Source organism: Vicia villosa, linkage group LG6 (assembly GCF_029867415.1).
Source record: "Vicia villosa cultivar HV-30 ecotype Madison, WI linkage group LG6, Vvil1.0, whole genome shotgun sequence".
Taxonomy (NCBI): Eukaryota; Viridiplantae; Streptophyta; class Magnoliopsida; order Fabales; family Fabaceae; genus Vicia; species Vicia villosa.
The window spans coordinates 127123277-127195365 of NC_081185.1; the positions used below are offsets into that span (position 1 = coordinate 127123277).

A 72089-nucleotide genomic window follows, 5' to 3' on the forward strand; every position below is an offset into this window, starting at 1 on the left:
GCTTTTCTAACCAACACACTCAGCCCTTCCACGATGATAACGAAAAGAAACGGGGATAGAGGATCCCCTTGTCTTAAACCCCGCCTCGCCTCAAAATCCTTGGTCGGACTACCGTTGATAAGAACCGACATCCAACTCGAGCACACCAAAGCCTCAATCCATTTAATCCAAGTCACCCCAAACCCCATCCTTCTAAGCATGAACCGAAGAAAATCCCAACAAACGTTATCATACGCCTTTTCAAAGTCCACCTTGAATAACAAGCAGCCTCTGTTTTCCTTGACAGCCAAGTCCACCACTTCATTCGCAACCATAACGCCGTCGAGCATCTGTCTACCAGGGACAAACGCACTCTGAGAGGGAGAAATAACAGAGTCCAACACCCTTTTCAATCTGGCAGCCAATAGTTTTGAAACAGCTTTGTAAAGACAACCCACAAGACATATAGGACGGTAATCGTCAAGATGGATAGAATTGGGCTTCTTCGGAATCAAGGTGATAAAAGAGGACACGACCGCTTTAGAGAGGATATAGCTGCTATGGAAATCGTTAAAGAACCGACATAAATCCTTCTTCATAAATGACCAGCATTTTCTAATGAAGAAAAAGTTATACCCGTATTAGTGCACCATCATTTTCTCTATTATGTATAGTGCTAATACTGCGTTGATTAATGTAAGATAAATAAAATATAATAAAATATTTGGTGTATAATAATAAAACTTTGAGTTTAATGGTATAATGTAAAGAGTTATTACACATTCATTCAATCAAAATATTTTAAAGTTTCAAATCATATAAGTGTTTTAAAATTTACAGTTTGATTTGGTAGAATTAATGATTATCATTGATTGACAGTGTAAAAATAATTTACAGTTCAATGTATGCCAGAAGTATTTCATTTTGAGTAACATGTTAAACTCATTAAAAGTGAGACTTCTATCAGGTGAAAATATGGAATACCAAGAAAAATTTAATTGAAAGAGATGGCAAGTTTAGAAGGAACTCAAAAGGCTCAATAAGAAATAAGTTAGTTCAGAAGAAACTCATGCGTTACAGTTACACACAGAGTGTGCATAAATCTAATTGAAAAGACTAAGTTGCTTTAATGTTTGAATATATTCCATTGAAAAAAATCCGAGTTATGAGAAATGTATTGCGGCTGTTAGATTTTTTAATTTTTTTATTATAACTAGTAGGAAACCCGTGCTGTCGCACGGGTCTGGTTGGGATTTCACATTACATATATCTAATTTTGACTTGTAAAATTCCTTTATATATATCAAACATATTTTATACAATAGCATGTATCTAATAGATACGTTTACATCTACCCATGAATTCAGAAGAGTTAATAAATCCTAGTTGAATCCAAATAAGTTAATTCTAAAAATTGATTAAATCTATTTTAGATATTATTCCATTTTTAGAAATCTAAATTATATGATAGCTCTTGTAAAATTTCAAATTTACAAATTTTACAAATCTAAAATGTATGACAGTACCCCGTCAAAAGATTCAAGAACAAAAAATAAAATATTTAAAAATTAAACAAATAATGAAAATATGAATATGTTAATAGAAAAATTAGATCTGTACAATTATTAAAAAATAGAAATCTAAAACTTATAGTAAATAATATATATTTATTCCCATATATTTAAAATAATCTTATTAAGTAGTTTCCATTGGATAGTGTAATAAATATAAGAATCTCAAAATTAAAATGCTTTGTCAAATTAATTCTAAAATAAAAAATTATGAAAATTTCATAATCTGCTTTTTATTCTCATTTATACAAATAATTATATAAATAGTTAAATTTATTACTTTCATAAAATTATTTGTAACTTACTTATTCACGTTTATAAAACTAATTGTAGTTTATTGAGTTTATAAAATTGACTATATTAATAAATTTTTATCTTTTATCATTAGTTTTTATTATTATCATTTATTATTAAATTTTCATGACTACCATTTAAAATATTTTTATCATGATTACAATAATGAAGTTAATTTGAAAAGATTCTGATAAGATTTAGTTATTTCTTAAATTTATTAAAATTACAAAATCTCAATTAATTTTGTTTTGTTTTATTAACCTTTCTATAAAAATCTAAATAATTTCAAAATATATTATATCTCAAATAAGGATCTAAATAATTACAAAATAATTTTATTCTTATATTTTATAATGATAAATTAAATATTTAACCTTGAAATAAAATTTGTTTAAAAATGATAGTAAGTATTATTGCATTAAGTTAAAAAGACAACTCTTCAATTACTTTTACAGTAAAAATATTTTAATTGAAAAACTAAATTATTATTTACACTTCAAAATTTTGCAAGTACAATTCTTTTCTGACATGTTGTCTGCTTCAATTTTATAAAACAGTAGTAAAAGAAACAGTTAAAAGATAGACATTAAAATAATCAGTCAATAGCTCATATATCTCATAGATACGTTCACATCTACCCGTCAATTCAAACCCCAGTTGAATCCAAATGAGTTAATTCTAAAAATTTATTAAACCGATTTGAGATATTAGCTCATTTTCTCAAACCTAAAATGTATGACAGCTCCCGTCAAATGCTTAAAAGTTTCTACATTTAATGTATATTATAATATAAAAATATAATTTTATAAGTTTAAAAAAAATATAATTTTAATTAAAAAATTAAACATAGTTAGAGAATAAAATTTATTAAACCTATTTGAGATATTATCTCATTTTTTCAAACCTAAAAAGTATGACAGCTCCGGTCAAATGTTTAAAAGTTTCAAGTATTAATGTATATTATTATAATAATTAAAATTATTACAATTAATGTATTTTATTTTATACGTTTTTATAAAGAGGTAAATTTACTTTTGATGTAGTGATAAAAATTTATATTATATGTGATAATTAAATAAAATGATAATATATAATTGTAGAAATGTAAAAAGAATGATAAATTTATATTTTTCATAAAAAAATTATGCATGTTCCTATCGTAATTGTCTCATGTTCTTTTATCATATACGAACATTTATAACATTTTTTTAGTATAAATTATACCATTTTATCATAAAAAAACACTAATCTTTATTGATAAATTGAAATTTTAATATAATTTATTATATTTTAATATTAGTTTTAACTATAGTTAATGTATTACTAAATTTTAAAAATAAAAACTTAAATAAAAATTTAGTAAATAACTGAAATATTTATTTTAGTAATAAAGTCTATGTATAAACATCATAAACCGATTGATTTGCATAAAAAGTAACGTGTGAAATTATCATAAAATGATTTAGTTTTCAATTCAATAATAATTATTTAATACAATTTTTTTAAAAAGAGACACAATATATAAGTTGCAATTTTATTATTAAAAACAATTATATTATTAAAACTCTTTAATTATAAAGTGTAATATATAATTATAATTGTCAAGATTAGATATTAAAACTCTTTGATTAAATAGAGTAATATATAATTATAATTGTCAGATTAGATATTAAAACTCCACTATTTTAAAAATTCTCTAGGTTTAATTTTTAGATTTGAAATTGAAAAAGTTATAATTGAGTCTTAAAATTAGTGTTATATTAACAAATTTGAAGTGTCATTTTTCACTATTTGTTATAAATAATAAAATTAATCATGACTGGGGTTTTGCAATATTTTTTTGTTGGGTAATACTCTTTCTAATTAAATGTTCCATATATTTTCCAATTTAAGAAATAAATTTTAAAATTTACTATCAACATTTTTTCCAATTAAACCCATTAGTTTAAAAGTTTTAAGATTTTAAAATTAAATTAATGTATTATTTAATTGTAATATTTATTTAGTAAACACAATAATTAGAAACATTCAAATATTAAATAACATTTTTTATGATTAAACCCAATAATTTAAAGATTTTAAAATTAAATTAATGTATTATTTAATCGTAAGATTTTAATTTGTAAACACAATAATTGAAAACATTCAAATATTAAATACAAAAAATATTTATTGGACGTATTAGACGTGATATCGTGATATAAGTGATATCGTTCAATTCTTTTTTATTTTAGAGATATCTTTTCCGTAAATTACAATAATTACAATTTTATAGTCAAACTGATTTTCTATATTCTTAGAGAATCTTCTTAGACAATCTATTTATTTTTATGCAAACCTTTCAATATACCATTCCATAGAGAACTAATTAATATGATTTTAATTTTTTATAGTAAATTTTAACTATTAATAAAATTAAAACAAAATATTTAAATAAATAACACAAATATAAAATTACTAAAAATATTTGTAATTAATAAAAGAATACGCAAAAATCTAAAAGCACTTTCAGATGAAATGCCCTTAAAAGTACTTTAAAATCGAAATGCCCTTAGAAGTACTTTAAAAAAAACAAAAGAGTATTATTTGTAAAGTTTGAATTCATTCAAATAACACGACAAAATTATATTATTATACTACTTATTTGTCTCAAAATAAAAGTTATATTATGATACTACTATTTAGGTAAAGTATATATTTTTAAATTAATAGCAATTATAAATATATTTAATAATTTTTATTTTATGTATTTATTACTACCACAATTCATTAATGAATAAATTAATAGCAATTATAAATATATTTAATAATTTTTATTTTATGTATTTATTACTACCACAATTCATTAATGAGTAAATTAATAGCAATTATAAATATATTTAATAATTTTTATTTTATGTATTTATTACTACCACAATTCATTAATGAGTCTTATGATATTTGATGATAAAGAATAAAATAAAATAGAATAAAATAGATCAACTAAATTTATTAGTCTTTATTGGCTACACTAAGAGAATAGGAATAGACGCAAGAAGATAGCCACTTTAAGTTTGAGTTTGTTTGAGTTTGCTGGTGGTGGTAATACAAATCCTCTTCCACTCATCGTTAGTGTTTGAGAATGAATCTTACTTCTAATCAACAACTAAATGCCAAAAAAAATAAAAAACCACAATTTTCGTAGAAGAAATGAAACTATAGAAAATTTTTGTCCCTAATAGAAGAAATATGAAACAGCAGGTTGTGGACATTAGAAGAAATATGAAACAGCAGATTGTAGACAAACTGCAATTTTTCCTACTCATAGTATTGTAGACAAACTGCAAATTTTCCTACTCATAGTAGCCTTCTCACCTCAATAATCTGGAAATACAAAAAATCAGATCCAATTAAAATTATAAGACATAAAATAGAATTCAAAATAAAAACTCTTTACGTTTGTACTCCAGCCTACATTTTAGGCTTCAACATTTGAGATGTTCTATTAAAATTCAACTAAAACAATTAAAGTTTCATTGTTCCAATGCCCTCAATCACCTTGTCTCAATCACCTTTCCATGATTGAAGTTAATCCTATATCTATGCTAAAATCAAACTTAGTATCAATAAGAAAATCAGAAAAAACTTGTTGCAGACCATATATGCTTACACCTAACTGCTTCTTTCACAGATTCGATTGGGCATGCCAGTGATTAAAAGGTTGAAAGAACAAAACAGATTTCACTTGATTTGGCAAATTAAAATCGAAATAAAAAAGACACAAATACAAATATGCAAATTAAAATCATACTTGCAGAAAAACAGATATGGAGAAGAATTTGAAAACCTCGAAAAGATAAATTGAAGAAGAATTTGAAAAATTGAAAAAAATAAATTGAAGAGTGAATTCCATTGATTCAGTAAATATATAATCCAACAATCTGCATAGAAATATGAAAGGGCCCTAATTGTATTTTTCGTTAGTGGAGGCTTTGGGTTTTCAAAATCGTAAAACTCATCCTTCCAATTATGCAATAACTCTATGCATTTAATAGTAGCTATTAGGGTTTTGTAATTTGTGTAAATAAATAACTTAATAACAACAAATAAAAATAAATATAAAATACCAACAAAAATTAAGAGAGCGACACATCAGCAGTAATAAATGTCAAATCAATAATATTGAGTTATTTTGCAAAAAGTCATTTCTATCCATGGAATAAGAAAAGTTTTAGTACATTTATCAGAGGGCTTTAAGTGGAATTTCCAGGTACTTTTGCTTTTATATATTAATAATAGATATATATTTGTCGTATCACCGGAGGACATATAATAATTTGAGTTTGGATGTGTGATAACTTATTATTTGTGAAGTATTTAATCGTTTAATACTTGAATTAAATGACAAATTTATTCGTTATCACACTAAATTTTTACTTAGAGTTGTTTATTTGATTTTTTTTACGCTTTTTGCTTAAATCTAAATGAGCATACTAGACACTCTCTTTTCTTGTTTTTATGTATTTTTATAAGTGTACATGATAGTTCTATTGACAAGTTCTATTACGTTAAAAGTATATGACCATTACTCAGCATACCTTGAGGCTTGAGGTAGAAGATGCTGGCAGGAGTTTTGAATCTCACCATTAGAGCAGACGTGGCTCAGTTTAGAGGGAGATTACTAGGATTATGCTGTAAAGATAAAGAGATATAGACGAGCTCTAGAAGACAAACATTGAGAAAAAAACTATTTAGCCCATTAGGATCTCTTTAAGCCCATTAGAATTTCTTTTTTTTTTATTGTATTTAAACACTTTTGGCGTGAGTCAAATATTATCTTTTTAGTTAATAAAATTCATTATATTTTTATCTGGTGGATTCTAGAGTTTATCTAGCATGTTTTGCACTTGCAACTCTCTGTTTCTATTCTACATTTAGCGTTTGCTAATCCCTAGTGTTCCTGACCGCGTCAGGAGGAATCAAGGCAGGTTTTCTCCTATTTCTTTTCATAACTTAATCAACCATGGGAGATCAACTGGTAACTAAAGCAGATCTTGAGGGAATTATCGCGATTCTAACTGCTTTGACTGGACAGATGGAGAATTTAACAAATCAGATGAACAACGCCAACAAACATGGGAGGAGAACAGGTTAGGGTTCCACGGTGTGTCAACAATCATTATGCTTTTATTGTTGAAAATTTTAGTTTTGAAGAAGAATCCTACGATGAAGAGGTAGTTAATCATGGAAATCGACATAACCATGATTATCGAGTGAAGGTTGATATTCCATTATTTTATGGAATGATGGGAGTGGAGGAGTTTCTGGATTGCAGATCGACACTGGTAAGTTCTTTTACGTTTTGGATGTTCATGATAAAAAGCAATTTAAGATGGGGGGGACATCAGGCTCAAGAGTACTATTATTGTCTAGTGGGATAAACTTGCTGTTCAGAGGAAAAGGCAAAGGAAGGTACCAATCAGATCTTGGCGAATAATGAAACAATTGATGCTGGAGCAGTTTTTCTGGAGGATTATGAACAAATTCTTTATAAGATGCATATTGAGTATGTTCACGGAAATAGAATTGTGATTGAATACACATCCGAGTTCATGCGTTTCTCTTAGCAAAATGAATTGGGAGAATCAGAGAGCCAGAAGATAGCCTGATACATAAGTGGCTTAAAGGGATCTTTGTAGGAGAAGATGGGTTTGGAGACTGTATGGACTGTGGCTAAGGCATCCAGTCTAGCTTTGAAGGTAGGATTAATGGATAAAGCCCCTCGAAATTTCTAATATTTAGAAGATATTCACCCAAGAATATATTTGAATAAGTAAGTGACAAGGAAAAGAGTGCAACAACCAAGGATTCCAAACCTGGGAATAAGGGGGCTAACAACTCTAGCAGTGTGCAGCAGGGTAAAACCCAAATCTAGAGGCAGAATAATCCATATGCTAAACCTATTGGAGACACGTGTTATCATTGTAACTCAAGAGGTCATAGATAAAATGTTTGCCCAACAAGCAGAGTCACTATTATTGCACGAGAAAGGGAGGAAGATAAGGAAATAAAAGATCCTACAGTTGAGAACAATGAATATGCCAAAGTTGAGTTTCCAAAGGAAGAATCTGATTAACGGATAAATTTGTGTTACTAAGAATTTTAATAGCATTGAAAGATGAAGGGAAACATATGAATTTGTTCAAAATACATTATTCTATCAAGAACAAAGTGCTTAGTCTAATCGTGGATAATGCCAACATGGAGAATGTGAAGGTTGTTAATGTCTTTTTGGATTATGTTTCCGTTTATGTTAAGATGTTGTTAGTGGTAGTTTATATTTTCAAAACAGGTTATCATTATGATAGTTGTTTCTATATCGAAAGTTGTTAACATTTATGTTTCTATGGAGAAGCAATATAAGAAGTATGAATCTATTTTGGCAGCTTCATCATGCTTATATTTTTTCTTCATAGCAACACAAATAGTTTGTTCAAAACTACTTCAGATCATTCCACTAATCTTTTCAATAAAAGTTAGGTTATTTTGCTGTTGATGTATGTATGTATGTATGTATGTATGTATGTATGTATGTATGTATGTATGTATGTATGTATGTATGTATGTATGCAGTGGCGACGTTAGGGCCCGACCAGGGTGGGCAAGTGCCCAGGCTCGGGCCCAATCCAATTTTTTTTCAGCCCAAATGTTTTTAAAAAAACAAAAAATTAAAAAAAAAAGAGGAAAAGGGTTTGTATCGTACGACTGAGAAAGGAAAAGGAAATGGATCTGAAAGTTTCATGCTTTTCTTAACTACCTTCGTCCCTCTGTTTCTCGCCATCTGCCACCGCCCCCTCACCGCCCACTGCCCACCACCCAGGCCCACCGATTCCTCCCATCTCTTCTCCCTCTTTTGCTCCTTGCTCGCCTCCTTCCATCGGCAGCTCGGCTCAAGGTGTGTATTTATTGAGATTTGCATTTTCAGTTGAGGCTTGTAGTTACTTAAATGTTTAGGTGAAGAAATTAGAATGGATGGAATTAGAATTGTAGTTTCAGTCTGTAGTTTAGGTGAAGGAATTATAATTGAAAGAATTAGCAGCTTGTAGTTTCAGCCACTGGGTACCGTAGAATTGAAAGAATTATCAGCTTGTATAGGTTTTGGAGAAAAGTAATAGATTCCACTGCTGCATAATTTTGTGGTTATATTATATACTATTTTTTTTCTTAGCTTAATTGATATTCTTTTAAGTGCTTTTGGTTTTTATGGATTCTTTTAAGTGCTTTTGCTTTTTGGTTTTTATGAATTCTTAAATATTGGATAGAGATTTTATTAAAAATATGAATTCTTAAAGTTGCTTTTGGTTTTTGCTTTAGTTATTTGCTTTAGGTTTTTGGTTTTTATGAATTCTTAAATATTGGATTCTTTTAATGTTTATGTTAATGAAACCAATTTGAAGTACTTTGTTTTTTTTCCAGATTTTTGGTCGAATCAGAATCAGAACCACCGACTGATGTGATTAATGAGTTTAACCCAAATGAGATTGTGCGTGATCCAGGTCGTAGGAAACAAAATTAATGAGTATGCTCTGGATATTCAAGGCCAAGTGAGGATGGCATATATATTGAAGGGCCCAATGCAACCCGATATACGAAGATTTCCTCGTACTCCATTTGGAAGTGTTAACAGAGCATTTAGTAAATCATGGTATAAATTATACATGGTTAGAATACAGTGAGATCAAGGGTGCTGCTTATTGAGTTAGCTTTGATATTACCGGTGTCGACAACATCCGTTGAAAGAGCCTTTTCAGGAATGAAGATTATCAAGTCTAAATTACGTAATAAGATCAACAATGTGTGGTTCAATGACTTGATGGTATGTTACACGGAGCGGGAGATATTCAAGTCACTTGATGGTATTGATATTATTCGAACATTCACCGTAAAGAAGTCTCGGAAAGGATATTTTCCTCGTGATTTTATTTAACATCCTATCGTAAGGTTATCGTTCATCTCTTTTTTTCTGTTTAATGACTATTTATATATTATATGCAATGAATTTGCGGTATTTAAATTTTTTGCCCAGGCTTTAAAACTTTTCTAGCTTCGCCACTGTATGTATGTATGTATGTATGTATGTATGTATGTATGTATGTTACGTTGTTGTTCATACAAGGTCGGTCCTTTGAATTTGAGTGTCTTGGGCAAATCAAAAGAGCATGCCCCTATAATTTTTTTAACATTAAATACATAAGGATAAAAGTAATAATTGGATAAAATTTTGATATGAGAATCAAGTGTTAGGAAGAAGTTCCACATTGATTAGAAAAGAGAATAATGAACACTTTATAAGTGAGAGAATCCACACACCTATCACCTTAAGATTTTAGGTGGACAAGTGGTGTGTCTCTCACAAAGCGTGTCCCAAGTGTAATATGCTCACTCGTTGACCACCCCGAGGTTCTTTCAACATAAAAAACACATTTTCATTTGACATTATGCAAAAAGAATACAAGTATGGATATTTGAATCAATGTTTATACTACATCAAATCTGATGTTTTTTTCTATAAAAAATTGACCAAACCTTAAAATTATTTAAATATCATTCTCTTAGCATTTTTTGTTGCAAAATCATTAATAATTTGATCATATTCAAGGTTTTTCAAAAATTATTTTCAATTAAAATCAACACAAGACTATTTAATCTATCTTGTGACATAATAGATCTCAAATAAGGTTTTAATAATTTTCATTTAGAAAAACTTCTTTAAGCAGTTGCAACATTGATAGGAGTAGTCAATATTATTCTATAAGTTATGCAAGCATTAGGAAAACAATTTAAAGTTTTTTGAAGAACTCAATATCATATAGTTGGATTTTGATTCAACGGTTAAAACTTCTCTAATAACTTTCAATTCTTCAAACAAAATTTCATCATCAAAATCAACAGCTTAATCCAAATTTGACACGGTGAGAAGATTTCTAACCTATCAAATAACATTACCAATAATATAAAATATTCTCTATATCAATATTTTAATTTTAGTCCCTCTTAGCCAACATTTTTTTAAAAAAATTCTGACAAGTTTTTTTATAATAGAAAATCTTCTTTTAATATATATATGGGTATATATTTTCTTTTGGTGCCCCTAAAATTATGGGACTCTGGGCTCCCACCCCGCGAGCCCATGCTCAGGGCCACCCCTGTATTTATAAATGGTTTGTGTTGTTGTTGTTGTTGTTGATAAGTGTATGTTGTTGATGTTGTTGTTGATAAATGTTATTGTTGTTGTTGATGTATGTATGTTGTTGTTGTTGTTGTTGTTGTTGATTTTATTATAATGTATGTAGATTGTTTGTTTCACTAACCCTTCATTGAACTTGCATTCATTTAAAGTGATTTAAAAAATAATAATTTAGAAATTAAGTTATATTTGAAATACAACTTAGATTATTTAATGTTTTTTTGAATTGCATGCATCTCGTAATTCATCTATCGCTCTTTAACACGTAGAACTTGGTTTATTGCTCCAAATCCTTCAAAGAAACAATTTGTTCTCTTTTAGTTTATATTGCAAAACAACAAATTTGTTGACAAATTTCGAATCATCTTCATCGTTGTCATCATATTAATCATCATCATCGATTAAAATAATGATGATAGCAGTGATGATGATTCTGAAATAGTCAACATATTCATGCATTGCAAAATAAACTAGGAATAAATCGTTGATTCGAAGAACTCAGGGCATTGAACCAAATATTATGTGTTAAGTAGAAAGAGATGAATTATGGTTTGAATGCAATTTGAGAAACAGGGGTTCGTTTAAGTTATTTTTCAAGAATAATTTAATTTTTCAAATTATTATATACTACATCAATTTTAATGATTGTATATGTTTAGGGAGGTGTAGGAAAAAATAAGCAATCTACATATTTAATAATAAACTCAGAGTATTTTCCACAATGATTATCTTCTCTAACTGTGGTGAAATGTTAATTTATATTTCAAATAAATTGCTACTGCTAGGTTCCACCACGGTCGCCCAACCGTGCTGATAAGCGTAATACATACGACCACCCTTACCTCACAACGGCTGGTCAAGAGTTGTGGTATCAATTTTTCAATCGTTGTGGTATAACTTTTCCGTAATAGTGAGAGAACTCGGAGTCGATTTCTTCAGAGGTGGAAGAGACTGATGTAGGAAGGTTGGTTGAGCGTATAGTAGAAGAAATCGTGCATCGGAAAATATTTTAATATTTTAGCAAATTTTTTGTATTATTTCTATTTTGAATTAAAAGTCTATTAGGGTTTCTTTTTTTCTTTCTTCTTGTATTTAAACACTTTTGCCGTGAATCAAATATCATTTTTTTTGGTTAATAAAATTTAGTCTTTTCTTTATCTAGTAGATTCCACAGCTTATCTAATATATTTTGCGCTTGTAATACTGTATTTTTATTTTAGATTTAACAGTTGTTAATCAGTAGAGATTTCGACTGTGTCATATATATGAACAAAACAAAAGAAAAACATATTTTTACATGGATATAAAACTTCTATGAAGATTTTCAAGAGATTTACACTCATGAATATAAAACCTACAATAGAAAGCACACAAAATGTACTTTATCAGTGTTACAAAGCACAAGAAAGACAAAAAGTTAAATGGGAAATATACAAATCCTTAACCCAAAAACTAATACAGCTCACACAACACTCACCATCCGCAACATTAGACCTCTATTTGACGAAGGATCAACAAAAAAATTCAATACCAAACTTTGGTACCACGCCTTTCATAATTTGGAAGCACAAAGCTCATCAATGTCACCATAAAAAAACTTGTTAAAATTATCCATACAAGATGCCTCCAAAGAAATCGCCACCACAATGCCATCTCCATAACCATTATTCATAACAAAGGCCTTCCCTTTAGAATCCATATGCCCGGGCCCAAAATAACCAGGTCCTCCCCACCCAAAATCTACACCCTTATGCGAAAAATTCATCCAACTTACAACAAAAAGATTAGGATTTCTCAAAAATTTACCCTCATGTACACTCTTTGTAGGGTATTGAAAAATATTATACCTTAGCAAATTCATGTCATTCTCCCTATCTATATAACCAAGTGCCGACATTACATACTCTCCAGTCACCCTATCAACTGCTTTCCTAACATCCTCAACAACATTACCCAATGGCCGGGAAATAACATCATTAAAGGACCGCGTCGATGTCACAGTTGGAAATGCTGCATTCCCAGCATAGTAAATAGGAAGCGGAGGTTTTAATCGGTTTCTACTATCAACTAACGTTGTCAACCTCGTGAGTTGATCATTATTTTCAATGTAACGTGCTTGACTAACACACCTCCAAAGATGTCCTGCAATAACCTCAAAAGTTGAATAAGGTTTTAAAGCACAAACATCTTTGAAGGTAGGTTGGAAACTCACGTGAGAGTGAACTTTTTTCTTGAGTTTGAAAACTTGCTCTCGTGTGAGTTTCACAATAGCAACACTAACTTCTCCGGTGTCTCCCAATTCAGAACCCGTCCAGACAGGAGACTCCTCAAACTCACAATGCCTGAAAAACATAGACGAATTCGTGAGTTTTTGTGAATTTAACAAAGTTCGGTCGTGATAAGGCAACTCTATTTCATTCAAACTCTCCCCACGCGCCAACTTAGCCCATGTATTCATGAAACATGTGTTTGCCGTTCCGTCCATTACTGCACGACACAAGGCAATGCCTAACGTAAAACCGCCACATCGGAAACTCGTTAGTTGCACTGCTAATAAGGGAATATCTTCCATGGGAAGATTGTAATTAATACTTGGTATGAGTTGTGACACCAAATTATTCGGCACAAAATCACCCAAATCTTTCAAGTTAGTTTCACATTTAGCTTCTAATAGAATTGCTCCTTTGGCGTTGCAGTTAAGTTCCCATCTTCCACCTTTGATCCAATTCAATCTTCCAGCTAGTGGATAGTAAATAACCAAAACTTGGCTAAGAGAGTTTCTAAGTGTTTCAAACAAAGTTGATGTGTTTTTATGCTTTCGTGAGTTGTATACGCAGATTAGAGGAACATGAGTAGGAAGCTTGATTTGTTCACATAATGAGAAGAGTTTTGGATTAGGGGTTGGTTTGGAGGGAAGGACAGTGGATTGAGATTGAATACTCACCTCCATGTTTGTTTTTTTTTTCTTCTTAAGATTATGGCTTTGTCTTTGATGTGATTATCAATTTGATTAATGTTATTTAAACACACAAAAAATGTTTAATTAATAGAGAATATTTACCTTTGATGTACCAAAGTAGCCTAAATCTCTAATTGAAAAAGAATATACAAAGTTGAAAGGTCAAGTGGAGCACTCATCTAACTTTATTTCATGAATCCGACCTGCTTTATTTAGTTAATTCTGTGTGCCTTGAAAATGGATAACTCTACTTGAGTATCGAAGTGAACTCCACGCATACAAATCATTTCTTAAGAATTATGGGTTGAGAAAATAAATATAAATAATTTCTTAAGAATTTAAAAAAAAAAAAAAAAAAAGCAAAATACACTCACTCCTCTTAAGTTTTATTAAAATGATAGCATACTTACTCCTCTAGAGTTTAGTTAAAATGACAGCATATTCCTTCCAATTTTAAAATGTACTCGTAATAATATATCTACTTAATATAAATTCTAAGAAGTCATGATGGGAATCCTAATTACATGTCATCTTGGTAATAATCTTAACCACATGTTATCTTGGTAACAACTACAAATCCTAATTATACAAATATATATTAAAACTAGATATATGGCTTGTGTGTTGCACGAGTATATAATTGCTTCAAATATTATTTCTGAAGAATTTAATTGGAGAAGAACTCAACAAAAATTTATATTTCCACAAACAAAAATGAATAAAAGTGTAAAATGTATTTTTATTTTCTACTAACGATATTTATTTTTGTTTATTAGAATAATTAAATTTTTATAATAGTAAATAATATGATTTATTTATTTTACTATCATTTATAATAATGATTATTAATAAGTAAGTGATCCATCTTAATTAAGAATAATAATGTTTATTTTTTAAAACGGATGAATAATAATGTCTCATTTATAAAAGCAATAAGTTTTAGAAAAAATTTAATGACAAATTTGTTAAAAGTTAAATTTAAAATTTAAATAAAAGAGTATAGAATATAAATTTTATTTAATGAAATAAATATTATTTATAGATCTCAAGTATTTGTTGTAAAAGTTTATCAAATATTTTTTTCAAATAATATTTTTTATCCTATACAATAAAACATTTTAGTGTGATAGGTATTTTAATATGATTTCCTAACAAAATATACATAAGTTAAAGAATATAATTATTTCAATACAATCAACTTAAAAAGTGATTTTTTAAATATAATTTAATATAAACATCTTCAATACTATGAATTAATTATAGTAATATAATTTTTTATTTATTAAATAGATTACACCATATCAATATTTTCATGAATTATTTCTATTTAAATTAATAATAAACTCAAACATATTTTATCAACTGTTTGGTTTATTATAAATCCAATATAAATTAATAAACAAATAAAATCTCAATAGTGGGAGGGCATGACCTATCCCACTAAATTAACAAATGAAAGAAAAAATAAAATAAATAAAACAATAAAACAAAATCATATATTTTTTCAAATATTTTTTTAATCATATACAATATAATATTTTAGTGTGATAGGTATTTTAATCCAATTTCTTAAAAAAATAAAAACAAAATTTACATAAGTTAAAGAATATAATCATGTACAATACAACCAACTTAAAAAGTGAATAATTTTTTTTAAATATAATTTAACACAAACATCTTCAATACTATGAATTGAATTGATTATAGTAATATAATTTTTTATTCATTAAATTGATTACACCATCTCAATATTTTCGTCAGGGCCGGCCCGGGCAAGCATGCCCACAACCGAGGGCCTCAAAAAATTGGGGGTCTCAAGTATTAAAAAAATATAATACTGCAATAATAAAATATATAACAGCTAGCGTAATTGTTTGTCAATGTGTGGCTGGTAGTTCAGTGGCTTACAGTTTTCTTAGAATATTAGTGGTATTGGTTCAAAACCTAGCGTAAGATATTATCTTGATGTAATGCATGTAGAGAAAAATATGTGTGATAGTTTAAATGAAACATTTATAAACATTCAAGCTAAGACAAAGGATGATAATAATTCTCGTTTAGATATGACAGCGATGGGTAAACGACAAGAGTTTGCTCTAGACGAATAAGGAAAAATAACATATTCTCATACCCCAATTTCCTCCTAAAAATATTTAGGTATTAATAAAACATTCATGCATTCCATTTATGTTTTGAATTCAAATGGTTTCATCCAATATTCAATTTTGCTTGTATTATATCATGATTATTATATCTCATCTTCATACAAAAGTCAAAGTCAATAGGAAGTTAAAAGTCAATAGACTCTTAAAAGACCATTTTTCTAAATCCACTTCATTTTATATCATTACATGCATTCTTTAGGTATAATTCCAAAAGTCAACCATCAATTCAGAATCCATTTGTCCTATTTCATTTGGTCATGTTTAGCTCATATTTTATCCTATTATGCACAATTTCATTTGTCATTTATTTTAAACTATGTTATTTTGTTTCTTGCATTATAAGCTTTGCTTGAAAGTCAACCAAAAAAGAGAAAAATGGTTTAAATTTTGTTCATTCATTCTCACTTTGACTTCCATTTTTCTTATCAGTTTTGAGCCAAGTTCCATTTAAACATACATTGTATAACATAATTGCTCAATCATTAGTGGTTCGGCTGTCATCCTCACATTTCCTTCTCCACTCTTCAATGGTGTTAAAAAAACATTGGAAAATAATCACGATCTTCCACTATTTTGATAATTTTGATTAAAAGAATTTTGGTTACAATGAACTCTCCAGCAATAATTCCCTATACTGATGTAGATACTCAATTGCTAACAAAAACAAGATCTCTAAAAGTTCTTTGTTAAAAAAAAGATTTCTAAAATATCTTGATTCATTAACCTTGTTATCCACAATAATTATGCTCCAAGTATTTGTATGTTGAAATCCATTTGATTCCACCGATCTCTTCTCTCAGCGATTTCAATAGCAAAGTGTTGATTGGAAAACTCCCAACATTGCTTGCGAGCAACTTTCTCCAACTTTCTCCAATTGATACTAGATCTCTCCAAAATCTTCCTTGGTGTATAATGAAAACTTTATTATTGATGAATAACAATAAACACCACACGAGATTTAATAAACGATACCTGCACCTGTTACAAACATCAAACTTCACACAAAAACATTATACATCCTAATGTACCACTAGTCTCCCTCACACTCAATCTTTAGAAATGAAGGTCCTTAAAAATTGAACAAGACTAAGGATGAAGATGATGAACAGTGTCATAATATCTCACAAATAATCTACAAACACTAGGTGTTAGTCAAGTGTTTTAGATGAAGGTGAATGAAGAACACACACACACACAAGGTTCTCTCGAGTGTCTAGATGAATGAGTCTTGGCTTTTATTGTTAACAAAAAATTGATTAATCATGAGCAACGCATCAAGATTAATCAACCCCCCTCTCTAATTCAATCAAACACAACAAAAAATATCACAAGAACAAGATGCAAAAAAGGAGAATGAATTTGACATGATTTCATACTCAACAAGTTGTAGTGGAGAAGAAGAGAAAAAAATCACGGTGATAGGGATAGACACACTAAGAATAAAAGAAAAGTCACTCTTTGTCACTATGGATTTCTCCATAGGTTTTCCTCACTTGTTTCTTTCATCAAAGAAAAAGATATTTAAATTAAGGATGAAAATAGGTCATGAAGCTTTGATTCAAATTAAGTAAAAAATTTGATTCAAATCAATTTGGACACAGATAAAATAAAGCTTCGGGATTTCAGTTGATTCAAATCATTTTTTTGCACTTGATTCGAATCACATAAGGTTGTGATTCAAATCATTTTCAATTTCTAATTCGAATCAAATTGTCTAGTGCCAAATCCCATTTTCCACATAGCTCGTGATTCGAATAATGTTCATTTTCGGATTTAAATCAAATCATTGAAAAACCAAATTTAAGTGCTTTAACTTGTGGTTCAAGCTACACATGATGAAATGACATGGTAGCAACTATATAGGCCCAAAAACACATACTAACAAGGGGACAAACACTCTTAAATTGAGTAAGGAAGGTTCTCATTGGTATAAAATTATAATAGCCAAAGTAATTACAAATGAAGTACGAAACAAATAAAGTACAAGCACACGAAAATGTAATAAAATTATAAATACGCAATTACTAAGAATATCTATATCAAATTGTCAAAAACATCAAATTACATGAGCGATACCATATCTTACCGTGATTGCACTTTCACGAGTTTGGTAGCAGAAGGAACTTGTTGTTGACGTTTTGTGAGGGAACCAAAAGCCATTGTTGTTTTTCAAAAATTCTAGGTGGAAAAAGAAGCTTGTTGGAGGAAAGAGAGCAAAAGTTACAAAAAGATTGAAGGGTTTCTAGAGCTCTGAAGAAGAAGAATGTAGCAAAAAGAAAAAATAAATGAGGAAGGGGCATATATATAGACACGGGGAGGAAACTTTTGAGTTTCCCTCTAAAGAATTTGGATAGGTGACATCTCGAAAGGGATAATTGGCATTAAATTTTTGGGAAAAAGTTAAATTAAATGATTATTTACATGATTTAATTTTATGGCTCATGATTGTCTTAAGAAATAAGAGTGATGACGATAATCTACACACACATGTCCTTGACGTAACGGTTTGGTGAAAATTGGTCATGATGACTATGACATGTGCAGGCTATCTTGAACATTGTCGAAAATATATGAGTCGACGTCTTTTCTTTCAAGTCACAGAAAGAAACAGTTTGTGAGAAAATGTATGAGTCATCGTCTTTTCTTTCAATTCCTTAAGTCTTTAAATTGAAGCATTAGCTATTAATGACATTTATTATGTTTTTTTTGTCTATTTTCTTCTTCCAAAACAATTCTATATTGTTTCAATCAGAGATTACGTCAATATTTAAACATCTAAGTTTCAATCACAAACATTTTTCATTGTACTTTTCTACACATATTGTCCTCGGGATTTTTCGAGTTTAATCTCGTAAGTGAACCAAACTCCCTCCTGTTTATTAAAAATACTAGTAAACAATTTCCAAGAACGGTTACAAAAAATTACAAACGAGTGATTCGAAAATAGATTATCAAATTCTCAGGAACAAATTCTATTTTCAACCTCCATGTGTTTCTCAATCTCTCAATCTCTCAATATATGAATCACACAAGTACAAAGTGTGTAGAACGGTTTCTCAACTCCCCTTAGATACCTCCAAAGATTTCTCAAATTTAAAATACCTCTAAGGAATTTATCTTTATCTCTCTTTAAGATTACCACAACGATTCTCAAACTTTTCTCTATGTCTTCAATTCTAAAGTTCTGAAAATTGTTTTGACTAGAATGAAAGAGATACATATTTATAACTGAAATATGCTAGAATCAAAATAGGTCTCTTTTTCCTTCTCATTTCTCATATTACAACACTTGTGTATATCTTTTCTTGAAAAGAAATAGTGAAAAAAACTCTTTGAGTTAAACCTAACTCATTTGAAAATGACCGAAATGTCTTTAATAACGAGGTGAATTACAATAGAAAACAATATTTAGGTACCGTGCATACACTAAATGTAGGGTCGTTCATGGTATGGTTAATGAGAAAGTTGAACCGAACCGAATCAACCCATAATTAAAATTAACTCGAACTGAACCGAACTATTTCAATTTACTCAAAATTGAATCGAATCAAACCATAGTTAAAATTTACTCGAACTAAACCGAACTGTTTCAATTTACTCAAAAATAAACTGAAGCAAACAATAATCATTAGTTTGATATACCATTTTGAAATTTAGAACCATACCGAATCCTTAGAAATTATTTTTTCCCAAACCGAACCATTTACTAACTGAACTGTTAAACTAGTTTTTTTTTCTCAAAAATTAAAACTTGATTTTATAATTTTTCTTATTTTCAGTTTCAATTCCATTCGGTTACAATTTTGTTTGGTTTGATTCTAAACTTATTTCTACAATATGATTTGATTCACTAATCAAATATAACCATTCAATTATCATTTCAGTTCTGTTCCATACGGTGTTTCGGTTCAATTCATAATTTTTTTTAACAATCCTAATGTATCAAAAATGTGTCGGTATATCATTTCTCTATAGTATGAGTTCCCCACTTTTATCCACTAAGTGACAGTTTGATGGCCACACCCACACCACACAATTCAAAGCTTTCACCCAATTCACCCTTAATTGAAAATAAAGTGATAACAAAATGATTAACATCGACCGTTCATTCACAGTGACATCTTCTGAAAAATCACCAACCACCACCCTCTCTCTTTCCCTCTGCGATCAAATCAAGCTCCCTAATCACGGTTCCCAGCTTTATCTCTTCACCAAAACCAAACTTCACCCTTCAACAAACATTCTCATTACCTCTCTCTCCAAAACACTCTCTTACTACTATCCCTTCGCAGGTCGATTAATCTTGATCAAAGAAACAAACCACTTCCAACTTCTTTGCAACAACAAAGGTGCACACTTCTTAGAAGCCACTTCTGATCTCACTTTAAACGACTTATTCGCCACTAGTTTCGATTCCAACCATGCTGTCCAAAAACTACTCCCAAAAGTTAACTATGATGTTCCACTTGAACATGTTCCTTTGTTGGTTGTTCAACTCACCAAGTTCCCTTGTGGGTCCCACACTCTCGGTCTTGCTCTTTGTCGATCTGTTCTTGATGGTTTCTCCCTAGTTAATTTCATTACCTCATGGGCAAAACTTGCTCAAGGAAAGATTTTAGATTCTAGTTTGATCCCATTTCTAGATCCATCTCACTTAGATTCCAAAATCCTTCATTTACCACCACGTTTTCAACATCATGAGTTTTCTCCACCACCCCTTTGGGAAAGGTGTAATAGTAATACTAATAACCTATATGCAACAACCACGTTAAAACTCACAAAAAACCAAGTTAACAAACTCAAGAACAAGGTACGAGGTTATACTAGTTTTGAGGTTATCTGTGGTTACTTATGGAGATGTGTTTGTAAAGTGCGGTTTGATGGAAATTGGAACCAACCAACAAGGTTAACAACTTTGGTTAACTGTAGAAACAGGTTGAATCCACCTCTTCCTAAGAATTATTTTGGGAATGCGACTTTTCCAACGGTGACAAATGTTTGTTCATTTGATGATGTTGTTCACGAGCCTTTACGTTACGTGGTTGGGAGAGTGAGGGAAGCTATTGAGAAGATGAATGATGAGTATGTGAGATCTGCTCTTGACTATGTTGAAAATCAGAAAGATATGAGTTTGTTAAGGGACAGGTTTTACAACTTTGCTAGAAGAAATGGACAATTGGGTGGTGACCCGAATTTGTATGTTGTTGGATGGACTAATTTTGGGTTTCATGAGAGTGATTTTGGGTGGGGGAAACCTGATAGTTTGGTTACTGGGATTGTTGACTCTGGTGGAATTGGTAAGGCTTTTGTTCTTGATGATGCAAATGGTGATGGCTTTGTTGTGACTATTTGTTTGCAACCTTTACATATAGAGGCTTTGAAGAAGTTGTTTTATGAGGATATGGAGATGATCTCTAGTTCCAAACTGTGATGATATTGTCGAAATCTTGCATTTTGCTCTGTCAAATAAATGTTGTGGAGGGGACATTTTTTTTTAATGTTGTGGGTTGTATTAGTCTTTTTTTGTTGTTGAGGTTTTTGTTTCATTTGGAATTGAAAATATTGACAAACTCAAACTACCATAATAACCAAACTGGAATTGGTCTTCCAAATTGTGCACTAAACACCATATCATGTGTGTCTCATGTTTGTAAATGCACTACTATCAATATTTAGAATACAAGTATCATTGCCACAATGTTATCAACAAACTTTTTTTAGAAGACGTAAAGAGATGAATTTAAGTTATCAAACACTTATTGTGATATGTGATGCTATAAAAAACTAAAACAATCGTAAACAAGTTTATTTCTGCTATATCATAGACTCCGCATAATTAAAGGAACTATGTTATCTACTTCAGTAACCAAATTTTGTATAGAATTTAAGAAGTTCAAAATATCTACTTCAAAAAATCTTGGAGGAATATTCGAAAAGCCATACTCACGCGAAATAGACACATTGTGAGGGCAAAGCGGTAAGCAATAGGAAATAGTTTCTAAATTTTCAACACAGTAAGAACATGTAGGAGAAACATTAACACCTTAATCTTCCAGGAACAACTTCATTGAAAAAGAGTTATGAGAAATTTTCCAATCAAGTAGTCCGTGCCAATTTTCCTAACAATTTTTGGGAAAAATACAAATGAATAAGGGGATATTGTTATCAGTCCAGTTCTAACTTTTGTAATCACTGTGCCATTATGCAAATTCAACTTGAACGATTCCAAGTTATGAAGCTTGGATCAAACTCTAGTGAAAATAGGTATTGAAGTTTGAAGCTTGGATCAAACTCCAGTGAAATAGGTATTGAACCATCAAGAAAATAAAACTTGTTTTTGCCGCCAAGCGCATGTCGCATGGATCTTGCCCATGCATGATAATTGGAATGAGTTAGGATCGGTGTAACTCAAACAGACAATGGACCATCAAAAGGATGCACGTAGTACACATTACTTGGTTGTTGAAAGGGATCTTAGACCAGAGCAACCAGTGCTGCAATGCTATCGCCGCATTGATGACAACTTTAGCTCCACGCACCATCGTGTACGTCAAAAACTACAATGAAATGCGGAAGACGATGCGCAACAAAGCTCAATAGAGATTTCATAGCATCATGAAGTTTTCAATAACCATGATGAAATCTAGAAGAAGATATTGTTCACTAAGAAATGGTACAATTAATTCAATAACTTTGCCATCTAAGATATTGTTCACTAAGAAATTCAACCTATAATATAGTTTTAGAATTGAGATTTAAATCATGAATTAGAAGATCTATTTTCAAAAAGGTTGATTCAGATTTTAAAATGAACAAGTTAAAAATAGGAATTGTGACCAAAACACATGAATCTCTCACCATTCAATTTTATGCCATCTAAAATTTACATATATTTCTTCTATGCTCTACTTAAGGGGTGTTTGGATTCACATTTGGAATGATAAACATACGTCTAGAATGTTCTCTGCCGTGAAAACACAGAAGCTAGGAATCCTAGCTTTTAGAAGACGCACGTTGAGAGTCATTTTCGACGTGGAAACAAACACGCACTTAATTTACACGTGTTAGTAAAGATTATTATAATGATTTGCGCTTGACTCTTGCAATACAAGCAATATGAAATTGTATCCATTTCTGGTAATCTCGAGTTTGGGTTACTCTCTCATATAAAAATCAGTGTAAAGACTTAGTTTTATAGCAAGTTCAAATAGGACTTTATGTATCATGGAAGGCTAGTATGCTAAAGCTGCAACAAAACTAAAAAGATTGTGGGCAAAAAGATGAACGAAATTAGTACATAAATCAAAATGGAGGAATTGCCCTAAAGGTCTTGTAGACCTTTTCATGACTTTCTAATTCAGTTTGGGCCTCCAAGATATTACATTCAACATTTTTCAACTTCATTATATCATCAGCAAGGCGATATATAATTGATTTAACTTCATTGTTGAAAGATATGATGTCATCTTTCTCTTGATCTTGGATCTCAACCATTTTAACCCTGTCACCTTGTAATTTTTCAAGTTTCCCTTTAAGATCAGCAATTTCAGCATCTAGAGATTTGAGTTCTTTTTGGTGGTTGGTGAAGGATGCTTTTGAAGTCAGTATTTTCTGTCTTTTCCTCCTCAATTCTTCTCCATGTTCATCGGTGCACTTTTTAGCTGTGTCTTGCTCTTTTTTCAAATTTTCAAGTTTGTCAAACACACTCATAATGTTACTGAGAAGGTTAACAATAACATTGGCATGTTCTAATTGCCAAGAGGAGAACGCATCTGCGTTGGATTCCATTCTTTGCTTGACATCATTGAAGTTGAAGTTAGTTTTTGGAGTGGACCCTTCTTTAAATTTTTCAACCAAGTCTTCTTTAAAGGCAATATCCCTCAATTCCCGAAGAAGTTGCTGAGGGAGGTCGTGATCCAGTTTCCTTGCTTCTTGTCGTAGGACAGAATGGTGAGATGGCAGTGAAATGTTAATCTCTTTCGATAAAACTTTGTCGATTACATCAATGACATCTTCTTCTATCAAAGCATCAACTTCTTTGGAGTCTACGATGAATTTTAAATTGTTGCTGTTGTTGGAATTTTCATCATTAGTGGTCTCTGTGTCATCATTAGTGGAATTTTCATCATTAGTGGTCTCTGTGTCCACATCTGACGATTGAGCTGCAGTGTTTTCATCAACACTCACTTCTTCAGCTCTAATGATTTTGTTTTGCTCCCCCATGATTTTTGATCTTCCGATTTTTTGGCTGATGGAAGAAAAAGGAAGCTGGACAAGTAAAAAATGTTGAGTTCAAGTCAAGCCTAGGAAATAGACAACAAAGGTAATTTTCATTTTTGAATCACATAATATGAAACCGATTGCTTTGAATTAAACATGAAAAAGAAAATACCTCACTATTGTGCACATAATTGAAGTAAGAAGGCACGTCAGGAAAGGAAAAATGCTTCTCATTATCCACAGCCGAAGATTTTTGAAAGCATATAATATCACCATTTTCTAACTGCATTCGGGGATAATCAAATCAGTAAGAAGCCAATGATAAAGAAAGTCTGCATCAACTGAGAATGTATTATACCTGGCTTTCTTTAAATGTAAATCTCTTATCAACAGGTTCACACATCACATTTGGTTTAAACTTAATCTCCTACACAATAAAATTAATAACACAGAAGTATTAATTTCACTCGCATATGCAACAAAGATAAAGTTTCTAGAAAGATTATCATAAGTTGTGAAGCTATAACAACTCGGAAGAATAAACAAACAAATTTAAATTCCATAAGTTGTACAATATAACGAATTAAATAATAAAACATAACCAACCTCATAAAGTTCAATCCCTTGATCAGGGTCAAAACCAGCCAATTCATTTAAGCTTGCTAAAATGTCTAACGGCTTTCCCATACTGTTTACAAAGAGCCTTCCAACATAACTGCAATCACAAGAAATATGTTGCAAGTCAACTAAGATACATCTTTTACTCCAACCTAAGTTAACATAACGCAAGAAAATATTCTGTACCTTAGTGTCTCTTTTTCAGAATCATACAACTTGAAGAAAAGTAATATATCATCCTTTTTCAGGTTTACAGGTGCAATGGGATATAAATCCTATATAATAACATGGTTTGTCAGCACAGTCCTATGCCTGAATTTCATGTTATCAAAATAGTAAAAACTTCATGATATAATCTTTACCAGCCCACGCTCCACTTCCAAAAACAATACTAATTCTGCTGCTTTTCCCAATTTCAATTGTCCAATCTGCAATTTGAAATCAAAATAAAAAAAAAAAACAAAAAACATAAAAATCATTGAGAAATTGATGTGCCTCATATCAAACGAAAAAACTTTCTAAAAACAAAATTAGTTGTAAGTGATGCACATACATTATAAATTTTGAAGATATAAAAGAAGTTAGTCAAAATGGCAAAAATGAAAGTAAAAATAAACAAATCTAAAACAGGCATACTTAAGGGTTGGCCTGAGCCAAAAATGTGAAATCTAAAGCAACCAACTAAGCCAATCATTATACAACTAAACTGATATAAAATGTCACAAACACACTCAGCATAAAAAATAAACGAGAAAGAAAAGTTTCAAGATATCCTATGAATTTACAGATCCTGATTCCTCGATGTATGTCAAAGGCCGAGAGGGACGATATGTCTGGTTTTGCCGCCGTGAAAATACCCAAAACCGCTGGAATTGAACTGGTATGTCAAACACAGTAGCTACCTTTTTCTACATAATAACAATAAAACAGGAAAATCAAACAATATATTATAAAATACAGAAATAAAAGCATAAAAACTAGGAAAATTAATCTGAGATAGTAATATTATACTTGATCATAGCTTGTGTGTACTAAACATTCTTCAGTTGAGCATATCATAGTTTTCACACAACTATTGACTAAATCGAAATTATGAACTTGATTCAATAAACCTTTAATGGTGATAACTAGGTTAAAGTATTGGCTGCAGAGAACTAAAACTTGGAAGATTGTTGACAAGTCGGGCAACAAAAAGACAGTAGGACGCATCAAGTTGCGTTAAGTATCATTCTAATGCTACTGAAGATGGATAAAGCCATACAAGTAATTAGATAATAGTGTCGCTGATGAAGATGGTGATGATGATACCTTGAAATGATTAAATGATGTAACCTTTGGAACAAGGTAACTCTTCACCTTATTAAGAGCCACAAGATCAAAACATATATCCTTTCCAATCTGTTTTTCTAGGTCTTCATCTCGCACCACCTAAGATGTATATAAATATGAATACAATCTAAAGACACAAACAAAACAAATTTCTAGGGAGGCAAGCTTAGAAAACCTTTATAATAGTGTGACCGTGAGTCTCTGTCATTTCTTTATTTTTGTGTTTTATTTCCGGTGTTCTTTCTTCAACCTTTCCTGCATAAAACCGTTAGTACAATAAAAATTGAAAGTAAGTGATAAAGTTTAATAGCTCGGAAGGATTTTGACATGAACACTGATATGGAAATACTCAAAAGCTATTAATAAATAAATAAAATAAGATGGAGTTTTTATCTGGTAATGCAACTAAACAATGAGGAAGGATTGGTAGGCACCTTCTCCAATTTACTGTGTTTGAATCTATCGCCTGGAACACGACCTTTGTACTCTTGTAGATTCTGTTTTATAGACTTCATTGCTCTGAGATAGAAGTAGTAAAATGTACATGTCTTTTGAACTTCTCAAATAGACTTCATTGCTCTCGGATAGAAGCAACTTTTGGCATTCCTAATTCATTTTCTTTATTGCCATTTCGCTTTATTTAACATTGGAAGCTGGATTTTAGAATATTAAAGAAAAACCATTGAACTTGGACAAGAGAGTATTGAAGATTGAGCTACTAAACGAGTCAGGTCTTCTGTATTTCTCAAACAAAATTTAGAACATATCAAACTTTATTTATCTGAAGGAGAAACATAAAAAAAACCCAAAGAATGAAGAAGATGGTTCGTTAAAGTGTTTACCATAATATTATATTTTTTTTAATAAAACTCGTTACACTATTTACCTACTCTCTCCGTTTTTTATTATAAGTCATTTTGGAAAAAAAAATTATTTTAATATAAGTTGCTTTAAAATTCCAATGAATAATTAATGTTATTTTTCCTATTATATCCTTAAATATTTATTATTCTCTCTTCTTTCAATTATATAAATTTATCTTTCACATGTCATTAATGAAGGATAATTTTGTAAAAACCTTCATAATTTCTCATTTTCATACAACAATTATTTTTTTTTTAATCTGTGTGAAAAGTCCAAAACGACTTATAATAAAAAACGGAGGGAGTAGAATATTACATTAATCGTTCATGATTATCATATGTTGAGTCTTCAATTTCTTGTTATTTTGGACAAAATTAAATATTGTGAAACTCTTTTCTCAAAACTCTATACGGATCTTGCACGTATTTGTTTCTGATGAAAAAATTGTAAGATAATTAATATCAATAATAAAAAATATTTTCGGTACAAATAAAAATTTAATAGAACAAACTTTGAACCCAGATGATATTCTGCACCACCCTCGTAGAGAACTTTTCCAAATTGCCTTAGGTTTCAAGCTCTTCAAATGTTTTTTCAGATATACATATCCGAAGGCACCATTTTCACATTTTAAGATATTTCGGATATGCATATCCGAAAACACCCTTCTCTAAACGTTTTTTATTCAAACTTTGAATTTAAAATGTCAGAGGTTTTTTCGGATATGCATATCTGAAAAAACCCTTCCTATATATTTCATTCATTTTCTTCCACTCTAAATCAAAACCTTCTCAAAACCTCAACCATTTTCAATCAATTTTTCGTCTCTAAATCAAGTTTCAAGTGGTTGATCATAGCAAAGAGAGAATAAAAAGCTACAATTTGAGGTAAACTTTTCTTATCCCATCTCTCATTTCCTTGCATTGGTGCTGATTTGCGGAAGAAGAAACTGTGTCACTTCAGATATGCATTTCCAAAATCCAGCAAACTTATTTCAGATGTGCATATCCGAATTAAGCTTTGTTATAGAATTAAAAAAACAGTTTTGACAAAAAGTATGTTTTATGCACATGTTAGGTATGGTGCATCGTGACAACATTGTCAGAGATGTGGTAGAAGTTCCGGAGGAGGTCAACAAAAATGCTAAGTCAAAATAGGTGAATGATGATGTTAAAACGCTTGTCGTTGCGGTAGATGTTCGACCATAATTTACAAATGAAATGACTTTCACTTCTCGTCAACATTTGCTTGAGTGGATCCGAATTAAAGCTAGTAAACTTGGATTTGACGTTGTGATAGCAAAGTCTGACAATGACACTAGTAGAAGGCAAGAATTTGTTGTGATGAAATGCGAGAGGGGTGGGAAATATGTTCCAACAAATCGGAAGTTAAAACATGATGACACTGGATCGAGAAAGTATGAGTGTCCGTTTAAGTTGCACGTATCTTGTAGGGTGATGGTTTGTGACGTTTTAGCATCGTTTGCGAACTTCATAATCACACATTGGAAACCAAGCTACAGAGGCATCCAATTGTGTGTCGGCTAAGTCGCGAAGAGAAGGATTCTATTTCAGATTTATCGATAATCAAAGTTGCGCCGAGAAACATACTTGCCGATTTGAAGCGTAAAAGACCACAAAGTGTTTCAAATATCAAATAGGTATACAATGAACGTTATAGACTGGACATTGCGAAAATAGGTCTGAGGTCGGAATTGCAATAACTTTTGAAACTTTTGAGTGATAACCAATACATTTCAAGGTATAGAGCTTGTGAGGACAATGTTATTGTTCGTGACATATTTTGGACTCATCCCGAAAGTATTAACTTGTTCAACACATTTTCATCCGTCCTTATAATTGATTTGACATACTGTCATACCTCAAATTTGTCCGCCCTACGTCTAACAATCAAATTATCTTTGGGTTTTACAAAATCTTAGATTTATTTATGTTAACATTTTAACATTAATTAAATTTTGCTTATTTAAAATTATACAATGGTTTACTTTAAATTATTTGTACTTTTATATAACAAATATTTGTTTAACCTTTCATATGCTTTTAAGTGTATTTTTATTTTGAATAAATGAATTAGCATAATTGACAAAGACTTAAGTTTAAGGAGAAAGGAGCACGATATCCTGAGTTTGATTCCCACCTTCCATACTTTTTGCATTTTTATGTCATTACTTTTTCACTATTTTTAGATTTTTACTAATTAACTTTGTTTTAGCTATTATTAATTTTTGTAATTATTTATTGTATTAGATTTTATTATTAAAAAAAAGAGAAAAAAGAGGCCAAAGTATTTTTTTAGGATTTAATTATTAATTTTTCATTTTCTATTATTTAGTAATTTTTTTAAAAATATCATTTTTTATTTTCTTCACAAATAGTCAAAATATCATAAATTAAAATGGTAGTTTTTGCTTAACTTTTAGTCCCAATCAATTAGCATTGAAAGATTTTAATTTGATTTACTCTTCCTTTAGAAAGAATTAAAACAAATATTTTTTCATGTTAATATGGTCATTACTTTTAATTTTATTTTAATTGTCTTTCCATTACTTAACCTAATTTCACCTTATATATAAATAAGCATGTGTTAATCGATAAGTTTGCAGCGCTAACACAAGTTTGTTGCGTTCACTTTAAACATAAACAAGTCAAAACATTATGAAACAATCTATTGAAACCTAAATAATAATAAATAAAAAGAGTTTGAAAATTGATGGGTAAGTTTGGTGAAGACGAACCTGAAGGTACCCATAGGTTTGAACAAGACTAAATCGTTGCATAAGTTTGTGGGTTTGTTTTGAGAGAGAAAAAATGAGTGACCGCATAAATTAGGGTTTTATTTTAAGATAGAAGAGAAAAATATAATAGGTTTTTCTTTTTAGAGAAATAATTGTTATGTACTGAGTTAGAATAATTTCGCGTATATATAAATACGCATGACCTTTCACCATGATTGGTATGACCAACTGTGAAGAAATGGTTGAACTTAACATCATGGTTGACTAAACGAACCGTGGTGATATATAAGGTCAATACCATTTTGTGACGATACATGAAAAATTGTTGGAGCTGGGATTCGAACCCTGTAACTCTCGGTACATTTCACTATGGTTTTTAACTATGATCGTAGTGAAATGTCTTTCAAAAAAGAAAAAAAAAAGAAGCGTGCAAAAATGAGTTATTACCACGCACGATTAACATGATTAGCGTTGTAATATTGTGTTACGAAATGTCTATTTTGTAGTAGTGAAATAATTTAATTTTAATCATCAAATATTGTAACAACTTCATAATTTTACTCACTATTTTTCGTAATGTTATATTCCCATTATAACTTTGAATTCTTCATGAAAGCTATATCCTTGAAGAGTAGTGCTATTTAGTACGAAGCAATTTGAAGAAGAAATGCAAGAATGAATATGTGTCATTATTTTAGTGGTAAATTTTAAATTAATTTAAATTTAACTTCCTTTTTAATAGGGATCAGGGGTTGTGGTGATAATGGATGGTTGAGATCTATTCTTACTTGTTTTTCCACTTTATTACCGATAAGCATTTTCCATCCTTGAAATTAAAATTAGTTTTTTTTCTACAGGTTTCTCCTCAATCACAGTTACGAAATTTCATATATGATTAAAAATATGATTAAAATAATGCATAAAGATAAAATTGAATTTATACCAACACTCTACTGTGCCACTATTGCCTGATTTCTCTATTTTGGAAATTCTGTAGAATGCTTGAACCATGTTGCATCTATACTTAATTCTTTTGCGATTGGACATTTGTTCTATTTTGCAATTATGGAAGAATGTTTGGATCACACATGTGACTTGGGATAACTATCACTACTCCTCGAATGAGAAAAGGAGCAAAGCACCGCAATGTTATACTGGGCCACCTGATTGGACTTGGGGTAACACGATCGAGTCTAGTCGCCTTGGTCGCTTGAAGTTGGGTCTGAACGCCATATCCGGAAAATTATACCCCGTACCCCTACATTTATCCCAATACCCCTACAATTTTAAAAAAATCACAATTTTGTCCTTATTAAATTTTTAACTTTTCTTTTTTATTTTTTTTTCAATTTTACTGAACCGGATATCCCAAGGGTGGGTGTTCCGGTTCCTTTTTTTTTTCAATTTTACTGAACCAGATATTCCAGGGGTGGGTGTTCCGGTTTTTTTTTTTTTGCAATCTCTCTCGACTAATCTCTCATCCTTTTGAACCCTCTCTGTGTTTTACTCCCTGCTAAAACAACAACAAGCTCATGAATCAAACATACAATCTCTCACCACTATTCTACTCTTTAAATTCCAGAAGCAAAGCTCACCGCACGGAACAATAGCAACAAAAGATTTACAAACAAACTCAAGCATATTCACTCGCAAATCAATCAACAATGTTTAAAACGTCAACGATTCAACAACGAACAATAATAAAGTGTAAACAACAATCACATTTGAGTATGAAGGGATTGATGAAGCTTGTTGCAAATTTGTTACGACTGTGATGTTAAATGTGTGTTGATGGAAACTGAAGTTGAGTGGGAAGTTGTTTCGGTGATGTTGTTGCTGAGTTGAGTGAAAGGTGGCTGATGACGTTAATGGAAACTAGCCGTGAAGTCTTTGGTTCAGTGATAACATCTCGGTTCAGTCTTGCAGATTTGTCATGTGTCTTGAAGGTAATGGTGATTTTGCAAGTAAGTTTTTGAATGAAGGTGTGTTAATGAATGGTTTAACAGAGCGGAAATTGAAGGACCTTATAAAAAAAAAAGAACCGGAACACCCAATTTTGGGATATTCGGTTCAGTAAAATGCAAAAAAAAAAGAACCGGAACACCCACCTCTGGGATATCCGGTTCAGTAAAATTGAAAAAAAAAAAGGAACCGGAACACCCACCCCTGGGATATCCGGTTCAGTAAAATTGAAAAAAAAAATAAAAATAAAAAATAAAAAATTTAATAAGGACAAAATTGAGATTTTTTTAAAATTGTAGGGGTATTGGGATAAATGTAGGGGTACAGGGTATAATTTTCCCATATAATTTTCCTGCGTGTGATCCATTCACTTATAAAAGGTGGACTATGAGGTGTCCAAGTAAGATCAGTCAAATAAGGAATAAGTCTTCCCTACTATCATGTTCCTGATCATTGAATAGTGGAAACCACCTTTTTCCTTTCTAACCCAAGCCCAATTGCTCATGTATTAAATACCTCGATTCATAATTGAAGAGAACATTCACTAATTCCAAAAAAAATTATTACTGTTTATCACTCACTTTCAATTTCTACTGTACTAACGGGTTTATGCAGAAAGGTTGAAGAAAGAACACCAAAAAAAAAAAAAAGAAATGACAGAGAATTACCGCTTTGGTTTCCTAGAAATTTCTATTACTATAAAGGTGTTCTAAGCTTGCTTTCCTAGAAATTTGTTTTGTTTGTGTTATGGTTTTAAGTTGCGGTTGTGGTGCGGCCATTGCGGTTGGTTATCATGAAAATATGTAAAGAAACATGGATGAAGGTGTTTGATGTGAATTCTAGTGTTGTTTGGCACGTGATTACTAATCACACCGCCATTGCCGCCCGATGCAGATGCGATGCTACTGCATCAGCAATATCGCAATTTAAAACCATGGTTTGTGTCTTATATTGTATTCATATTTATATATATACCCATAAAAATATAATACTTCTTAGGTGGTGCGAGATGAAGACATAGAAAAACAGATTGGAAAGGATATATGTTTTGATCTTGTAGCCCTTGACAAGGTTAAAAGTTTGTATGCTTCAAAGTTTATAACCTTTAATGACTTCAAGGTATCATCATCACCATCTTCATCAACTACACTATTATTTAATTTTTTGTATAGTACACACAATCTTTGTTTAAATATAAAAATCACGATATCATATGAATCTTCCTGGTTTTTATGCTTTTAATTCAATATTTTGTAATATATAGTTTGACTTTCCTGTTTTATTGTTAATATGTAGAAAAAACTAGCTACTGTGTATGACATACCAGCTCAATTCCAGCGCTTTTGGATATTTAAACAGCGGCCAAACCTGACATTTCGTCCATTTCGGCCAATGACACACATCGAGGAATCAGGATCTGTAAATTCATAGGATATCTTGAAGCTTTTCTCTCAATTATTTTTTATCTTGAGTGTGTTTGTGACATTTTGATGTTTTTTTTTTCTTTTCATTTTGATTTCCAATTGCAGATTGAACAATTTAATGTGAAAAACAAAGCAGAATTAATATTGTTTCTGGAAGTGAAGCGTGGGCTGGTAAAATTTATATACCGAAGTTTTTTACTATTTTGATAACATGAAATTCAAGCATAGGACTGTGCTAACATACCCCATCATTATATAGGATTTATGTCCCATTGCACTTGTTAACCTGAAAAAGGATGATATATTACTTTTCTTCAAGTTATATGATCCTGAAAGAGAGACTCTACGGTACTGAATTATTTCTTGTGTGATTTAACTCAGGTTAGTGTAAAAGATGAATCTTAGTTGACTTAAAATATATTTCATGTGATTGCAGTTATGTTGGAAGGCTCTTTGTGAACTGTAAGGATAAGCCGTCGAACATTTTAGCAAGATTAAATGAAATGGCTGGTTTTGACCCTGATCAAGAGATTGAACTTTATGAGGTTTGTAGTTCATCCTTTCAAGTTGTTATAGTTTCACAACTTATGTTAATCTTTCTATGAAACTTACTTGATCATTATTGCTTATGACTTAGCAATAGAATAATAGCCTTTTCGAAAGGTGTGTGTTCTGGTTCCAAATCTTTTGCATTTCTAATTTATTTTTGCCTAATGTTGTGCAGGAAATCAGGTCTGAACCAAATGTGATATGTGAACCTGTTGATGTACACATCACATTTAATGAAAGCCAGGTATATATAACAAATTCTCAGTTGATGCACACTTTCTTTATCATTGGTTTCTTATTGATTTGTTTATACCTGAATGCAGCTAGTTAATGGTGATATTATATGCTTTCAAAAATCTTCGGCCGTGGATAATGAGAAACATTTTTCCATTCCTGACGTGCCTTCTTACTTCAAATATGTGCACAATAGTAAGGTATTTTCTTTTTGATGTTTAATTAAAGGCAATCAGTTTCATATTATGTGATTCAATAATGAATATTACCTTTGTCGTCTATTTTCTAGGCTTAACTTGAACTGAACACTTTTTTCCTTGTCCAGCTTCCTTTTTCTTCCTTCAGCCAAAGAATCGGAAGATCAAAAATCAATAGAGCTGAAGAAGCGTTTGTTGACAGAAATGCTGCAGCACACCAGTCAGAAGTGGACATAAAGACTACTACCGATGAAAATTCCAGCAAACGCAACAATTCAAAAATCATCATCGGAGACTTGGAAGAAATTGATGCTTTGATAAAGGTTGATGTCATTGATGTAATCGACAAAGTTTTATCGGAAGAGATTTCCATTTCACTACAATCTCAGCATTCTAAACAATCAAGGGAACTGGATCACAACCTCTCTCAGCGATTTCTTCAGGAATTGAGGGATATTGCCTTTAAAGAAGGCTTGGTTGAAAAGTTTAAAGGGTTCACTCAAAAAGTTAACTTCAACTTCAACGCCGTCAAGGAAAGAAGTGATGCCAATGCAGATGCGTTCTCCTCTTGGCAATTAGAACATGTGGATGTTATTGTTAGCCTTCTCAATAATATTGTGAGTGTGTTTGACAAACTTGAAGATTTGAAAAAAGGGCCAGTCACAGCTATAAAGTGCACTGATGAAGATAACAAAGAATTGAATAAGATAAGACAGAAAATACTGACTTCAATAGCATCCTTCTCCAAAAACCAAACAGAACTCAAATCTCTAGATGCTGAAATTGCTGATCTTAAAGGGAAACTTGAAAATTTACAAGGTGACAGGGTTAAAATGGTTGAGATCCAAGATCAGGAGAGAGATAAAATCACATCTTTCAATAAAGAAGTTAAATCAATTATATATCGCCTTGCTGATGATAAAATGAAGATGAAAAGTGCTGAATCTAATATCTTAGAGGCCAAAACTGAATTAGAAAGTCATGACAAGATCTACAAGACCTTTACAAGACTTTTAGGACAATTCCTCCATTTTGATTTATGTATTTGGATGATCTTTTTGCTCGCAATTTTTAACTTGATATATAAAATTAAGTCTAATTGATAGTTTCAGTTCATAATGAGTAGGAATTTTGAAATAGGATTTGAGTCCAAAATACATGAATCTCTCACCATTCAAATTTATGCCATCTAAATTTTTCATATTTCTTCTTTTCTCTTCTTTATTTACATGTGACAGTAAAATGCATTCTAATGATTTAAACATTAGTAGAAATTTTGTTTTCCTCTCATGTGTAAATCACCGGACAGTAGTTCATTCACAAAATAAAGAGATAATCGCCTCTCCACCGCATGAGAAGCTCAAGTCCACCGCAGTAAGCTTGTTTTTTTTTTTCACCAATTAATTCTGGTTTCAACATGTAACTAGGCGTGTACTTGGACTGCTACACCGGTGGACCGGTTTTGGCAAACCCATTATTTTTCGGGTTGGTTTGATAGTTGTTGTGAAAAACGATGTCAAGAACAAAATATAATAGGAATTAGGGAAGATAAGAAGAACACAAGAATTGATTATAACTACTATTCTTTTACTTTCTCTTAAAACAATATTAGAGACTAGTATGCTATTTATAATAAAACCTAACATACTAACTAATGGGCTTTTTCCACAAGATCCATTACACAAGCCAACTTAATAAACAAGCTAACTTAACAAATTAGGGTTTAAACACTAAAACCTAATTTAACATGCTAACAACCCTAACATCTTCGACACAAACATGTGAACAATCTTCGACTTCATGCTTAATCCTGTCGAACCAAGAAGCTACCCTTCGACCATACTAGAGTTCAATCCAATATCTCACAAATCTCCACCTTGGATCTAACTCTACAACATCAAGGGAACAACTAGCTTTCTTCATGCAGCTTTATCAACTGCATAAAGTGGAAAAACTTGCAACTCGACAATGATTTGGTATCATATCAGCAGCATTGTCTTCAGTCGAAACCTTCATCACTTGGACTTCTTCACGCTCGATTATTCCTCTGACGAAATGCAACCTCAAATCGATGTGCTTAGTTCGCTCATGATGTGCTGAGTTCTTCGACAGGTGTATTGTACTTTGACTATCACATTTAACAGTGATACCTTCAAGCCACAATACTTCTTTCACAGCTTCAGTTAAAGCAATATACTCCGCTTCAATGGTTGATAGAGCAACAACCTTCTGAAGTGTTGCTTTCTAACTAATTGCAGTGCCAAACATAGTGAAAACATATCCAGAAATAGATTTTCTGGAATCCATACAACCTACATAATCAGAGTCGACATATCCTTCGATTACTGCTTTACTATCTTCACCCAAGGCTCCACCATAAATTAGGACTCTGTTTAGAGACCCATTTATGTACCTTAAAATCCACTTTAATGCTTGTTAGTGAGCCTTTCCAGGATTCGCCATGTACCTGCTTACAAGACTTACTGCGTATGCTATGTCGGGTCTAGTACAGACCATAGCATACATCAAAGAACCAACTATATTAGCATATGGGATTCTATTCATATAGGCTCTTTCGACATCAGTACTAAGACACTGATTTATACTCAGCTTGAACTGAGGGTTTGTTGGAGTCACAATTGGATTCGAATTTGACATACCAAACTTTTCGAGAATCTTTCGTAGATATGCCTCTTGAGATAAGCATAACTTCGACTTCTTTCTATCTCTTCGAATGTCGATTCCAATAATCCTGGAAGCAGTTCCCAGATCCTTCATATCGAACTCCTTATTAAGTTCAACCTTCACCCTAATCACATCTTCAACATTGTTGCTTGCTATGAGAATATCATCCATATAAAGCAACAAAATAACAAATGAATTACAGGTCGAAATCTGAAGTAAACGCAGTGGTCGAACTGACTTCTAATGAAACTTATGCGTGCCATGAACTTGTCAGATCTCCTATTCCACTATCGAGGAGAGTGTTTCAGCCCATACAAATATCTCTTTAGCTTGCACACATAATCTTCCTTCCCCTTTTCGACATACCCTTCAGGTTGCCTCATCAGGATCGTTTCATCTAGATCACCATACAAAAACGCAGTCTTCACATCCATCTGTTTCAATTCAAGATCGAACTGTGCCATCATGGCAAGCAACATTCTAATGGACCTATGCTTCACAACAGGAGAAAACACATCATTGAAGTCGACACCTTCTTTCTGAGTGAAACCCCTTGCAACTAACTTTGCCTTGTATCTTTTCGACGTCACTCCTTCGATTCCTTCCTTAACTTTGAAAATCCATTTACAGTTGACTAACCTTGCCCCAACAAGTTTCTTGATCAGTTCCCAAGTGTGATTATCATGAAGATATTTCATCTCATCATCCATGGCCTTCAGCTATTCAGTCTTATCTCGACTCCTCATAACTTCCTTATAGTCTCTAGGTTCTTCGTCTAGAACCTCACTTGTAGAGATTAAGGCATAAGCTATAAGATCTGCATACCCAAGTCTCAGAGGTGCTTTGATGACTCTTCTCGACCTATCTCTCGACAATAGTTAGTCATCGACAATTTCCTCATCCTCAGCATCTTCTGCTTCTTCTTCGACTTCATCAGAGATATGCAATTCAGCATCAACATGCTCCACCTCAACAGGAATCTCTACATGTTCCAGCTCTTCTGCACTTCGACCATCATCATCATCATCATCATCATCGGTTTTCTTGAAAGCCATTTCAGCTTCATTGAAAACTACATCTCGACTGGTGATACACCTCCTGTGACCTGGCTCTTGGCACCATATCCTATAAGCTTTTACTCCTTCAGGGTATCCCATGAACATGCATTTCAGAGCTCTAGGTTCGACCTTGTCTTGTCTAATGTAAGCATAGGCTACGCAGCCAAATACTCTCAGTTTGTCGAGATCTGGTGGATGTTCCGACCAAACTTCTTCAGGTGTCTTCATATCTAACGCTGTCGAAGGACATCTGTTTATCAGATACGTTGCTGTCGAAACAGCCTCATCCCAGAACACCTTCTTTAGTTTAGCACTAGTCAACATGCATCTGACTCTCTCTCCAAAATAGTTCGATTAAACCTTTCAGCCAAACCATTTTGACGTGGAGTACCTGCAGTAGTTTTGTGCCTTGCAATACCAGAGGCCGCACAAAAACTGTCGAACGCCTCATTGCAAAATTCAAGGCCTTTGTCGGTTCTCAACCTCTTGACCTTTCTGCCATTCTGATTTTCGACCAGAGTCTTCCAACTTTTGAAATTCTCAAAAGTTTCATCCTTAGTCTTCTGGATGAATACCCATAACTTCCTGGAATAATCATCAACTATGGATAGAAAATACCTTGCTCTTAAATGTGATGGACACCTTGCAGGCCCCCAAAGATCAGCATGGATGTAATCAAGGGATCCATGTGTTCTTTGTTTGCCTTTGTTGAACTTCACTCTGCAAGATTTTCCAAATACACAGGGTTCACAAAACTTCAGCTTTTCGACTTTGTCTCCACCAGGCAGATTTTGTTTCCCTAATTCGATCAGACCCCTTTCACTGACATGAGAAAATGGCCCAATCTCATGTGCCAGATTTCTGTCTTCGACAAAGGTTTCGTGGATGCATCATTTGTCGAACCACTTACAACTTCAGCCTCAAGGGTATACAAGCCTTGTTTCTTCACGCCTCTCAAGACTTCCTTTGACCCCTTCATGACTCTTATGATACTTTTCTCTCCTTGTAAAACATATCCTTTTGTGTCGAATTCACCAAGAGAAAGCAGATTTCTCTTCAAGTCAGGAACATACCTGACTTCAGTCAACAACCTTATTGACTCTTCATGGAGCTTGAATCTCACAGATCCAACACCTGCAATTTTGCAAGCCTTGTTGTTTCCCAGCAATACTGATCCACCATCTTGATCACATAATTCCTCGAACAAGTCTTTGTTTGGAGTCATGTGCCAAGTGCAACCTGAATCCATTATCCACTCTCTTGTCGAGTCACTGCTTGAAACCACAAGAACATCAGATGATTCGAAATCATCTTGAACAATGGCTGCATTGCCATTATCCTCACCTCCATGATCTTTGAGGCGTTCAGGGAACAACTTTCTCGTGTGACCCTCCTACTTACAATGATAACATCGAATACCAGATGCTTCGCCACTGTAAGACTTCGACTGGCTTTTTCCCTTCTTCTTGTCGAACTTACCATCCTTTCGCAAGAATTTTCCTTTAACGGCCTAACCTTCACCAACAGTCGAAGGTTTATGCTCTTTTCGCTCATTCAAGTCCTTAGAATACAAGGCTGATTGAACTTCTTCAAACGTCGGGGACTCCCTTCCGTACAAATTCTCTCTCAGACCCGCCAATAATTCCCTTTGTCCTCAAGGTGATAATCTAGGAAGACCTCTTGTAATTTAGCCACGGATTCCCAACTATTTTCACTTGTAGGCAGATTCTGCCATTTAACTAAGACTTCCACGTTGCCAGGTTGTAATTCATGAATATCTAAAATAGAGTCCGGATAAACCTGTAATTCCTGATCCTCAGATAGCATAGGTGGTAAAGGTTGGGATTGGAAAGAATCACCAATGGCCTTCTTGAGGAGAGAGACATGAAATACTGGATGAAGTTTACTATGAGATGGAAGATCCAATTTGTAAGCAACAATACCCACTTTTTTTTAAACCTGGAAAGGACCATAAAATCTAGGCGAGAGTTTTTCATTAATCCTTTTAGCCAAGGATGTTCTCCTATAAGGTTGCATCTTCAAGAACACCCAATCACCAATTTCATATTCTATATCTCGGCGGTGTTTGTTGGCATTTTTGCGCATGACATCTTGGGACTTCAACAAATTCTCTCTCAGACCCGCCAATAATTCATCTCGAGCAATTGTAAGTTTGTTGACTTCTTTAAGGTGGGAAGCAATGGTTGATCCCTTAAGAATGTGAGGAAGATCATGTCCATACAACACTTTGAAAGGGGACATTTTTCTTGAAGCATTATAATTGGTATTAAACCAAAATTTTGCCTAGCGAAGACAAGAGACCCATTTCTTAGGCTTAGTACCTGTTAAGCATCGTAAATAAACCTCCAAGCATCGATTGACAACTTCCGTTTGTCCATCCGTTTGAGGATGGTATGCCGAACTGAATTTTAGTTGTGTACTTACTGCTTTAAAAAGGGATTTCCAAAAATTTATTAAAAACAAAGGATCACGATCTGAAACAATGGAAGACGAAAATCCATGCAATCTTACAACTTCTAGTAGAAAAACTGCAACAACATTGGTAGTGGTGTAAGGATGCCCTAATGGTATGAAGTGAGCATATTTGGTGAACCGGTCAACCACCACCAGAATTGTATACTTCCCCATGGATTTGGGTAGTCCTCCAATAAAATCCATCGGAATGTATGTCCATACTTGAGTAGGAATTGGTAATGGTTGTAGCAGTTCTGCCGGTGACAAGTTATCGCTTTTGTTTCTTTGATAGACTTCACAAGTTGCAACAAAAATGTTGATGTCGATTTTCATCCCTTCACAATAAACTAGATCTGCTATTCTTTTATAAGTCCTGAAGATTTCTGAGTGTCCTCCTACCAAGGATGAATGGAATTCTTTTAAAATGATGGGAATCCTGGAGGATGATTTAGACAACACCAATTTCTCCTTGTAAAATAGTTTCTAATCCTTTAACGTGTAGACAACATGAGACATGGGATTGATAATTAGGTCTTGCATATTTTTTGTAACTTGACATCTTGTTTGATCTCTTCAACCCATTCCTCGAAATCGTGAATTCGTAAGACTGTCATGGCACAATAAGAACTTCTCCTGGATAGGGAAGAGGCGGCAGAGTTTTCCTTCCCTGGTTTGTACTGTATTTCAAAATCATATCCTGCTAATTTGGAAATCCATTTGTATTTTTCCTCACCGATCATCCTCTACTCTGTAAAAAATGTTAAACTTTTTTGGTCAGTTTTAATAATAAAATGGTTTCCCAACAAGTAGTGTCGCCATTTCTGGACTGCTTTTACGACCGCCATCAGTTCGCGATCATACACTGATTTCCTATGATTACTTTCTGATAGGGTAGTATTCCAAAGGCCATGGGTCTTCCTTCCTGCATTAGAACAACGCCTAGTCCGGTTCCGCAAGCATTCGTTTCAACCATAAAATGCTTTGAAAAGTTAGGTACTGCTAATGTAGGCAAATTAGTCATGGCTTGCTTTAGTTGTTTGAATGCAAGTTCTGCCTCTGGACACCATTGAAAGGCATTTTTCTTCAACAGGTTGGTCAATGGCCTTACTATTCTTCCATAATCATGAACGAACCTCCTATAATAGCCAATAAGGCCTAGGAATTCCCTTAAGCTGGTGACATCCTTGGGTAAAGGCAATAACTTCATTGCTTCTAACTTCTTAGGATCCGCGGATACTCCTCCAACAGAAATAACATGTCCCAGATATTCCAAGTTATCTTGGCCAAATGAGCACTTTTTGCCGTTGATCTTCAATTCATTTTTTTGGAGTAACGTTAATACAATTTGCAGATGTTGCTTGTGTTCTTCCATAGAAAAGCTGTATATTAAGATATCATCGAAGAATACCAAAATGTATTTTCGGAGGACTGGATTTAATACTTCATTCATTAATGATTGAAAAGAAGAAGGTGTGTTAGTAAGTCCAAATAGAAGTACCATAAATTCATAATGACCTTCATGTGTTCGGAAAGTAGTTTTTACAATATCCTCTTCCTTCATTCTGGTTTGGTGATATTCGGATCTTAAATCCAGTTTTGAAAAGATGTTGGCCCCTCCTATTTCGTCTAACAAATCTTCAATCACCGGGATGGGAAATTTGTCGGGAACTGTGATTTTGTTCAAGGCCCTATAATCTACACAAAATCGCCAACTATCGTCTTTCTTTCTGACTAGGATGACAGGACTAGAATAAGGACTCGTAGATGGTCGGATGATTCCCGCTTCTAAAATTTCTGCAACCAATTTTTCAATTTCTGTTTTTTGATAGTGAGGATATCTGTATGGTCTGATATTCGGTATTTGGGCTCGTTCTTTGAGGTGAATGGCATGGTCTTGACGTCGATGAGGAGGAAGTCCGTCTGGGGGTTCAAAGATGGAAGGGAAATCATGTAGCACATCTTTTAATTCTAACAGGATTGAATCCTTCCAATCTATCTCTGCTTGAATATGACGATAATCGATAAAGAACCATTCTCCTTGCTGCAAAGCTTTCAACATAGAATTAAGTGAGGCGCCTTTCTTTGAAAGTTCTGGTTCTCCCTTTAAAATCACCTTTCTTCCATTAATCTTGAAGCCCAATGTCAGTTGTTCAAAGTTGGCACTAATCTCTCCCAAGCTTGCTAACCATTCCATGCCTAAAACCACATCCATGCCTCTAAGGCCAAACAAGAAGAACCGTTGTTGCACTTGTACTTCTTTCACTTTCAAGGGAACCTTTCTGCATACTCCCTTACATTTGATTTTGTGACCATCTCCAACTTCTAAAACGTATGATGGAGTGTCTTCCATCTCTAATTGTAATTTTTCCACCCGTTCCTTTGAAATGAAGTTATGGGTGGCGCCGCAGTCTATCAATACTATAGATTTGTTATCATCAATACTTCCCCATACCTTCAAGGATCGGCGAGAAGTAAATCCCACAATACTATTCATGAATAATTGGGGCGTTTTTCCAAATTCTGGTTCGGGCTCCTCTTCGGAGTTTTCAACATCATCTTCATCTATTACTAACGTTATCCGAAGTTGTTTATTTATACATACATGAGAAGTGCTCCATTTTTCTTCACAACAAAAACATTCTCCTTTCTTTCTCTTCTCTTGAAGTTCTGCTTTGGTTAACCGTTGAAATCCTCTAGGTCAGTTGTTGTTTTCTGGTTTGTTCACAGATACATTTCCCGCAAAAGAATTAGAAGGGCCATTACTTTTTCCTCCACCTTTCTGACTAACACCATAAGTAACAGTCTTCGAATAGGATGGACTTCGATACGAGTTGTTGAATTTTGAATTTGACTTAGAAGGAGCACTCGGTCCCACCTTCCAAATTGCTCTATTTTTTTGTTCGATCATTAATGCCTTCTTGACCATGATTGAAAAAGTGGGTGGTTCATAGAGTTTAATTTCTGCCCCAATGTCTTCCTTTAATCCGTTCGCAAAAATGTCCTTTAAATGTTCTTCATCGATATTTTTCAGCATACCTGCAAACTTTTCGAATTGTTCAACGTACTCTTCCACCGTTTCTTCTTATTTAAGTGCAAGGAGGGTAGCAAAAGGGTTGAGAGTGGTTGAGATTTGGAATCTTTCGAGAATGGCAAGTTTGAAATCTTTCCATCCAATATCAGAACTGCAATTCTCCCACCATTGGAACCAAGATAGTGCATTTCCCTCTAAAGCCACCATAACTTCCTAAATTTTCTCTTCTAGGATTTCTCTCATTTGAAAGAAGCGTTCCAATTTATTTATCCAGCCATAAGCATCGGATTCTCCATCATATATGGGGATTGCCAATTTTCTCCATCGTTCTGTTTTTCTTTCTCCGGTGTGGACATTGGTTGAACGTTCTCCATTGATGGAACCTTTGGGCGTGCCATCTTCTGAATGCTTGGACAAATTTTCCACCATGCCTTCTAGACGTGCAAAGCGTGTTTCGAATTGTTGTCGTTCTGCATCTCGGTTTTGTGAGTCCTCCATCAACATTTCCAAAATTCTCTCCATTGTGTCTGGGTTTTCGGAATTAGATCGAGTTGTCACCATAGTTGGAAGCAAAGCACCTGGGCGGTGCTCTGATACCAATTGATAAGAACCAAAAAATGGAACAAAAATGAAAATATGAAAATGTAGATAATTTTGGAATATTACAACACAGGTTTTCGAGAGCATGTCTCTCCACAATTCAAATTCTTCCTAATTTTTCTCAATGAATTCCTAATTCTGACTTGCTTCTATTTATATTGCATTTACCTCTGTTCCTAATTGGCACAATTAATTTGAAGGGTTATAACTGTTAGATTTGATGTTGTTTGGCTCCAAGGGTTGCATCCTTTCGGGTGGGTGTGTCTGTTCACCAAGGGTTACACCCCCTATTCGCTCTCCTGACCCTAGCACTCCTTGGGAGTCGCTGCCTGCGGGTGTAAAACTTGGTGATGGGTGGCCTAGGCTTATCATAGATCTTCTAAGATTCATGTTCATGGAAGATGAAATTCAATCAAATGCTACCTGTAATATCAAAGAAGCATGACTTACTTATATGAAAGCATATGCTTCCTTCACCTTATATTTACTTACACCTTTTCTTCGTATTTTTCAAAACAAAACAAAATTTTTGAAGAAATTGAATTCATTGTGTACACATTGTGAATCCTAGAGCTTTGAAAAGGTTTAGACCAAAACATGCCAAAGAAAATTATCAGAGATTTGCTAGAAAAAGAAGATCATTATACACAGCTAGTAAAAGTGTATGCAAAATGTTAAAAATCAACCTTCCACACTCTCAATGTTATTCATTTTAATGAATAGAGTTCAAGATGATAGCTACTGAGAGTAAATAGCCTCAGTAGGTTCAGTAGTAAGGCCAAACCCAAATGGAAAAAGAGGATCATAATGAGCATCTCCAACATTCATTGGAAGTTGATCAACACTTTTGAACCATGTTCTTGGAAGCTTTCCTGTGAAACCATAGTCACCAAACAAAACATCAGCCACACCTTGTCCTTCACTACCTGGTAGCCAACCAGCAACAACTGCATCCATCAAACCAACGTACGGCTCGATAACCAAAGGCCGACCGGATATAATCACAACTGCACATTGTATAGCTCCACAGACATTTGTTATGGTCTCAGGACCAGGGTTTGGGATTGTCAAGTTCATGTCGTCACCATGCATTTCAGCATAAGGTTTCTCTCCTACTACAACTATAGCGTAGGAAAATCCATTTGATTTAACAAATTCAATATCAGGGTTCTCCTCGTAGATGACTATGGTCTCTGGATCGACCGTGTTCTTTATAGCATCGAGAATTGTAGTCCCTGATCATATCAAGAATGTTCACAAGAATAAGAAGGGTTCATGATAACTACGAGTCATGATTAAAATCAAACATTTTTAATGATCTAATGAATATGTCTAGTTGACATTGTAAAACGTTTTTATAGTGACTGTACATATCAATCAAAATGAATCATACCTTCGAAAATATCGTTGCCACTGACTCCTTGCCATTCAATGGTCCAGCCACCACACTGATATCCTAGATTATTTGCATGGCTTCCGGCCACGAGTATTTTCGGAACCTTTTTAGGAAGAGGTAGCAAAGGCTTTTTATCAGGTTTGCTGTTTTTCAGTAGGACCATGGATTTCCTTACAGCTTCTCTAGCAAGTTCTCTATGTTCCTGTTCAGAATTTCAAGATGACCTTTATAAAGTTATAAGTCATATCTAATTGTTAACTTAATGTAGCTAAAGGAAAATAGCTAACCTTAGTCCCAAGATAGTTAACTAAACTATAATCAGCAAAAGGGTTCTCAAAAATTCCCATCATGAATTTGACACGCAAAATTCTTCTCACAGCATCATCAATTCGACTCATAGGAATGACTTCATTTTTCACCAATATAGTTAGATCGTCAATGAAATTCTTGTAGAACTTTGGAACCATGAACTGCAATGCAAACCCAAGTAAAATTTGTAAAATGGATTAAAAAAGGTTTCCTCATTGTACGAACATTGATTCAAGCATATATATATATCGTATACTTTAGGCCTAAACTACCATGTCAATGCCAGCAGAAACTCCTGCTTGAAGCGACTCTGTGCAGTTTGCACGATGCGGAGTGGTGATCCTATCAATCCCCTCATAATCTGAAATGACAAAGCCCTTTCATAATTGAAGAAAATGGTTAGTATTTGAAATTTTACATACATAATGATCTCGGGTTTTCAATGTATACTTGTTGAACAAACTATTTTTACCTGGAAATGGAGAGTATTTTTGAGGAAACCAGTAATAAGATCATGATGAGTATGCATTTTTACACCATTCCAACTTGAGTAAGATACCATAACAGTTGCCACACCCTTGCTAATGGAGCTTAAGTACCCTGGCATGTGAATTTCCATCAATTCATTTCTATCTATAACAGTGTTACTCTCATCAATCCCATCGACTGTTCCACCGTCACCAACGTAGTGCTTAGCACAAGCTAGAACCTTTTCTCTGTCAAACAGTACAAGAGCATTTCATAAACTTAACACTCTAACAAAGCCAAAATCCATAGGATGATAATGACACGTTGACACGACTAATAATTGTTTTGTTTTCTAAATGCTTACTTTCCAGCAATAAAAGGAACACCATTTGGCATATTATCAGGGATGTCCCCTTGCAATCCTAATATGATATCAGTCATAGCTTGGACTAGTTTAGGATCTTCGCTGTAGCTTTCATAACACCGTCCCCATCTCGGATCTCTACAAACCTATCAAGAATATAAGACAATGCTAAAATCTCAGTAAAAATCAATAGCAATAGAAGTTTGTGCTATTTACTCACTGCTACACAAGGTGCATAAGCATATTGAATTCCCGTTGCTCTAACTTCAAGTGCGGTTGCAGCTCCGATTCTCTTGACCAATTCAGGGTCCCTAACAGCAAAATCGAAATATCCACAATCATCATTTATAAGAACAACACTATTATTGAATTGAATAAGCAACAGAATAATAATTACCTGGTAGCTCCAAGGCCAATATTGTGAGGAAAAATAGTTGCTTTGTAAACAGTGCTGTGGCCATGAACAGCATCAATCCCATAAAAAACCGGAATTCCAAGCCTTGTTGATAAAGCATCCTTCTGAAATTGATTCAACATATCAATCCAGTTTTCAGCAGAAGCCTTTGGAACTGGAATACTCCCTCCCTCACTCATTACACTCCCTAATCATAAGATAACAAATTTAATCAATACAGTACATTGGAGAAAGGGGTAAACAAAAATTCATTATCTTTACCTATGAAATAGTTTTTGAGCACATTATCGGATGCATACTTGCGCTCGATCTGTAACATTTGACCGATTTTCTCCTCGAGAGTCATCCTGTTAAGAAGATCCTCAACCCTAACATCATTTGATTCTTTAGGATCTTTATACTTCATCATGTCTTGTGCCTCTAAATAACCAGCCCAATTACTTAACAGCCAAAACCCTATCAAAAAGAAGGAAATTTTAGCCATTTTAGCACCTCCTAAGTACTGAATCTAATTCAACAGGCTTTGTAAGATTATGAGGTTCATTATGTCATTATGCAATACAATGAAGAACACAACAAAAATGACACACAATGTCCACTACTTAGAATCATGTATAGACGACTTATAGAACAAGAAATCACCTTGACTTTTCAATGCCACTATGCATAGGATGAAATAACAACAATCATCACCAAATGCTGAAACGAATGAAAATACTATATTTTATGTGAAATCATAGAGATTTGAGAGTTGAACAAGAAATAATTAATAATAGCTTAATCATTGTGATAAGTAATGGCGACATCAACCACCTTTAGGGTAACATTTAATAAGCAGTGGATAACAGAATAAGATTTTGAGGATACGATAAAGATATAATGTAATAATAAAATACTAAAATAGAAAGAGAAAGGATAACATTTTTCTATGATCTCTATCAGAATTGGGTAACATTATTTTTTGTTTTTAGATGACAATATCGTTACCCGTTTCAACAAGTTAGGTACAAGTGAGATGTAAAAAACAAAATAATCTTGTCATCATCTATCATCATAATTATCTAAAATTGATTATAATTAAAAATGAGTCTGAGGTAAAGTAATTTTATTATGAAATATCTATGTAAAAATGAGTTAAGTAATAAATTTTAATGTAAATTTTACGTTTGATTCAAAAGTTGTAGATCATATAGATTTATGTAAAATCAATTTTACAATTCTTTATCAATTCTAGTTTTCATGAATCAAAAACATCAAAATCAATTTTACATCCTTAAAATTGTTTTTGCCCCTTTCAAAATGAATTGGAAACATACACAAAAAAATTGTCATATTTTTTACAAAACAAAATAAAAGTCATTATTGAGCAAGAGTTTTCATAATTTATCGACTTCAAGAGAATTATGAACACTGTTACAAATAAATTTTGTCTCTTTAGTTTATGTAACATTAATATATTTGTATTATATATAATTTTTAATGAATAGAAAAAATAAAGTAAATTTTATTAGTGTGTGAGACATTTTTAGTGAGGAGAGAAGGAGAGAATAAGAAAATAAGGATTAATATTATTGAAGGAATAAAAACTGATTTACAATATGTCTATTTATATACAACTAACTTGTATACTGTGATAAACAAACTCTAATTAATTTGGACTTGGGCTTGGGCTTGGATTACTTAACTTGGATTATATCACAACATACTCCCTATAATCCAAGTTGTCGAACATACGCTAATCATAGTTGATAAGTGCCAAAATGTACTTATTTTGTGTATGTAAGTAGTGGCACTTATCGATACTTTTGTTAATATCGTTTGAATAATTCCCCGTTTTGTGTATAAATACGTATACTTGTGAATAGTTGTATTTTTATATACTTCTATACCATTTGATAGTTTTTCCTGTGTTTTGTAAGTTGTTATGCATATTAGAGCCTTAAGGAATAAAGTGTCAAAGGCACGGCTTCGATTTCGCAGTTTTGGTGCAAGCCCGCTTAATCACCGTCATGCGGACTTCCATAGGCTCAAAATAAGGATGATAAAAATCATCATTTTGGTTTCTATTCATTCATTATTGGATAGATCATTGAATAAGCTTTCCAACGCTTCAAAACCGGACACAATTCAAAGTTACGGTTCTCGAGTTATGGCAAAAACAAAATCTGATTTTTAGCAAGCGGACTCTGTGCCGCTAAGCGAGCTGGCGAATTTTCAGACTTGTTAAAAAGGGGAAAAATCACATTTTTAGGTTATGGGTTGGGTAATTTTGAGTCTCAACACCATCAACTTCATTCTTAGAGTAGGATTGACTTAGAAAATAACACCGGGTCATGCACTTGGAAGATCGGAGGTGGATTTCTCATCAACCGGAGCTGACAACCCGCGAGATGTTTGGTTTATCTCTTCTATTCTCTGTGTATTTCTATGTGTTGGGTTTGTTTGTATAGTTACTCGAATCTTATGTATATTTACCGATTATAATGTTATGTTTAACTTGCTTTACAAATCTGTGTTGATGTTGTTCTGGATTTTTGCTTTATGCTGGGGATTTGGGTTGCTTTAGAGATAAACTTCTTGAATCCTTATCTAGGATGATAATCTGTTGGTTCTAAACTCTAGAGATAGATTTAGAGCTAGCATTCACTGTGGGTATCTGTACTTAATGCTTTCGTGTTTGAGCGGCGCGCGAGAGATCGCTGACGCGAGAATACGAATGTTCTCGCGACTTCGCGTTAGAGATAACCTTAGTTGTGAGATGATCTCGTTTGTGCTCTAGAGATGGACGCTTATGTGAGAGATATGTGATAACATAGACGAGTATCGTAGGTTGAGTATAACTGGTCGATAAGTTTAAGTTTGTGATAAGTAGATGATATACAATGCTTGATAAATCTTATCTTTCCAAAGAATGAATTCTTTTGTGTTAATATTTAACTTCCGTTGCTCATTCAAACCCAAGCTCGAAACTATATAAACTATTGAATTGCATCTCTCCATCTCTGTGGACACGATAAATCCTGGAGTAATATTTCCAAATCTTTTGTTGCTTGCCACTTTGCTTGCTTCAACAAATGGCGTTGTTGCCGGGGATGGTTGTGAATTGCATCGCAATAGTTTATATGGTTTTGAGCTTTGTATATAACGTATATATTGTATATTTTCACGTGTATATATTTACTTGTACATGTTTACTTGTTTATGTTCACCATATAGTTACTTGTATATGTTTGCATACAAGTATACTTTGTTGGTGAATGTTGGTGAAACACGTTGAGATCGGACCAGTTCGTTATTCAAAATCTTCACTTTTCAACTTGTGAATCCAACATTCGCCAATTTTCTCTTTCTGTATGATAATAACTGTATTTATTCCATACTTGTATATTCGTGTTTGTTTCTGTATATAGTTGTATACTTTTCTTTTTATGTTTGTGAAGTTTTTGTATATATTTGTACATGTAACGTTTGTTGAGTGTTTTGGTTAGGAAACTTTCTTTAGGTTTGCGCGGTGAGACGTCACCATGGCATGATTGGAGGAAGCTACTTTCCAAACACCGAAACAATAAAGGCGTCGAGCTAACAACGTAAAACAAGCGCTCTTTGGGAGGAACCCCAACGGTTGTAAATGTTGTTTATAATTAGGATTAAGAAGTATTTAGGTGAAGTGGAGGAAAATTGGAACAGTTGTTTCTGTTCTGATTTTTCAGGTTTTTCTGTCATCCGCTAAGCGAGCCTAGCTCCACTAAGCGATGACAGTAAAATTTTGTTTTCTTGCTTTGTACCAGTGGGATTCCTATTACACTTGGTTCACTCCTTTTTCCCACTTTCACAAAGGCTATTTAGTAGTAGATACTAGTTTTATTTTTCTAATTCTTTTATTGGTTTTTTGTACTCAAATTTTGTTCGGTAATTCGAATATTTTTTAGGTGATTTTCCAAAGCTTGAGTGTTTCAACCTGCGGATGTATGGTAGGATATTGTTTTTGAAGTCGTATCATTCAAGGTACTCATTTATCGCTTTCTATAGCATAACATGTTTAGGAAACTTTTCATTTGTACAATTATCATACCATTCATTCTTTTGCATTACTTGCTTATTAATTGAATCACTTTAGTTCCCAAACCATAAATGTGAGGAAGCTTTCCATTGTTCATATATGCTGGAGGCCACAATCTTTGTTTTAACTGGATTTTATTATGCTTAATCTTTTGTTTATGTTGATTTTATGAAAGCATGAAAAGGATCAAGGCATTTTGTTTCATTTTGAGCACAACCACCATAACCAAATAGTTAATTCACCTTGTGAGTGTGTGAGCATTTGTTAACCCTTTTGAGTCTTTTTGTCAATGTCCATGATGTTTTTTTCTAAATGCTTATCTTTGAGTGTTTAGTTCTCATTTTGCATGGATGATTGATTCTTTGTTTTCTTGAACCCTCAACCATGATTTTTGGTATGAATTCTTAACTTGCCTTAGAAAGTAGGGAGTATTCACATGATGATGTGGTTGAATTCAAGTTGGGATAAAAATGATTGTGCACTTATTTGGTTGTTGCTATGAAATTGAAAAGAAAAGAAAAAAATGTGAAAAGAAAAGAAAAAAATGTGAAAAGAAAAGAAAAGAAAAAGAAAGAAAAAAATGTGAAAAAGTTTTGAAAAACAAAAAGAAAAGAGAAGCGAATAATTGTGCTAATAAGTATTGTGATTGGTTTGAGAAACTTGTGGTTAAGGAAGAAGTTTAATCGAGATTTTGTTGCTTAGAACTTTGTGGATCGATCACTCCCTTAGGTTTAGGCAAGTTTTTGTTTCGATTAGCCTTAGGAATTATCCCTTGTTTGTTAAGCAAGCCACATTACAACCTTGAAAAGTCCTTGTGATTCTTGCTTTTGTATCTTCAATGTGATTTTTGGATTAATGCATAATTTAATCTTTTGTTTGCAAGATTGTTGGATGAGTGTTAAAAGTCCTTCACCTTTGTGTGTTCTTCATCCATTGATGAATTTTTGTTAGGTGTGATTCATGATGTTAGCATGTATTGTGTTAGAATGTTTTGTATGCTTTTCGTGCTTAGGATTCATTTCGTTTATATGTTGTCGTTGTAGGATAGTGGTAAGTATTTACTTTGTTTATACGTTTTTGTATTAAGCCATACATTTGTTTTTGGTTTTCAAAACTTGTTGATTCACAATTCTTTGGTTTATTACTTTCAATTCTTTGATTTATTTGACATTGTTTGAGGACAAACAAAGTTTCAAGTTGGGGAGAGTTTGATAAGTGCCAAAATGTACTTATTTTGTGTATGTAAATAGTGGCACTTATCGATACTTTTGTTAATACCGTTTGAATAATTCCCCGTTTTGTGTATAAATACGTATACTTTGTGAATAGTTGTATTTTTATATACTTTTATACCATTTGATAGTTTTTCCTGTGTTTTGTAGGTACTTATGCATATTGGAGCCTTAAGGAATAAAGTGTCAAAGGCACGGCTTCGATTTCGCAGTTTTGGTGCAAGCCCGCTTAGCAACCGTCATGCGGACTTCCATAGGCTCAAAATAAGGATGATAAAAATCATCATTTTGGTTTCCATTCATTCATTACTGGATAGATCATTGAATAAGATTTCCAACGCTTCGAACCGGGCACAATTCAGAGTTACGGTTCTCGAGTTATGGCGAAAACAAAATCTGATTTTTAGTAGAGTCCGCTAAGCGGACTCTGTGCCGCTAAGCGAGCTGACGAATTTTCAGACTTGTTAACAAGGGGAAAAATCACATTTTTAGGTTATGGGTTGGGTAATTTTGAGTCCCAACACCATCAACTTCATTCTTAGAGTAGGATTGGCTTAGAAAACAACACCGGGTCATGCACTTGGAAGATCGGAGGTGGATTTCTCATCAACCGGAGCTGACAACCCGCGAGATATTTGGTTTATCTCTTCTATTCTCTGTGTATTTCTATGTGTTGGGTTTGTTTGTATAGTTACTCGAATCTTATGTATATTTGCCGATTATAATGTTATGTTTAACTTGCTTTACAAATTTGTGTTGATGTTGTTCTGGATTTTTGCTCTATGTTGGGGATTTGGGTTGCTTTAGAGATAAACTTCTTGAATCCTTATCTAGGATGATAATCTGTTGGTTCTAAACTCTAGAGATAGATTTAGAGCTAGCATTCACTGTGGGTATCTGTACTTAATGCTTTCGTGTTTGAGCGGCGCGCGAGAGATCGCTGACGCGAGAATACGAATGTTCTCGCGACTTCGCGTTAGAGATAACCTTAGTTGTGAGATGATCTCGTTTGTGCTCCAGAGATGGACGCTTATGTGAGAGATACGTGATAGCATAGACGAGTATCGTAGGTTGAGTATAACTGGTCGATAAGTTTACGTTTGTGATAAGTAGATTATATACAATGCTTGATAAATCTTATCTTTCCAAAGAATGAATTCTTTTGTGTTAATATTTAATTTTTCGTTGCTCATTCAAACCCAAGCTCGAAACTATATAAACTATTGAATGACATCTCTCCATCTCTGTGGACACGATAAATCCCGGAGTAATATTTCCAAATCTTTTGTTGCTTGTCGCTATGCTTGCTTCAACAATAGTCAATCTGAACTATTCCTAATTTCTTTCTCAAATTCAGGAATTTGTCGATCTTTAATCCTTTGGTGAAAATGTCGGCCAATTGTGCTTCACTTAAGCAATTTCTTACTTCAAGTTCACCTTGATTTACCTTCTCCCTCAAGAAGTGAAATCTAGCTTCGATGTACTTACTCCTTCCTGTTAGAACATAGTTTGGTTCTAATCATATTTTAGTGTTTTGATGATAACAAGCAAATAAATTTTGTATAAGCAAACATGGTACTCTAATTATATATTTCTGATTTCAGAAGATGTACCAGTACCAGCACAATCAGAACTTGGAATATATGAAAAGCTGGACAAATGCAAGAGATACTCAAGTCTTCAGGAAACTTCTGATACTGCACCAAACCGCTGCGAATACATCTACAACAGAAACTGAAATACAAAGCTGATCAGAAGATCACGAAGACTGATTCAAAATAATGCCGTTAAAGACATAATCATTAGTAAAACGGCTGCAACACTCCAAAAGTGCAATTCCCAAGGTTGATTGAAGAAGCTATCCACATGCAAATCCTTGGAAAAAACAAAAGGTAAGACAACACGCAAACCATTTAATGCTGCGAAAAGAGGCTGAAGTTAACGGGCAAAATATTGAGGCTATATATATTCATGATCTCTTGAATAAAAAAGATACAACAATCACACACGAGAACATTATTACTTAGAAAAAATCATCAAGTGTGAAGAAAAACTCTCTGAAGCAAAACTTTCACATTCATACTCTGAGTTCATTACTTTGTACTTAATCTTAGTGAAATATCACAGTGGTAATTACAGATTTCTAGAAGTAGCACTATACACGGTCATTAGAAGTTACGTGGTAACTGAGTCCTTGAGAGACCGGTTGAGTCAAAAGTCTCAAGAAGTCTAGGACCAGTTGAGTCTTAGAAGTTGGTTAGTCACAAACAGTTGGTTTGTGCAGGATTGTTAGTCACCAGCAGTTTGACTCGTGCACTGTATTGTGAGTCACGGCAGTTGGTCACAAACCTTAATACAATTTGACCTTTTGAATTTGAACAAGTTTATCCTCAACCTATGAACGGATTTTACCTTAACTTATTCTAATAAAACTGTTTATAGATTTACAGTTGACCTCTTTAACCAAAACCAAATCTTTTTACAAGCTAAGCTTAATAAACCAATAACAGATATTTGTGGTTGATATCAAGAACCAAAACTCAATCTCTTAAAGGTATTGCACCTTTAAGACTACCAATGACTAGCACGACTGCTTACAAAATGATATTCTCCTCACAAATACAATTTCACTCCAAAGCACTAAGGCAACCAAGAAAAGTGAAGAATGTTTCTAGAGTGAGAAGGAGAAAAATGAGATAAATTCCAAACAAATTTGATAACTTTGAAAAGTGGCGTGATTTAAAGGGAGAAATCCATCCCTTTATATACTAGTCGAAATGACTCAATAAGGAAATAATCCATGGGCCTCATTAACTATTTAATTGATTAATATTATTGATTAGTTTAAATGAATGTGCCCGTTATGATTCTTAAAATGGAAGGTTGTGATATAGATATGTTGTCAATCGTTTAAGAGTTGTAGAAATGTCTTGGGGTGTAAGTTTGATCTTTTCTAGAGTTTCTAAGTTATTTTGCATTGCTTCCAAGTTATTTTTAAATATTTTTCTTCTTGGAAATTTTTTTTAGTGTATGTGTATGAGTTGACTTAGTATTTTTAAGCTACCATTTTATTTGGTTCACTCAGACAGACTTAAAGGACTTGGCGAGCTTCCACATCTTTCTTTTTGTAGAGACTTTTAAGACTTATGTTGTGTTGTTAGTTGACTTTGAGTACTTCATGTTGTTGTCATGTGACTTGAGTATTTCATGTTTGTAGATGCGTTGTTGTCATTAAAACTTGGTTGTTACCTGCAAGCACATAGATCCACATAATTATGCACATCACTCATAAATTTCACATTATGTTATTTTCCTAGTATGTGATTATCACAAAATTAGATTTTATTGAATTTCTTACTCCCTGGCAACCCTTTTTAGCAAGTTCAACTAAACATTTTTCACTAATATGTCCTAATCTTAAATGTCATAGCTTAGTTTTGTCATAAAATTCTTGACTAGATGATGATACATGATCAATAACAGTGGAACCAACCAAAATATACATCCCACACATTTTTGACACTTTAGCCATTATCAATACATCAATCCAAATTTTCAACATCTAACGTTCAATTCTAGTGTAGTTGCCTAGATCATCAAACATGATTATGGACAACAAATTTCGCTTAAGCTTGTGAACATACCTCATATTATAGAGAAGAAACTCATGGTGATCAAACATTTTCATCCAGAATCTACAAATACAGTGAAATTTGCAAGCCTTATTATTTATTAGTCAAATGAATCGACCTTCTTCCAGCTCCATAGTCTCAAAATATTCCTTCTTTTGACACATCTAATAAGAGCATCATGAATCCATAAACTGACTATTATCTATCTCCAAACTTGTTATCCCTAACATGCCACCATTTTCACAACCTTCTTTATGTGAGACAACCGCAATATGAATAGAATAAGACTTGCTTCATCTTTCGAGACAAACCTTCTTGAAGTGGTCACTTTTGTGAAAATTGTAATATTTAAATTTCAAGTTATCAAAAACCTTAGACTATGACTTTACCCTAGATATCTTCATTTTTGGGTCTCCTCTACTATCACTCTTTCCTCTCAAGACACTTAATCCTTCACCATTACCATCAATCTTTAAATATTTTATCTTCGATAATTCCTTTGATCTTACGGTCACCTGGATTTCATTCAAAGTGATAGTACTTTCCTTACCATAAATAAAAACATCTTTAAAGTTCTCAAACGATTTTAATAATGAGTCTATCAAGATTTGAATCATGTCCTCATTATCAATGCTCACCTCAATATTTTTCATATCATCATTGATCTTTTAAAATTATCCACAATAGATTTATTTTCCACTATACAAAAAAGACTAAAGTTGTTGTTTTAAACATAATTTGTAATCCAATGACTTGACTGCTATGGATAACATATTTCACTAATGTTATAACACATATAGTCACGGTTAATGGTCTATGGTAAAGTAGTGTGTGGTAGTAATGGAGCTATTTACCACCACATGTTAATGATTGTGATAATAAATTGGAAAGGGCTCTACATATCACCATGGTTGTAATAAACAATTGTGGTGAAAAACTAAAAGGTCTTGGATTCGATACCAAGCAATGCCATATTTGGCATTTATTTATCTGGATAGGGCACTACATATAACCACGGTTGAAATAACCAACCGTGGTGAAATAATTTGTACTTTTTAAAAAATAATTTTTTTATTTTACAAAATTTACATTTTTTAATCTATATTTTTGTAAATAAAAAATAGACTAGTAACAATAATACAAACGATTGTGAACCACACTCATAATTGACAACTATTAAGAATAAGAAATTGTATTACATCAAAACAATTTTGTAGTACATCAAAATGGCACAAAAGAACTTACAATTTATTATATTACACAAACCATTTTGTATTACATCAAAATGGCTCAAAACAACTTATAATTTACACATAATTACATCAAATAATATCTACAAATTAAGGAATGTGTCTCGTTCTTGGTGTCTTGACTTTAAACACCTATAATTTCAAATAATAATACTTGTTAGTATGTAACCTTAAATATTATAATATACAATAAATTATAAATAAAGAATCAAAAATATTTACTTGTTAATTTTCCCATAATCATTCTTCGTGATCATTACAAACAGCATGTACCATCTCTATCAACTTTTTCTTATGAAGTAAGCACTTGTGTTGTGTCAAAAGGAGTCAAAGGAATATCAAAATTTAAATAATAATTTTCATCATTGTAAGGAATGTGTTTTCCATGGAGAACAATTGTCCATCTTTTTTCAGAAGGATCAATCACATAAAATACTTGTTTTGATTGGGTAGCCATGATTAATGGTGTAGTCATATAAGTTGCATTACCAAGATCAACCTGTGTGAATCCTAACTCATTGGTTTTTACATCAATGTTATTGGCAACCCACTCGCATTTAAATAAAGTAAATTTGAATAAAACATAATCAATCTCCCAAATCTCCTCAATGACCCCAAAGTACACTCTAGATGTCAATATATGATTCTTATCTTTCGTACTAGAGGAATACATGGATTCATCCTTACCCATAACTCCACTATTTTACATTGTACAACAATCATCTTTTAATCTTGTACAAAAGGAAAAGGGTTAAGGAGATATGTTGTAAATCATGATAAAAAAAAAACCACAAAGTATGGTTAGTACTCATACTACCAAAGGGGTTCATTTCATCCATGCCAAGTCCAAACCCAAGTTTTCATGGCTCGTGGTCAAAATCCAAAAACAACGAATCAATTTTCTTTCATTGCAAAGAATCAGCTACATAGCGAATTTTTCCATCATATTTTATTTCATTTGCATGTTATATACTATTCTTTACGTCATTCACATTACCAAACAATCTCTTGAACCTTAGAGTTATTGGCAGGTACCAGAAAACTTTGGAAAGAGGACGCTTCTTGCTATCATTATCGTCGTCATCACCATTGTTGTCTTTCACCTTGTAGCGCGACTCACCATATTCCGGACATTGATCCAATTTTTCATATTATTTCCTGTATAATATACAATCATTATTGCATGCATGTATTTTGATATACTCCAAACCCATTAGGTACATTATCTTATTGGCCTCATAACAGTAATCCGGCAAATTGTTATCTTTTGGTAGCATTTATTTCAGCAAATCATACAATTTCGTGAAACTTTTATTCGTCCACCCACTTTTTGCCTTTAGATTAAACAAGTTTACCACTAAGACAGTAATGTAAAACTTGTGCACCCCTTATATTAAGGTGCTTCCTTATCCTTGCATAAAGTATCATAACTATGGGCTTTCTTAAAGAAGATTCTCCAGTGTCAAAAATCATAACTTCTAGTCGATCATTCATATCTTAATCAATTTCATGTCTTTCTGATGCCACATTTTGTTTTTATCTACTTTACCATGTCATTTCCATATTGTATATTTTGAAAAATTCCATTACAACACAAGTGATAGAATATTTTTTTTCTTTGAATTTTTTATATTCCTGCATACAACACAAGGACAATAAAAGAGTCCATTATTTTTGGGAAGATTTTGTTCAGCGTATTCAAGGAACTCAATAACTCATTTCTCATACACCGGACCTGATCTATCAGCTTTCATCCAACTACGATTCATAATAAGTTCTGAAATTTATATCAAAAGCTTGTATAATCATTTAACAATACAAAAACACAATAAGAATGAAACAATCCCAATATCATTCAATCACAATAATATATAACATTCTTTACACCATAAAAACAATATCAAAATTACTCAATCACAAACAACATATAACATTTAACAACACCAAAATCTAAAACTCAACATGAATGGTGATAAAGGTGGTGAAATAGAGAACGTACGGTAACTTCAGAAGAAGGTCAAGAATGATTTTCATGTACCACTCATTGATTCCACTGCTTCATTCCAAGAAATTGATAGTGATGAAGTTTGAAGTTTAGACTCGCTTTCGTCTATTTCGCTATCGCTTTCATCTGTTCATTCGCTAGGGTACTACTTGTGAAGAAAATAAACTAAACATATTATTGTTTAATTTTAAAGAAACCCATTTCACCACGGTTGAAAAGACCAACCCTAGTGAAACATATTAGTTTTAGAGAAACATATTACAAGGGTTGATAAATACAACTGTAGTGAAACAGTTTACAGATTTTATTATAAAACTGAACAATCGAGTCATCCTCCAATTTCTTAAACCTAATTCATTCCGCTTTCAACATGCATATTCCATTCTTCAAAAGTTAATATTGTATATTGAAAATTTTAGTTTAAAGATTAATGTTAAGATTCACTTTATCAAGTATACGATAAGTTTGAATCTTAGCATTGATCTTTAATGCCAAAATTGTCAATGTATAAGATAAATGGATGAATATATGGCACACAAAGTGTATTTGAGATTGTAAAAACGGTGACTTTCATTAAAAACTTAACTCTATGAAAAATAAACTCTCTTTGAATTTGAGAACGTCACTTTTCACTACAGTTATTCGGAATAATTGAGGTGAAATGTATTTTAATTTTTATATAACTATAATAATTAAGGGGAGCACTCTTTTAAGTATAGAAAAAAAATGAAAAATGTTGGTGATGGGATTCGAAGCCAGTAAGCCTTGACATATCACCATGGTTATTGATAAGGACCGTAGTAAAAAAATTAATAAAATAAAAAAATGTCGACGCCTAAATAAGAGCTATTACTTCGATTGATTGAATAACTGAGGTAATAACATGTTACGATAGGTGTATTTTATAGTAGTGCTTAGTCATATACAATGATTCAATCTTAACCTACATCACAACCACGATCATCTCCCTCAAGACTTCTCTTAGAACTCTAAGGCATAAGATAATGATACTTCTAGCCTTATCCACCATCTCAATCTTCTCCGTACATGTTAGGTTTGCAAGCATCAATATATATTCCTTCAATGCTTTCACACACCTTTGATGAATTAAGATTGTTTGCATCTTCACCTTCCACAACATAATGTCGTTGTCTACAAAAAAAAGTCTCAATATTCCATTTAGAACTCATTGTGCTGACTTGTAAATTAAACCTTTTGCCATACGATGGACACCACTTATTATAGAATTGAAATGTTCAATCACACCAAAATATTCAATGTGTGAGACAAAGAACAATGACAATAAATTAAGTAGATTCGCGCAATAAAAATATAAAATGCGAGAACACAAAGAAATTATTTTTTCATTGTAATCAAATTGATCTAGTCTAAGATTAACTTTCCGTTTCACTATACTTCAAAATTGTTTTAAGCGATTACAAGATGTGTTTAAAAAAAATAGCATTCAAGATTTTCAAGAACAACCCATAGTTTTTTATTCAACAATTTTTTTAATATTTCCAAACTCTGATTATATAAATCACACACGCAAATTGTTAAAGTATCTCTCTTAACTCTAGTGAACCCAAAATACAACTCACTTAAATGTAATAAAAAAAACTCCATCCATACTCAATATGTTAATCTTCCCACCTAAAATACTAGTATTAGCAAAAGCATGTTAACACCAATTCTTAAATTTCAGACTCTCGAAAGGCCATTTGTTCCTTTACGTCATGGAAACGAAATTGCAAAGACATAATTCATTGGTTTGTTTCACATAAAATTTAAAACTCAACTTCTCTAATTTTTATAAATAAGCTACTGAGCTTGGATTGGACCGATCACAATTCACCAATGGCTTCTAATTTGTGGTGTGTTTAAATTCTGTAATTATAGTCCTTAGTTTTCTTTGAGATATAAAAAATCAATATAAAATATATTTATATATAAAAAACAATTTAATTCATATTAATTACACTATCAACTTTTCTAATATATGTAAAAATGTTCGGTTGATACTTATAAAAAGGGATAGTGTACTACTACTCCTAGCATTTAAATCAATCATCTTATTCTTCATGCATTTCCTTTCACATTTCTAAGTCTTTCTTAAAAGACTTTTGTTCCTTGTTGAGTTTGAAGTTACCAATAATCTTTGTTGACAAAATGAGTGGAAGTTCTTCAACACATGAGAATATGGCTGCTCCTATATGCAATTGTGAAGAAAAGTGTGTCATATTTATATCAAAGACACCTAAGAATCCTAACAGACGTTTCTTTGGGTGTCCATATTTTAATTTTCAGGTAAATCAATTACAAAATGTATTTCAAATTAATTAAATAATGTATTATTAAATTCTTTTTGTTGATTATGTTGTAGGAAAAAATGTTATATTGTGACTATTTCATGTGGGAGGATGAATTCATTGCATCCCAAGTTGAGTTGCATGAAACCAAGAAGGAGAGAGATGTGATGAATAGTGATGTGGAAGTTAAAGTTAATCAATTTGAAAGTGATATGGAACACAAAATTAATGTGTTAGAGAGGGATATTGAAGTCATGAAATTTCAGAGTGAATCACAAGGGAAGAGAGGGAAGTGGAAAAAGTATGTTGGAATTGTAGTGCTTTTGATTGTTGCTTTGGTTATAGCTTTTTGTATTTGGAAGCACACAAATTTGTTCAAGTAATTGTGTGGTTAGACTTTGGATTATGTGTGTGTTTTGTTTGAAATAAATAATATGTGTGATGGAATGAAATGTGTAGACTTTAATTGAATTATAATTTCAACTTGTTTGCATTATAAATGGTTGTTTCAACTCTATTTAGAGTTTTTGTTGTAAGGATTGCATCCCTAGTACGATATCTTATATCATTGTTTATTAAAAAAAAAAATATTCATCTTAAGATAGAAGGGACATCTTGACGATTGGTCTTATATGAACTAATTGTAAAATTTCGGTATTGTTAGGTAATATAAAAATATTAATTAAGTATTGTCATTATTCACTTTTGTAATTACGTATTTTGCATAGTAATAGATGATTGAAAGAAGTAGAGAAAATGGTAGTCCATTATCTACACCATAAGACATAACTAGATGAATTAGTGAAAATGGAAGTTTGGATATGACTTTTCAAATTCCACTCATTCAAATACGTAACTACATAATAATTTGACGAAGTAATATATGTATAATATAGCAATATTAAACGATAAATATAGTCATTATCTCTAACAAATATTTGCCCTATCTTGCATTACTACAAAATATACTTTTTACCTTAGTTAGAAGAAGGATTTTATCATGGCTAGAAGCTCATGGTAACTAAGGGTGTGATAGTAAGTGTTTCGCATTTCATCACAGGCAAGTAGCCGTAGTAAAAACAATATAGTGCGCAATATATAACCACGGTTACAACACATTCATGTCTCTGATTCTATTATCACTTGATAGGAAATCGTGTTAGCTTTCCAACGCATCGAATGACAACTCATTTGGAATTACGGGTCAAAAGTTATGGCAAAAACCATTCTGACCGAAAAACTCGAACACCGGCTCCCGCACTAAGCGCGCTCCCCCTGGGCTGAGCGCGGACGCGACGGACAAAATTCATAATTTTCTACATTTTTCATCGTTGAAGGCCTTCCGAACCTCCAATTTCGGTTTCGTAAAAAACTCAAATGCTAAGAAAATCACAACCTATGCAATACCCTAATTATCTCAAATTAATTCACAATTTTAACCGAATTAAATCATCAAGTCATTAATTTAAGTTTATGCCTAAAACCTTTGAAATTGCAACAATGGTGGAAAACACATCAAGTATCAAAACAGAAAAATCAGTTATGATTAGTGCACAAATTTCTTCAATAATTACATAAAATTCTCATCCCACATCACATATAATCAAAATTCATCCATATCATACACCCTATTGGAAGTTAAGGACTCCTCTATCCTACCTCTCATGCCTCAGCCCTTATTGAAGGTTATTCTTCCTCTTTACCTTAGATTTCTCTTGCAAATTTCTTCCAAAATCTATCAATGGGTGTTCTTCCTATGCTTCTTTTGCTCTAGTCTCCTTCTCCTACTTTCCAAGTTTTTAGGTAACATGAAAATGGATTCTTTTCCATTTCTCTCTTTTTCTAATAAACATATTTTATAATAATTAGGCTTTCCCTCTTCTACCCCCAACTTATTCTCGTAACTACTAGCTTGCCCTTAATTTCTCTACCCATTCTTATTTCTTTTATTTTATTTAAATAATTAAATCAAATCATTATTTTAACTAATAAAATAATTCTAATTTATTTACTCTTTCTTTAATTACTCTGTACACCCTACTATCAGATCACACACCCTCCCTATCACCCACATTTATTTAATCATCCACACATAATAATTAAATAGGTATACAAAATTATAATTAAATCAAAATAAATTAAATAATATAAATTATTAAAATTTGGGTGTTACAATGCATATGGAGAAAAATATTTGTGATAGTTTGATTGGAACACTCAACACTAAATGCAAGACAAAATATAGTAAGAAATCTCATCTAGATATGTTGGTGATTGCTATACGATAATACTTAGCCCCAAAAGAAATAGGAAATAGAACATATTTGCCCCCAGCATGCCACACTCTATCTAAGAAAAGAAGAAAAAAATTGCAATTGTTTGTAGAGTATCAAAGTTTTCCATGGGTGCTCATCAAATGTGAAGAAACTTCTGTCAATGAATGATCTCAAATTAGTTGGCTTAAAGTCTCATGATTGTCATGTCTTAATGCATCAACTTCTACTGTGACTATCCGTGGCTTTTTACCAAAAAGTGTAAGGGTAACTATAACCGAATTTTGCTTATTCTTCAATGCAATATGTAGTAAAATTATTGATCTTGGAAATTTATATGAATTGAAACATGAGGCTACGATTATCTTCTGTTAATTAGATATGTATTTTCCTCCATCATTTTTTTTATATAATGATTCACTTAATTGTTCATCTAGTAAGGGATATTAGATTTTGTGGTCCTATTTATATAAGGTGGATGTATCTGGTGGACTGATACATGAAGATCTTTAAAGAGTATACAAAAAATCATCGTTGTCTAAAAGCAATGATTGTTGAAAGGTAAATCATAGAAGCAAACTCTATAAGAATTCTCGAGACTCATCTTGATAGAAGATATAGAGGTAGAGGTACTCAAGATTTAAATGTTAAGACAGTGGACCGAGATGTAGTTCTTCAGGCACAATTGTATATGTTGAATAAATTTGATGACGTTCAACCTTATTTGTTCGCTCACAAAAGTCTTATCAAGGAAAAATTCCCTCATATGAGTGAAAAATTGATGTTGGCAGAGCATAATAAAACTTTCATAAATTAGTTTAATGAAAGGATTTCTAAAGAGAGTAGTGTATCAGAGACAAGTAAATGGATGTCATATATGCTTAACATTCTAAAGAGAGTAGTGTATCAAAGGATGATTGTAGTGCCATGCTGTTGTGAAAAACGATACCAATAACAAAGTATAATAGGGAATTAGGGAACAGAAGAAGAACACAAGAATTGGTTATAACTGTTATTCTTTTACTTTCTCTTAAAACAAGATTACAAGTTTACAAGAATAACAAATAACCTCTCTCACCCTAAATTAGGATTTGCAGCTTAACAATGATGAGAGACTAGTATGCTATTTATAATAAAACCTAACATACTAACTAATGGGATTTTTCCACAAGGCCCATTATACAAGCCAACTTAATAAACAAGCTAACTTAACAAATTAGGGTTTAAACACTAAAACCTAATTTAACATGCTAACGACCCTAGCATCTTCGACACAAGCATGTGAACAACCTTCGACTTCATGCTTAATCCTGTCGAACCAAGAATCTACCCTTCGATCATACTAGAGTTCGATCCAATATCTCACAAATCTCCACCTTGGATCTAACTCTACAACATCAAGGGATCAAACTAGCTTTCTTCATGCAGCTTTATCAACTGCATACAGTTGTAGCTCGGCAATGTCTTGGTGATCATATCAGCAGCATTGTCTTCAGTCGAAACCTTCAGCACTTGGACTTCTCCACGCTCGATTACTCCTCTGACGAAATGCAACCTCACATCAATGTGCTTAGTTCGCTCATGATAGGCTGAATTCTTCGACAGGTGTATTGCATTTTGACTATCACATTTAACAGTGATACCTCGACCTTGAAGTTTCAGCTCCTTCGCAAAACCTTCAAGCCACAATGCTTCTTTCACAGCTTCAGTTAGGGCAATATACTCCGCTTTAGTGGTTGATAGAGCAACAACCTTCTGAAGTGTTGCTTTCCAACTAATTGCAGTGCCAAACATAGTGAAAACATATTCAGAAATATATTTTCTGGAATCCATACAACCTGCATAATCAGAGTCGACATATCCTTCTATTACTACTTTACTATCTTCACCCAAGGCTCCACCATAAGTTAGGACTCTATTCAGAGACCCATTTATGTACCTTAAAATCCACTTCAATGCTTGCCAGTGAGCCTTTCTAGGGTTCTCCATGTACCTGCTTACAAGACTTACTGCATATGCTATGTCGGGTCTAGTACAGACCATAGCATACACCAAAGAACCAACTATATTAGGATATGGGATGCTATTCATATAGGCTCTTTCGACATCAGTACTGGGACACTGATCAATACTCAGCTTGAATTGAGGGTTTGTTGGAGTCACAATTGGCTTCGAATTCGACATACCAAACTTTTCGAGAATCTTCCGTAGATATGCCTCTTGAGATAAGCATAACTTCGACTTCTTTCTATCTCTTCGAATGTCAATTCCAAAAATCCTGGAAGCAGCTCCCAGATCCTTCATATCGAACTCCTTATTGAGTTCAGCCTTCACCCTCGTCACATCTTCAACATTGTTGCTTGCTATGAGAATATCATCCACATAAAGCAACAAAATAACAAATGAATTACCAGGTCGAAATCTGAAGTAAACGCAGTGGTCGAACTGACTTCTAATGAAACTTATGCGTGCCATGAACTTGTCGAATCTCCTATTCCACTGTCGAGGAGATTGTTTCAGCCCATACAAAGATCTCTTTAACTTGCACACATAATCTTCCTTCCCCTTTTCGACATACCCTTCAGGTTGCCTCATCAGGATCGTTTCATCTAGATCACCATACAAGAACGCAGTCTTCACATCCATCTGTTCCAGTTCAAGATCGAACTGTGCCACCATGGCAAGCAACATTCGAATAGACCTATGCTTCACAACAGGAGAAAACACATCATTGAAGTCGGCACCTTCTTTCTGAGTGAAACCCCTTGCAACTAACCTTGCCTTGTATATTTTCGACGTCACTCCTTCAATTCCTTCCTTAACTTTGAAAATCCATTTACAGCTGACTAACCTTGCCCCAACAGGTTTCTTGATCAGTTCCCAAGTATGATTATCATGAAGAGATTTCATCTCATCATCCATGGCTTTCAGCCAATCAGTCTTATTTCGACTCCTTATAACTTCCTTGTAGTCTCTAGGTTCTTCGTCTAGAACCTCACTTGCAGAGATTAAGGCATAAGCTATAAGATCTGCATACCCAAGCCTCTGAGGTGCCTTTATGACTCTTCTCGACCTATCTCTCGACAATAGGTAGTCATCGTCAGTTTCCTCAACTTTCTCAGCATCTTCTGCTTCTTCTTCGACTTCATCAGGGATATGCAATTCAGCATCAACATGCTCCACCTCAACAGGAATCTCTACCTGTTCCAGCTCGTCGTCAGATGTTTCTGTACTTCGACCAACATCATCAATTTTCTTAAAAGCCATTTCAGCTTCATTGAAAACTACATCTCGACTGGTGATACACCTCCTGTGACCTGGCTCTATGCACCATAGCCTATAAGCTTTGACTCCTTTTAGGTATCCCATGAACATGCATTTCAGAGCTCTAGGTTAGACCTTGTCTTGCCTAATATGAGCATAGGCTCTGCAGCCAAATACTCTCAGTTTGTCGAGATCTGGTGGATGTCCCGACCAAACTTCTTCAGGTGTCTTCATATCTAACGCTGTCGAAGGACATCTGTTTATCAAATATGTTGCTGTCGAAACAGCCTCAGCCCATAACACCTTCTTTAACCCTGCACTAGTCAACATGCATCTGACTCTCTCCAAAATAGTTCGAGTAAACCTTTCAGCCAAACCATTTTGTTGTGGAGTACCTGCAGTAGTTCTATGCCTTGCAATACCAGAGGCAACACAAAAACTGTCGAATGCCTCATTGCAAAATTCAAGGCCATTGTCGGTTCTCAACCTCTTGACCTTTCTGCCAGTCTGATTTTCAACCAGAGTCTTCCAACTTTTGAAATTCTCAAAAGTTTCATCCTTAGTCTTCTGGATGAATACCCATAATTTTCTGGAATAATCATCTACTATAGATAGAAAATACCTTGCTCCTGAATGTGATGGACACCTTGCAGGCCCCCAAAGATCAGCATGGATGTAATCAAGGGATTCATGTGTTCTTTGTTTGCCTTTATTGAACTTCACTCTGCAAGATTTTCCAAGTACACAGGATTCACAAAACTTCAGCTTTTCGACTTTGTCTCCACCAAGCAGATTTTGTTTCCCTAATTCGACCAGACCCTTTTCACTGACATGGCCCAATCTCATGTGCCAGATTTCTGTCTTCGACAAAGGTTTCGTGGATGCAACATTTGTCGAACCACTTACAACTTCAGCCTCAAGGGTATACAAGCCTTGTTTCTTCACGCCTCTCAAGACTTCCTTCGAACCCTTCATGACTCTTAGGATACTTTTCTCTCCTTGGAAAACATATCCTTTCTTGTCGAATTCACCAAGAGAAAGTAGATTTCTCTTCAAATCAGGAACATACGTGACTTTAGTCAACAACCTTATTGACTCATCATGGAGCTTGAATCTAACAGATCCAATACCTACAATCTTGCAAGCCTTGTTGTTTCCCAGCAATACTGATCCACCATCTTGATCACATAATTCCTCGAACAAGTCTTTGTTTGGAGTCATGTGCCAAGTGCAACCTGAATCCATAATCCACTCTCTTCTCGAGTCACTGCTTGAAACCACAAGAACATCAGATGATTCAAAATCATCTTGAACAATGGCTGCATTGCCATTATCCTTACCTCCATGATCTTTCAGGCGTTCAGAGCACACCTTTCTTGTGTGACCCTCCTTCTTACAATGATAGCATCGAATGCCAGATGCTTCGCCACTGTAAGACTTCGACTGGCTTTTGCCCTTCTTGTCAAACTTATTATTCTTTCGCTAGAATTTTCCTTTAACGGCCAAACCTTCACCAACAGTCGAAGGTTTATGCTCCTTTCGTTCATTCAAGTCCTTAGAATACAAGGTTGATTGAACTTCTTCAAACGTCAGGGACTCCCTTCCATACAAGAGAGTTTCTTTGAAGTGAGCATGTGATCGAGGCAAAGCGCACAATAGTAACAGCGCTTGATCTTCATCATCGATCTTCACATCAATATTTTCAAGATCAAGAATCAGCTTGTTGAACATATCCAACTGCTCAGCCAACACTTTGTCTTCAACCATCTTGAATGAATACAAAGCTTGCTTCAGGTAGAGTCGATTTACCAGCGATTTGGTCATATACAAACTTTCAAGTTTCACCCATAACCCTGATGCCGTCGTCTCCTTTGATACCTGTCTGAGAACCTTATCACCAAGTCTCAACAAAATTGCGTTGTGTGCTTTCTCGATCATATTCGTCTTCTCCGCTGCCGTCAATTCTGCATTCATGGCTACCTCTCCCTTCAACACTTCCAAACAACCCTGCTGAACCAGTAGGGCTTTCATCTTCAAGCGCCACAGACCGAAATCATTCACTCCGGTGAACTTTTCAATCTCATACTTTGTTGAAGGCATCTTCTCCACGCTCACCGCACCAATTTGTTGTGAAAAACGATACCAATAACAAAGTATAATAGGGAATTAGGGAACAGAAGAAGAACACAAGAATTGGTCATAACTGCTATTCTTTTACTTTCTCTTAAAACAAGATTACAAGTTTACAAGAATAACAAATAACCTCTCTCACCCTGAATTAGGATTTGCAGCTTAACAATGATGAGAGACTAGTATGTTATTTATAATAAAACCTAACATACTAACTAATGGGCTTTTTCCACAAGGCCCATTATACAAGCCAACTTAATAAACAAGCTAACTTAACAAATTAGGGTTTAAACACTAAAACCTAATTTAACATGCTAACGACCCTAGCATCTTCGACACAAGCATGTGAACAACCTTCGACTTCATGCTTAATCCTGTCGAACCAAGAAGCTACCCTTCGATCATACTAGAGTTCGATCCAATATCTCACACATGCAAAATAGCGGGGTTATGGTTGAAGTTCAACCCATGTACTTCTATAGTTCTAAAAATAAGAATCTTGTACTGACATCTAGAGTGTACTTTGGGGCTATTGAGAAGATTTTAGAGATTGATTATGTTACTTTTAAAATACTTTTATTTAAGTGCAAGTGGATTGACAGTAACACTGGTGTAGATATCAATGAATTAGGACTACTACAAGGATTGACAATTATATGAACGGATCATTCATCATGGAAACCCAAGCAAAACAAGTTTTTTATGTCACTAATCCTTCTAACACTATATGTCAATTATTCTACAAGGAAAAAAAAATTTTATAGTGATAAAAATAAATATTTAAATTTTGAAACCCCTTTTTTCGCAACACATGTACGTCTCTCATATGAAGAAAATAATTTAGATGATGTACATATTCGTCAAGATCATCAAAAGGGGGTATGAGAAAACTATTAAGTAATTTAGATGATGTATCCTTTTTACTAATATTTTTTTTCCGAACATATAAAGATGTAGAAGGATACCATACGTTGCATGGTTTTAGAAGTAAAATTCAAAAAATTAAAAACTAATAAAGTAAGTATTATTTTTTTGTGATATTCTTATATGATTAAAAATTATTGATGTATGTTGTAAATATTGAAGTTTTAAATGTTGTTGTTGTTGTTGAGATTGAAGTTTGAATGTTGTTGTTGTTGAGATCAATGGTTAAAAGAATTAATGTGGTCTTTATTGAATATCCTAATTGGTTTTAAATGTTGTTCAAATTATACGCGCATAACGACCAGATACAAATCACAGAAGAAAACTTTTTAGCGGTTGTTCAAGAATTTGCATTGTTGTTTTTGCTTTTGTTGGTTAATCATTTGTTTTAGTTTTGTTTTAAAATTATAAGGTGTGAGTCATTTTGGCTTTACATTTGGTGTAAATAAAGAATTTTTTTGGAACAGTGTTTCTGTTTCAAAAAATGGGCAAAAGATATAATATTTCTATTTCAAAATTGGGAAAAAAGATTTTACAATACAGGTTAAAACCAAAATATAGAAAAATAAAAAAAATAAATAACAAAGTTTTCCCCTCTGTTATTATGCTAAACTGAAGTAGTTAGACTGGCTATATTACCTCTGTTTTTCTTATAATCGAGAGGAAATGTTGGGTGCGCAATTCAATTCTAAAAATAATAAAATTGAAGTTGGCGGGGATCGAACCCATGACAATTAAGTCTTTTTCCTCGGTGGAACCTTGACCGAGATAAAAAATGACGCATATTTTATGGCACACTTCGTTACCTCGCATATGAAACAGAGATTAACCCTCAGTTCTAATTGGGGTAAAAGGGGTTTTTCGTGGTTGTGTGATCTAGAAGTTCTTCTCCAATGTCTAGACCTTAATATGTCTCAAAGTATATCGTTTTTATCCATACACTTTCATAAGTAACCTTCACGTACGATAAAATATCTCGTTATATGTATTTTAGACCTTGACATTCATTGATATAATGGCCATGAATGCCATAGTACTCATTATAGGTCTTTTTATACATTCGATTTGGTCTTTTGTTTTCGGCCATATAATGAGCTTGAACTCATAGACATCTTGAAAGATAGTGGTGTGTAATTGGAGAAGTGTTTTCTCCTTTTATATTTTCCTGATCATTCTGTCCTGCACCTCCATCACGATTTTTAAGGGGAGACATCTTGTAATATCTTCACTTTGACGCATCTATATGTTCTTTATAACTATGCATTTTTTTGCCATTTTTCTAAGCTCGTTTGGCATTTCGAATGACTGATGTGCTAGTTTATCAAAATGAACATGGTGTGGGATATGTTACCAATGCGTGTAAGGTCAATGTTGGGTTAACGTTTTTGATTTGAGATTTCTCGTCTATTAAATTATCATTGAAGGATTGGAGAGACTCGACTCTTTCTTATTTTATCGGAATTCTGCGAGGCATGTTGAACTCCTCTATGTTATTCAAGGTATGGTAAACCTTCAGAGGAACATATTGGCTAGTTATTTCTATGGATCATATTGGAAGATGAGAGAAACACATAAGTGAATCATTATTTGTGAGAAGACAATGCATTTTAAAGGATTAGATGTTTATTAGAGTTTCGTTCTAGTATTGAAGGAGATTAAATGCTCTTGTGTGTTTTATCATATTTTTTTTATAGTTGGAAGTGTGAATCTTCTTGATATTGACTTTTTTTTGGATAAATATGAGTTTATTGTCGTAATTGACTCTTTTTATAATCTCGTAAATAAATTATCGTGTTGTGTCATCCTAATACACCGAAGTGAGCACCTTTATGTCTTTGATATTTGATATTGATTTTATTC

General features: G+C 33.0%; 6 protein-coding genes across 8 annotated transcripts; 3 read left to right on the forward strand and 3 right to left on the reverse strand.

Annotated features, from left to right (window-relative positions):
- Positions 1-12312: 12312 nt before the first annotated feature.
- LOC131612308 (hydroxycinnamoyl-CoA:piscidic acid hydroxycinnamoyltransferase-like) lies at positions 12313-14076 on the reverse strand. The gene has a single exon (XM_058884110.1). It carries the CDS (start codon positions 14018-14020, stop codon positions 12623-12625), a length of 1398 nt encoding a protein of 465 aa, XP_058740093.1. The 5' UTR covers positions 14021-14076; the 3' UTR covers positions 12313-12622.
- Positions 14077-20179: 6103 nt separating this feature from the next.
- LOC131609939 (spermidine hydroxycinnamoyl transferase-like) lies at positions 20180-21929 on the forward strand. The gene has a single exon (XM_058881774.1). The coding sequence runs from the start codon at positions 20282-20284 to the stop codon at positions 21623-21625; it is 1344 nt and encodes a 447-aa protein (XP_058737757.1). The 5' UTR covers positions 20180-20281; the 3' UTR covers positions 21626-21929.
- A 1468-nt stretch (positions 21930-23397) lies between these two features.
- LOC131614618 (uncharacterized) lies at positions 23398-26876 on the reverse strand. Its single transcript, XM_058886181.1, has 10 exons — positions 26810-26876; positions 26537-26616; positions 26341-26460; positions 25818-25940; positions 25395-25550; positions 25219-25307; positions 25021-25129; positions 24773-24841; positions 24587-24697; positions 23398-24462 (listed from the first exon to the last, which is right to left on the reverse strand). The coding sequence occupies exons 1-10, from the start codon at positions 26874-26876 to the stop codon at positions 23497-23499; spliced, it is 1890 nt and encodes a 629-aa protein (XP_058742164.1). The 3' UTR covers positions 23398-23496.
- Positions 26877-32301: 5425 nt separating this feature from the next.
- Positions 32302-35579, forward strand: LOC131612309 (uncharacterized). The gene is made up of 9 exons (XM_058884111.1): positions 32302-32649; positions 32945-33064; positions 33242-33364; positions 33475-33540; positions 33629-33717; positions 33806-33914; positions 34094-34162; positions 34242-34352; positions 34478-35579. The coding sequence occupies exons 1-9, from the start codon at positions 32599-32601 to the stop codon at positions 35450-35452; spliced, it is 1713 nt and encodes a 570-aa protein (XP_058740094.1). The 5' UTR covers positions 32302-32598; the 3' UTR covers positions 35453-35579.
- An 8908-nt stretch (positions 35580-44487) lies between these two features.
- Positions 44488-47987, reverse strand: LOC131609940 (uncharacterized). 3 transcript variants are annotated; one of them, XR_009286372.1, is made up of 10 exons: positions 47412-47762; positions 47133-47337; positions 46956-47046; positions 46736-46881; positions 46376-46619; positions 46176-46280; positions 45882-46064; positions 45592-45796; positions 44885-45433; positions 44488-44621 (listed from the first exon to the last, which is right to left on the reverse strand). XR_009286372.1 is itself a non-coding variant. In XM_058881776.1 (10 exons), the coding sequence occupies exons 2-10, from the start codon at positions 47557-47559 to the stop codon at positions 44937-44939; spliced, it is 1824 nt and encodes a 607-aa protein (XP_058737759.1). In that variant the 5' UTR covers positions 47560-47606; positions 47793-47987; the 3' UTR covers positions 44797-44936. The 3 variants fall into 3 exon arrangements, 2 of the variants coding, with proteins under 2 accessions (XP_058737759.1, XP_058737758.1); XM_058881776.1 differs by lacking the exon at positions 44488-44621 and adding an exon at positions 47793-47987 and having other exon boundaries at positions 44797-45433; positions 47412-47606; XM_058881775.1 differs by lacking the exon at positions 44488-44621 and having other exon boundaries at positions 44797-45433; positions 47412-47761.
- Positions 47988-61354: 13367 nt separating this feature from the next.
- LOC131612310 (uncharacterized protein At4g04775-like) lies at positions 61355-62131 on the forward strand. Its single transcript, XM_058884112.1, has 2 exons — positions 61355-61636; positions 61713-62131. The coding sequence occupies exons 1-2, from the start codon at positions 61499-61501 to the stop codon at positions 62019-62021; spliced, it is 447 nt and encodes a 148-aa protein (XP_058740095.1). The 5' UTR covers positions 61355-61498; the 3' UTR covers positions 62022-62131.
- Positions 62132-72089: the final 9958 nt, after the last annotated feature.

Coding starts and splice junctions, on each gene's coding strand:
- LOC131609940 (XM_058881775.1), bottom strand. CDS start 47,634: ATGGCTAAAATTTCCTTCTTTTTGATAGGGTTTTGGCTGTTAAGTAAT. Junction 47,338..47,411: donor GCTCAAAAACTATTTCATAG/GTAAAGATAATG, acceptor TCTTATGATTAG/GGAGTGTAATGAGTGAGGGA. Junction 46,065..46,175: donor TTTCTGCTGGCATTGACATG/GTAGTTTAGGCC, acceptor TTTGCATTGCAG/TTCATGGTTCCAAAGTTCTA.
- LOC131609939 (XM_058881774.1), top strand. CDS start 20,282: ATGATTAACATCGACCGTTCATTCACAGTGACATCTTCTGAAAAATCA.
- LOC131612309 (XM_058884111.1), top strand. CDS start 32,599: ATGACAGAGAATTACCGCTTTGGTTTCCTAGAAATTTCTATTACTATA. Junction 33,915..34,093: donor AAGAGATTGAACTTTATGAG/GTTTGTAGTTCA, acceptor AATGTTGTGCAG/GAAATCAGGTCTGAACCAAA. Junction 34,353..34,477: donor AATATGTGCACAATAGTAAG/GTATTTTCTTTT, acceptor TTCCTTGTCCAG/CTTCCTTTTTCTTCCTTCAG.
- LOC131612308 (XM_058884110.1), bottom strand. CDS start 14,020: ATGGAGGTGAGTATTCAATCTCAATCCACTGTCCTTCCCTCCAAACCA.
- LOC131614618 (XM_058886181.1), bottom strand. CDS start 26,876: ATGAAGTCTATAAAACAGAATCTACAAGAGTACAAAGGTCGTGTTCCA. Junction 26,461..26,536: donor ACGGTCACACTATTATAAAG/GTTTTCTAAGCT, acceptor TATACATCTTAG/GTGGTGCGAGATGAAGACCT. Junction 25,941..26,340: donor CATCATTTAATCATTTCAAG/GTATCATCATCA, acceptor GTTATTATGTAG/AAAAAGGTAGCTACTGTGTT.
- LOC131612310 (XM_058884112.1), top strand. CDS start 61,499: ATGAGTGGAAGTTCTTCAACACATGAGAATATGGCTGCTCCTATATGC. Junction 61,637..61,712: donor GTCCATATTTTAATTTTCAG/GTAAATCAATTA, acceptor ATTATGTTGTAG/GAAAAAATGTTATATTGTGA.